The sequence below is a fragment of the Enoplosus armatus genome, chromosome 18, assembly GCF_043641665.1.
Source record: "Enoplosus armatus isolate fEnoArm2 chromosome 18, fEnoArm2.hap1, whole genome shotgun sequence".
Lineage (NCBI taxonomy): Eukaryota > Metazoa > Chordata > Actinopteri > Centrarchiformes > Enoplosidae > Enoplosus > Enoplosus armatus.
In genome coordinates this window covers 19051910-19123998 of record NC_092197.1, presented here as the reverse complement: position 1 = coordinate 19123998, position 72089 = coordinate 19051910, and the positions used below count along the sequence as shown (strand labels likewise).

Sequence of the window (72089 nt, the reverse complement as noted above, 5' to 3'; positions counted from 1 at the left end):
TGTGTAAGACAGCAGTGTGATTATTCAGTGGCAGAGTTACCTGGTTCCTTGCGCTGGGATCGGACGACACATTAAGTCCTGACCAATCACAGCTTGCCGCCTTTCACAACTTGCCTGACGTACATAGGTGCCAGGATGCTGCATCAGTTGTCTCCTACACTACAAGCTACTGTTGTGCCCCCCCCCCCCTCCTCCTCCCCTTGTCATTAATGGACTTGGATTCTGTGTGGTCTGATCCCAGCGTTAGACATACTGATCTGTAGTCTGACGAGGAAGATTCAGTGATATTTGGTATCAAATAAAGCGAAATCTTGTCATCCGCCTGATGAATGTAAGTCCGATATTCACTCTCCTTTTAGCTCTGGTTTGGCCTCAACCGACTACCCGAGAAAAGCATAGGGCTCAGTTTGCTGCTAAATGTTCCACTTCCTTCACCAGCTAGTCGCTAACTTGGTCTGCCTGCCTTTCGGTGCTGGGCGGGTAGTGTGCAGTGGGCTCATTCGTTTGCGTAATACAGGGGTGCGGTTTAACACTCTACCACAGCAACAACTAGCACAACCGTGAGGACCGTAAGGACATAAGACTGAGTAAGGTTGTGTGTCCACGGGGCATCTTCAGCAGCTGGAGAAGCTTACTTATGTTAGCTTGCTGGTTGTGTAGCCAGCCCTATGCAACTTATCAGGAAGATTCACTTTCAGCCAGTACGCTCCATTTTTATGTGTTTGAAAAGAAAGACCAACGGGGATAGTAAATTGGAGATATGCGTTAGAATATAGCCTCATAGTCTCACGAATCGCCAGGTGGCTCCAGTCCCACGCGGTTATTTATTTATTCATTTTCTTTACATTTGCTTCCTCTAGAGAGCGTCGGCGAGGGGATGCAGAGAGCCTGAAGCAATCGATCCATTAGCCTTCACAGTAACTGGAAAAGATACCTAGTCCTATTATTGGTTGGTGATTTGGAAGAAAGAATTTGATTTAAAAAAAATGAGAAAAATGATTAATATTAGGTGTTTCAAAATGTTTATATCGTAAATCCTGAAATTGCTCTGTGATTACATAATCAACTGCAAGAGGACTATGAATCTACAAGGAGGCAGTGACAGGAAGTGGGATGCGCCACACCCCATCCATCACCCTGACCTCCACACCCTCACTTTCCGCCCGAGGGCACACTACTTCCTGCATTGGCGCTGAACGTCAGCATTGGCCATAACCTCTGCTTTCAGTACGAACATGGTTCCTGGGGATCTTCCTGGGGGAATTTAAAACCCCACAGAATGCAACAAAGTGGGAGTCCACAGCCTGCAGCTGATTGTAAGTAGAAGGGACTTGGATGACTATAGGCACAAATAGACGTACACCAGATGCTTGCCCCCATACGAACACTGCCTTCATGTGTTCATCATGTGTTTTTAAATATGTCCAACGTGAGGCAACATATTCTCACAGCCATGAATTTCAGTTTTTACAATATTCTTTCTTTCTTTCTTTCTTTTGTATCATATCCCACCACTGCAATTTTCATCAAACAACAAACACAATTTGGGGGGAGCTGATATTGGTTTAAAGTATTTTGGCTAAAGTAAGGTTATGTTTTGGTCAAGTTTTCTTTCAATTTAATGGCAAAAACATCCCCCGGTTGAGTCCACAGTTTTCATATGATTTGTTGACAGAAGTTTTGGCCCTCTTGGCATTCCCCAGATAATGTGTGCATTAGTATACTCAGGTTTTTGTGAATGGGTACAGTTGTACAAACCTTCATGGTCGCTTCAGTCTGTGTTTGTGAGTTTACGGAGGCATTCTTTTGGTGCGTTTTGTGGCATGTTAATGTTTTTCAAGGTCATCAAGTGCGCATCACCTGTAGTTCGTCAGTATCGGCTGATTTTGAAATGCTCAGTGACGTCAGGTCCCCTGCGGGTTTTTAAGTGAGAACTGATGCTGGTATTTCTGTCACTACATCATTGACTTCATATCCCGTGATCTCCAGATTGTTCCGCACATTGTAACAGTTTCCTCAAAGAAACATACATATACAGTATAAACTTTACGACGGCAAAGGGTCTGCTAGTTAAAGAGACAGTCCCTCAACAAGACTAAAGGGGGGGGGGGGGGCAGGCGCATCATCCCTGAAGCAGGTGGAGGTTCATTTTGTTGTTAAACAGGGAAACCCCCCCGGCCGCCAAGCCTTTACAAGAAAGAAAACTGTGGATGTCTTCCATGTGAAACACCATTTTACAGCTGTAACAAAGGTGAATTATTTGGTGGTTGTTTTTGTTGTTGTTGGTGTTGCAGGGAGGGACTCTTCTTTTGAGCGTTGTTTTTTTTTTTTCATGTATTTTCATATTTGCTGCGATGTGTTAATGAGACAACGTGGAAAACTGGGACTATTTTTGTAACCTGCAGCTGAATTTCCGCCGCGCTTTGCCTCGTCTTTTTTGTTTGTTTGTTTCCTTATTTATTTATTTTTTTTAAGCCCCCTGCAGTTTCTACGACTTGAAACATGGCATTTTCAGGACTTTGACAAAAAGATTGTTCGTTAAAGTCAGTAGGATGTAATTGTATTTCATTTTTGTTCACGTTTTGTTTTCGTATATATGAAATATCACAAAATATGAGTGTCAGGTGACATTTTTCCAGAATGTATTTTTTTTTTTGCATTTCAAATGAAACTGGGATGTTAATGAGGCTGGCTCCGTCCATATCAACATGTCTTTACAGCTCACTCTAAGAGTAATATATAGTACAACCACATTTAGATATCATACACAATATGCTGTAGATTAACAAATGTGTTTTATTCATACAATACTTGAAAGAAAATATATCTACCCTGTATTTATTTAATCTAGCCATTAAAATGAATTAAATGATCCATTTGACAAAGTGAATCCTGTCTTGTTTTGAGTTGACGTGAACGGATTGTGTGGCGTAACACACATTCGTCTGACGCCCCCCCCCAGCACTTACCGGAGGTGTCATTTGGACAGAAGAGGTAGCCAAGGTACAGTGGCTCGGATGTGTTGATCCTGAGGGTTAGAAGAACCTTATTTAGACACGTGTGGAAGCTCGTGCGTCCAATACAGTGTTAGCTACCCCTCGCCAGGAGGTAAACTTCAGAACTGAGGTGGCATTACACAGCGTCCACTTGTACTGCTCATCTCGGTTCTCAAGGTGGTCAAGGTGGTGCCAATGCGTGGGCTTTACATAGAAATCAATGGGTGCAGGTGCTGTCATGCGCCACTGGTGTGTGTTGGCCCTCGGCCCGTCCATCTGTCCTTCCAACACGGCCTTGAAATGTGTCTGTTACAAACTTCACTGATCTGCTGAGTTTTCTTCTGGTGCCACCGTCCGCCAGGTCCAAACTTCCACTTGTGCAAGGTTCAGACTGGATACGCAGGGCGCGTCGCCCCGACCTGTTTGGTTCGGGCTGGTGACGGGACTGTGTGGTGGTAGATTTGGGATTTTAGCATGAATTCAATAGATTCTCTACTATTTAATATGTCTGTCCGATTGGGAAATGATAGCTGATTTGGTAATCATGGCTACAGGGATTTTAAAACAGAGGTGTGTGCGACCACTCTGTATCCTCCAATAATGCGTCGGTAAAACACACACTCTCTTATAGTCCCATTTCAACCTATTTGCTACTGTTTATGACATATTCCAGTTACAGTCTCGATTATTAATATTCATAATCTGTTTTTTTATGTATTTTCTCTGGTGCTCACAATAAACTCACGGACAAATACCAGAGTTTGTCAGTCAGTCTATATGACTCCGCGTTCCCTCCTCTTGGATTGTTTGTAATGAGTCAGTGTGAACTGGAACTGGACCAGAACTAAAAGGCAACAATGTGTAGTTTATTTCCTTGGGTCCGGACCAACTGAACCCAACTACAGGTGTGAAAGTGGAGGACTGGGGTGGTAACGATGATGCATATCACAAAATAACAGCGCCTCTGTGCCTTTGCCACATAATCAACAGTACACACTGATTTGTCCCATTCTGTGACCTTTAACCTTTGTGGGCGGGGGGGGTGGGGGGTCATTATATATATATATATATATAACTATTACTAACTTATATAACTAAGTAGGAATTCGGGAAATGAAGTTAACAGTTTACTTCTTGATCCTGATACCTTTGCTTGCCATTGGACTGCGTTTCCCAGAATGCATCTCTGTAGCATTTCTGCAGCACGTGAGCTGCATCTGAATATTTCTTGTTTCTTCTACCCAGTGAGTGCTTCATTTGTAAATCAGGAGTCCCGGACCACAGACAGGGTGCTGCTCCAGCGTGTCAGGGGGAGGGAGAAAGTCAAGGAACGCATCAGGAGGTGCCCAGGCTGTTGGGGGGCCCGGATCCTGTTCCTTCAGGGTCCAGCACAAATTAAGCCCTGCTTCTACCCATTAATAGAATAAAAGGTTTTAAATACCTCCATAAATCCTCTTGAGAAAATTCAATGTTTTTGGTGGTGGTTCAAAAAAAGTTCTAATTTCTGAAAATAGTCTTACAAATGTCCTCATTTAAAACAACAACAACAACAACAAAAAAAAAAATTCCTCTCAAGGTCTAAAACTCTAGCTCCCCACAAAGATAGAAGAACAAGAGTGCACACACACACACACACACACACACACACACACACGCACACACATTTTGTGAAATGCAAGCAGAGGTGATGTCAGGCAGTGGCAGCAGCAGCCTGCCCGGTCGATACCCGTGCTGCTGGTTTTTAAGGAGTGTGGTGTATTGTCCGACCTCAGAGGTCAGAGGTCAGGGAGCGTCTCCTGAGCCAATGCGAGGACACCGAGAGGACGATGAGACAAAGGGAACTGTTTTCGTCAAGTAAATAAATGATTATAAATGATTAAATAAATCGATAATAAATAAAACGTCAGAAAATACATAAACACATAGATTGCGTGGAACAATTAATAATAGATGCAATGCACTCAAAAAGGAAAAAGATCTCTAGATCTGTGATATGCATTTGTATTGAAGTACAATATGGCATTTTAAATTGAAACTGAGAACATTTTCTCCTGTTAATTAATGTGTGTGTGTGTGTGTGTGTGTGTGTGTGTGTGTGTGTGTGAATAGCTTCTACTCACTTGCACGTATCTCTGCTGTCCCCCAAACTCACAATCAATCACTATCTCCTGCTGATGGATGATGTCATCATCTCTACCAACACATCTGAAATGATCAATGATGATCATGATGACATTTATAACATAAAAACCAAATAACTGCAATATGAAAGATAAACGAGGGTGAGCTAAATAAAATAAGAAAAACAATTAATATGTACAGAAATATTTTTCATATACTTTTATTCATGTTTGATTTTTTTTTAATGGTCAATTACAAGAGAATCTTGTGAAAATAAAGTCTTGGAAACGAGCATCACAAGAATGTAGGTCAGCGTGAATGTAAATGAGAGAAGTCAGATGGCGTGCGCCGGGGGTCGCTGACCTCTGACCTCCGACCCTTTTAGTCCCGCTGCTTCATGTCAGCAGCTGCTAACAAAAGAGGACCTGCAGGAGTCAACAGCTGGATGCATCATTTTGAATGTGAATAAAGCAATTTGTAAACTTTTATAGTTTGGTATTTGAAGATGTGAAACGCACGTTTTAATTACCAGATCAAAGAATGGCCCGCTTTGCTGTAAAGAAAAGACAGCACTGTGTAACAACGTTTGATATTACAGTCTTACTAACGTCTCATTTTCAATGTAAAATACAATTGTTCTTTTTTATGGACCAGCTGCAAAAAATAATGTTCGGAACGATGAAACTTTATTGATCCGCGTGGGACAAAAAGTCACGGCTGCAATATGATACATGATGAAGAGATTTTCTTTTAGCTTGACTGGGGGGGGGGGGCGCAGAAAACTGAAATAAAAATGAAATAACACGAATGGCATATTAACTGGAAATGGTCAACGTCGTGTTGTCGTGATTGTCAGGGTTAAGAGATAAAGAGAAAAACTTTATTGATTCCTGCAGGAGGCAATGGGGCCACTGCAGCAGCGAGGAGAGAAAAGAGCCGGCAGGGTTTATAACATAACATACATATATAACATATATAACATATATATAATGTAAGTAAATGGAAAATAAACAAGTAACTAAATATGCAAATGAGAACAACTGGTTTTAATTATGTATGAATATGTGTTTTTGTTGTTTGCTCTTTTTTTTTTGGCTTTGTCATGAAATACATATTAATTATACAATAAATACAACATCACAGCTGACATCATAACATGCGGTTAAAAGGCACATTGAGTGTGAGAGAGCGCGAGTTTAGTCACTTACACCAACATCGATTCATCTGGCAGTCACCTGCCGACTTTGGCTCCCACGGCAGGACGAAAGGGGGACCCCCCCCCCGTGACCGAGAGACACAAACATAGAGAATAACCGAGTGAAAACACGGACAGGCATCCAAACGATGACACAAATCTATAAGTTCAGTGAGCTTTGTATCTTTTTATTTATTGCTATACTCTGTTTTTGACCTTTACTCATTATTCTGGGGAGGTTTAAGCACTTTTTAAATGATCATCCACGTCTGTGCGTATGTGTGTGTGTTTATATGTACATACTGTATACTGCATGTGTGTGTATTTATGTGTATATGTGGGTGAAGATTTCAGGTCATGTAATTCAATAATTGATTCAATGTGGAAAACATTTCAATATCCCAAATGACAAGAGGGAAAAGAAATCACAAACTGGACAAAAAAAAACATTTGGTTCAAATAAAAAAACAAAAACATGAACACACAAAAGATGGAATAACACATCTGGGTCAGTATCACCCAAAGCAACTTGATAAAAAGTCAGAAACATCAGCTCCCGTCGTCCTTTGACTAAACGAGTGGGTCTCGACCCACGAACGAGTCTGCAGTCGCTGGTTGAAATGAGAAATGATCACTTTCAGCACTCGGCGGAGGAATATCAACACGGTGCGAAGACGACTTGACTGCAGAGCACCCTTTGCGAGTCTGTCTCGGCACATGAAACCAGCTCCACTAATCTGCTGTCGTCTCCGATTCCACCAACGCGGAGGTCTGAAATATTAATGCGGCTCCTCCTCCTCCTCCTCCTCCTCTTCTTCTCCTTCCTCCTTCCTCCTCCTCCTCGTCTTCTCTTTGATCAGAAAGTGCGAAAAGTCTCGGCCTGCAGTCTGCGTCTGCGGCCGCAGCGCTGATTGCCGGCGTCGTCTTCGCGCCGAGAGGAAATCAATAAATCAAATGTTATGATTAAAAGAGCAACATGCCAGAGGACATTAAATAATCATGCAGGCAGGAGGAGGAGGAGGAGGAGGAAGACCCCCCCCCCTCCTCCCTCCTTCAGTCACGTAGTTAATAAATGATGACTCTGTGCTGTGATTTTTGGGAATGACTTTGTCAACAAGGGTGTGTGTGATGAAATATTGTTCCGTGTGGGATTTTAATGTAGTTGACTTATAATGTGAGAATAACGCTGACTGAGCAGAGCTAATGAAAGTTTTCATGCCGTAGAGTAAGGACCTCTTTTACCGGAGCAGTGTTAAACATCTACGCCCGGGGCCAGGACTGTACCAAGTTCCTGCTATAGAAAGGAGGGGGGGGGGGGGTTGTGGGGAGAGAACTCTTTTTGTTTGTGTAAAATGTAGTTTGCAGGTCTAGATCAGAGGTATATCTGCGGTTGTTGTTCTGAGTTTTTTTAGGTGAGTTCGCAGCAAACTGTCTATCTGCTGTATTTTAGTTTACCGCGCCCCCGGTCGACCCCTTGTGTGCTCGTGTGAGGTCATGGTCCGGCCAGCGGGTACACACTTCAGTGAGGTCAGTTTGCTCAAGTCAGATGTTGGGTTTCGTTGCAGTTTGCTGTATTTTGTATCCTTATGGGGCCTTAAAGGTTTACATCAAATATTGAGTTGTATTTGTATTGAGTTGTTCAAAGTTCAGACCTTCATTTAACCGGATCGTTTCTTAGAAATCAAAATGTGTGTGTGTGTGTGTGTGTGTGTCTGATCAACATATCAGAACACAGCGACACACAAACGCACTCAGATGGAAGAGGAATGAAGACAAGACGAAAAAAAAAAGGCATAAAAGCCATCTCCGTAAAAATTCCACAGCTGACTTTTTTCAGTCTTGAAAAAACATCCGGAGCTTTACTTTAAAAGCGCCGTGAGCTAAAGTCAAACTGCATCTACACTTACAATGGAGACCGAGAGCTGCTATCAGACTCTATTGACACAGAAAGTTGCTGAAATGATAAATGTTACCAGACAAACATTTTTTCTTTTTCTTTTTTTAATTGTCTTTTTTTTTTTTTTTCCCCACAATGTATTAATGCATGTATTATAAAATGTGTGACATGTGCAGATGCGCAGGGGCAGCAGTGCGCAGAGTTGCAGTTTAATTGACATTTTGCAGTACAAAGCATTTAAGTACAGTCATGGCTTGTATTGCAGCTGCACCAGACCAGGTCAAGACAAGCACATACTAGAGTAGCCATAAATTATTTTCTTATTTATGTGCTTGTTTAATTTTGTGTAAAAAATAAAATATATATTAGTATCAGCCTTTCTTTAAAAAAAACAAAAAAAAAAACACACCCCCCCTTTAAATGATGAAATGTAAGCTACTCTTCAGGTCCCCAAATATACAGAGAAATACTGAAGACTGTGTCTCCGCTCACATTTTCAGTTGCTTTTGTGTATTTATACACTATATACTGTATTATACTGAACACACACACACACACACACACACAGTGTTCAGCAGTGTTAACTAATGTGCACAGACGAGAAGTAAAGCTGCCCTCAGATCACTGAGCTGCTTCTCTGAGAGGAAACTGAGCTCACATGGAAATTCATCGCTGCTATTGATCTGAATTAGCATGAGCTGCCGCTGCCTGTGGCCATGTTCTCTCTGATGTTTGCTGAAACACATACGTGTGTGTGTGTGTGTGTGTGTGTGTGTGTGTGTGTGTGCGCGCGCACTCAAACTGTCAGCTGCTGTGGTGAGGTTAATGAGGGAGGACGATAAGCCCTTTAATGATGTGAATTATGAAAAATATCCTGATTAAGAATGTTCCTTCAGAATATATTTTTGTTCCTGCCGTCTTTCCTCGGTCGCGTCCAGCTGCGCTAGAAATGTGGAAAAACAAAAGCTGTTCATGTTGTTGATGTTCAAGGGAAATAGGCTCATTGTTCTTTAGCTTTTACGCCGTTGTTTCTTACTGTACGTTACACACACACACACACACACACAACACTGATATTTCAAAATGTGTCATTAAATTAAAGGTTTACTGTTGAAATGGGCATTATAAACATTTAAATGCAAGAGTTGCACAGCACCTAACTGCAGCTGCAAATGAATTACTTTGACTGGCCGACATTGAGATAATGTCCTGTGTATTTTTGTGGGGGGGGGAATTTGGGGATTTTAGCAAGCTGGGGGGGGGGAGTTTACGTTCCACAATTAAAACTTACAAATGGTGGGTACATATTCCAGTATGTTCATACTCACTCCATTTCATTATGACTCTTTGCAGAAAATAGAATTGAACAGTTGACTTGATAAATAGAGTGTAATATAAAAAAGTAATTATTTACAATTTTTTTTTTTTTTTTAAATCTGAGCTTCGTGTTAGTGTCCCAAAGTTTGTCAAATTACAATATGAATTGTTTATTGTATTTATTGTTTATTTACTGTAAAGGTGTGCCGTGTTTGTGCTGCATGGCTTATCATTTTGCCACTAACTACTTCTACGAACGTCTTATCGGTCAGTAACGTTTTAGTGTCACGCGTCTCTTACCTGTCCTGCACGGCTAATGCGGTCATTAACAGCATTGCTTCCGGCGGCGTCTTTGTGCTGATTTGGCTCGCGTTACGCGTTCCAGCGTCTTCCCGTCTTGCGTTCGCGCCTCTCAACTTGTCAAACTAGCCGGCTGGCTAACAGCGGCACACAGAAAACAGAACGTGTCCATTCATGCGCGTCGTCCTTCTGAATGAAGTAGTTAATGACAGGAAATAAACATTGCAAACGTTCCTTAATTTAACATTGTTAGAAGCATGGCAGCATCGGTCACAACAGTTACAGTTGCTTTTGTTTCTTTTTTAAAGCTTTATTTAATAGCTGAGGATGATGAATCCCTGGAAAGTAATACAACCTTAGATGTAGTTTTTTTAAATTGTGAAGTATTTTGCTTGTATTTAAAGAGATTTTAGAACCATAAAAGCATAAAAGTCAGACTTTTAAGTGGTTGCTTTGCTGCCATTGGCTGGAATTTTGCAGCAGTTCAAGAATGTCCACGGCTGATGCACGAATTCATAAAGGTGTGCGATGAAGGGCTGTTAAATGAGTGTTTATTTAGAGTTGGAAGCGCAGCGATAATGGCGTGCGGTCGCATTTGAATACAGCGGGTCGGCCCTGCACGCGGCCATTGTGTTCCCATTAAAAGCCGATTTCACGGCCAACAGAACTGCAACAAAGGAGGCAGCAGGTCCGAAAAGTTTGAAAAGACTTGAAGAGAATAAAGGAGGAAGAGAAAGAGGAGGAGGAGGAAAGAATAAGAAGAAAAAGGAGGAGGGCTTGGGGGTGGGGGGGGGGGTAGAAGGAGAATAGAAGAAAGAGCGAAGATGATGGAAGTGTGCCTTAATTTTTTTTTTTTCCCCAAATGGCTAAGAATAGTCTGTAAGATGCATTATTATTATTATTATTATTATTATTATTATATATTTTTTTACAGCTATATTATCCTTATATACTGTAGGTATTGTCTACATCTATTTAATCTCTATATATAAATAAATATATCTCTATATTATCCCTATTAATATATATATAGTGTGTGTATATATATATCTTTATAAATCTTTATATCTCCTCCATATATTTATTTATATATAAATATATGAATTATATTATATTATTATATATTCCTATCACTGTACTTACACATCTGTGTGTGTATCTAAATATAAATATATATCACATTTAAATGTCTACTTGTCTCTTCATCTCTAAAATAAAATAAAACAAATCAAATCTCAGTATATTGAGATTTGATTTACACATGTCTATCTGTACACATTACTGTTATTTATTATTATTATTACTATTATTATTTCGATGGATTTAAATGCAGTACGCCGATTTTCTCCTACAGATAAATGCTTTATCTTTACAACTCTACATATGATCTCTGTATATCTCGATATCACTCAGCACAAAAGGTGTATTAACAAACTCCAAAGTGTTCATATCTCTAGTCTCTAGTGAGTCTTTATGGATCTCTATAACTCTCCGTACTGGCCCGACACATCTCCTGTATTCTTTGCAAAATGTGTATTTATTACTACCTCATCTATAACTTATCATTGCATGTATATATCTTTAAAATACTGCATTGCATTTATTTAGCTGAGGCTTTCATCGCTATGTGCGTTCAACCCCAAAATTTACAATTGATCTCTGTTTATGAAACGCTCCTATATCTCCATGTATTTAATACAGTTCCACATTTTATCCTACGTATACCCATAAATATGCTTTGATAATATATATTCATGTAACTCTTTTAATGAGCTCAGTATTTCTGCATCTGTATGTAAACCCCAGAATATATATATATATATATATATTTTAAGTATCTCTGTATGTCATTTCTAGATCTTTATATCTATATATATATATTTCTATATCTCTGTATCACCTCTATACACTGTATTCATTTCAATGTCTATATCGTCTCATAATAAAAATGTTGCTTTTATCTCAAAATGTGTGTCTCTATAAATCTTGAATGTATAAAATGTATGCGTCTCTAAATCCCCTAAATCTTATTTTGACCACATTAAAGTCGACATTTTCGCCAACAGTTACCTCTATAAATCTATTTCATCTCAATTAAACTTGACATTATTTTAGTAAATCTCTTTTTAAATCTCTATTACATTTATTGATTCTATACATTTCTACTATCTCTATGCACATCTTTAAAGCTGTCTATCATATATTTCAACACATTTTAATAGTTTCTCCTACAAATAATTCACAAAATCTGTAGAGATATAAATCTCTTTTATTTCTATATGCCGCACACATATCCTTGAATCTGTATATGATCTCTGCATGTATATAAAGCTCTCTCAATAGGAATCATTAGTAGTAAATGACCACAGTCTATGTCTACATAAATCTCCACAATATCCGTATATGGCTTGGAATATTATCTTTATGTGTCTCCATCAAGCTCTATAATATCTATATATATATATTTCGTCACTTCTTTATATACACTTAGCTCCACACGTCTGTCATTTCTATTTAAGACCAAATATGGCTGCCGTGAAACACCAAAACACACAGGGGAGAAGACTCACCAGCAATCAACCAGTGCAGGAAGAGGAGGAGGAGCAGGAGGAAGAGTTTGTAGCGGGACAGATGGACCCCCCCCCCCCCCAGTTCCAAAAAACTGCTGGGTCATTTAGAGGGAGAGAGGGAGGGAGGATGACACTGGTTATATTAAGAGAAATGAGAGAGAGAGAGAGAGAGAGAGAGAGAGAGAGAGAGTCAGTGGGACAGATGCGAGGCAAAGCGGAGCAGTGTTTGTCACTAACGCTATAGATTAGCATGTGGTCTCCAGCACAAAGCTGCAGATCAATACTGCTGCTCTGTACACAGCAGATGGCCCGGGACAGAGAGACAGAGAGAGAGACAGAGAGAGAGAGAGAGGACAGAACAGAGAGGAGGAAACGTCCTGATCAACCTGCAGCTCTGTAGCTTTATTCACATTTTGCAGCCACAGCCAATGAGACTCGCCGGGAGACACGGCAGAGGAACCCGCTGCCTGTCGCCAACTCCTGCCTCTCTTCCCTCTCTTTTCACGGCAAAGTTCTGATGCATTCATCATCTCCTGGCCTCTGACGTTAATTTCTACCATTAATTGGAAACTAATGGTTGGACTTGATGAAGGCAGCTTCTCAGAGGGTCTCTCAAAGGGTCAAATCGAGTCAGTGAAAATCGAAATAAATTCATAAATAGAAAATACATAAATTGTGACTGGCTGATATTTATGCAATTTTAAATTTCTACTTCAGTTGACTTACATAATGTCAGAACAACTTTAATGTTTACAAATGATGCATAAAATCTGTGAATTCTAACAGTGCTGGTTACTTACTTACTTAATGATCCTAATAAATAAAAAATAAACAAAAATAACAAATAAGACATAACAATTTTTTTCTTATTATTTTTAAAATACAGTTAAATACTTGAATGCATTAAAGAATACTTTTAAACTTGAAATTTAACATGCTTCATTATTTTTGGTTAACTTGTTATAACACGATCTGAAAGGAAATTGGCAAAAAACTTAAATAAATTTAACAAAAAAAAATAATGCAGCTTCAGGCAAATAAATGAAATCATGTAACAAGCATTCCTAGCAGCTGCATTATGATGCAGATTTCAAATGCATCTGACAACACGCAAGAAAGCAAGCAGGAACGCAGCAAGTACGACCTGAGAAATGTGATTTCTCACCGTTTGACACAGCAGCACGACCCTGCACAGGCGAGCAGATAAACAGGCTAATGATTAACTCAGCAGACAGACAGACAGGCAGTCAGTCAGACAGACAGCTACTGTGACGCCACTAAGGTCAGCCAACAACTCAGTGACCAAGCTCTGACTTCCAACGGCGAAGATCGCCTTCAAATGCTCAAGTCCAGACAGCCTTCTCACGCCGTACAGAGACATCGACTCGGTGCCTCACAGCGCGGTCACGCTGAAGAAGTCTACAACACTATTATTTTCATACAAACAAAGTGTAAGGTGCACTGGGTATTGTACCTGTAACAGAGCCTGATATGTCCTTTTTGTATATTCGTTTATTTTTGACTCAATCCCACGTACGCCGTCCTGCTGCCCCACATACTCACGAAAGCGCGGGCGTGGATTCATCCGCAGCTGAAAATAGTCCCCAGCAAATGCACCACCTGCCCCTGTTTGAGAGCTGCTTGCTAAAGCTTCGTTTAGAAATGAAGCCTTTACGTTAGCGAGCCACAGACATGGGGGTTTTTGAGAGATGGTCTTGACTATAACAGTAACACGCCCCTTTCCCCCTTTAAATAAGCCTTTTTACTTACTATTACAAAGCATTCATATTTAACCATTTGTTGTGTTTTATATTTATAAAAGGAGACTGTAGACATAACGGTGTAATGAAAAGGAATGATTCATATTTCCACCAGCCATTCCCGTCTCTCTCTCCCTCTGTGAGTGTGTGTGTGTGTGTGTGTGTGTGTATTGATTTGTTTACACCCTGTCAGTCATGTCTTGCAGCCTCTCAGTGTTTGCAGCCGTTGGAAAGTATACCTGCTGCAACACTGAGGACAGTTGCAGCGACTTCGTGGGGGAGAGTGTCGGGAAACTTTGAGGCCTTGATAAAGCCACGCAAAGTTTCCTCTGCGTGGTGCGGCTCGGCTCGGCTCGGCTCGGCTCGTCCTCCATCAGAGCGCGGGCCGACTCTGGTCCCTCAAAGACGACGCAAGAGGGCAAGCTAACCTGGCAGCTAGCTATGCGAAGTCCAGTGTTAAGTGTTCAATGAACTTCTGCGACGCCATGTTGAAATGCTTGTACCAGACACTTTCGGGCTGTTTGTAAATAAAGCTTCTGTGAGGGGGCGGAGCCTCGGCCACTGCCCGGCAGTGATGTCAGCATTTTGTTTACACTGCCAGATTGACTCCAATCACTTCCTCCTCCCCCTCCTCCCCCTGCAGCTGCTCCTTTACAGTTGCCCCCCTACCACACTTCTCCTGAACCTTCCCCCTCCCGTCATTACTTCATCCTTCCATCCTCTCCCCCTCCTCTTCCTCCTCCATTTCTCTATCATCTCCGCCCTCCACTTTCCAACTCCTCTCCATCTCCTGCTCCACTTCCTGGCCCTTCGTCGTTTCTTCTTCACCTCCTCCTCCTCATCCTGCCGCGCCTGCCGCTCCTTCTCTCCATCGCTGCCTCTCCTTTCTCTCACCGCCCACCTCCTCTCCCCTGCACTGTGGAGGGTCAGGTGGAGCAATAAAACGGCAGCCAGCCCCTCAAATTGGCTTCTCTCAGCGCGACGGCTCAAAGTTTTAAGAGGAAACGGAGACGGTTGGAGGCGCGTTTGGTCAGACAGACAGACTGAGAGACAGGTCGTCCCTCAGCAGACCCCCTGCCTGTTTCTCTGACAGCTGATCAGAAGGAGAAAATGGGTCAGGGCTTCTGTTCTTCTGTCCTTAATTACACAACAGTCTTTAAACAAAGCAACATCTGCCCAACTACCCATCCTGCTCCTCCTCCCCATCTCTTCCTTTTCCATCTCCACCACCTTCTTTTCTCCTTTTTTTTTTTTTTTTTACAACCCCTCGTCCTTCCTCTCATCACTCAGGCTCAGTCTAACGTAGCAACACTCTATTTTACAGGTCCGTAATTTAATCTAAGAAATGTCCTCGAAAGAACTATAAAATGTGGTATGAATAATATAGATATTGTTCCACTGGTTCTCCGCCAATCAATGAATTCAAAAGAATTGTTCGGGTGTAAGATAGAGAGTCTTTTAGCCAGTTACAGCTCAATATAAGTGGGGAATAATGTTTCCAGTAATAATTAAATAATAAATGAATATTTACTTGTGTTTGAATGACTTGAACTTCCCAGGAAATGATTAGGAAATTACAGACCCTATAAAATAAAGCAGTACTTTGAATGGCTTTTAATTTGACTTTCGTACTGTTGCCGCTATGGGAGGGAGGGAGCATTGCCATTAACGTCTTATGATGCGTTCTGGAGGAGACAACCCGATTTGCGACATTCACAGAACATTTTGCGGATGTGCATTCATGTAACGTTATGTGTTTTTTTTTTTTACGGTGTCACAAAGCAAAGACAGACAACATTGAGTCTGGAGCATTCTGAGAATATTTCGACACCTACAGAAACCTTGAAGGGTGTTATTTCAGTGCAGAAATATATATATATATATATATATATATATAAGATTCAGCCTGGTTCCAGATCTTTGAGAGACTGCCCACATCTCCGAGTTGTTTTAGTGACGCAAATATGTCTGGTGTTGTGCTTATTGATAGCTATGTTTGGAATGGGGCCATCATCTACCTCCTTGGCCAGCTGGCTGCCTGGCTATATCCAGAAAAATGGCCCCAAAAATGACCACACGTGTGAATAAGATTAATGCAGCTTTACAGCGCAACAACTCTTGGCCTGCAGACTTTTCTTTCTATTGTTTTTTTTGTTTTTTTTGAACGTCTTGAAAACTTGCTACTGATGGATCAGGGCAAAACAATGCAAAACAATCCAAATACAAAAATCAGCCAACACGGATGCAATTTCAGATTTGAAATAGCAGTTTGGTCTGATTAAGACAAAGAAGGCAAAGGAGGCAAGAAAAAAAACCATAATATTAGAAATACAACATGGACCACCTAGACCAGATTCTGCTAGAATACTAGAACAGAAAATATACCAGTATACTACAATACTAGAATAGAAAATGTATTTTTTTGATTGAATAGAATACAAAAAATATGAATTAGTCATTGGTGGTGGTCATGACTAAAGAACAACTAGTTGTATTGTTGAATGGAAGAGGAGGATGAGGGTCTTTGACTTTAAAATTACAATCAACCTTGATGTCATGGCCACGTTTCTGTGTTTATGTCGTAATTCATGATGATAAAGGGGGGTGGGGTCATTAGCAGTTTCATACAAAAATCAGCGTCTGATGGCTTTCCTTGTTGTCTTTTGCTCTTGTCGTTGTTTTATGATGATGGATCACAGCGAGAGAGGGAGACAGAGCGGGAGGCAGACAGAGTTATTTAGAAGTCATTTGTCCTTGGAAGTGTAATGAATTGTAAAGTGAACGGGCTACAGGCCATAATGCTCTTTCAGTGCAGCTCCCACGCTCATCACTCCACCCAGAGACTGTCGATACCGTCCCAACACACACACACACACACACACACACACACACATGCAGCGCATCATTTACACTGCAGCAGTCTGCACTCAGCGCTGTGAGCTGCAAACGCCTGCAAACGTCTTATCCAGCAGCACACGGCATGGCATGGCCTGCACTGTACTCACTGTACTGTGCTGTGCACCCCCCCTCACGCCGCGTGACACGTTACACGCCGTCACGTCACGTATCATGGCACGTCACAACCATGACAGGACGTGACATGTTGTCGTGTCGTAATGTCATGAAGATAAGGCGTCATGTCATGTTCATATTATGTTACCGTGTCATTTTTTTTTGGGGGCCATTTCGGGTCACGTGATGCATCTTGTGTTATGTCATTATCCTTTGTGACTAGTAGAAACCTGTATCTACTTCACCTGTTCATGCACCACCTCACTATTTATTCTTAAATGTTTAAGTGCAATACATATATAGTCATACACTACAGTGCAACACATACATACATATACATTGTTATTGTATATATTTTTTTTTACCTCATTGTTCACTTAAATACTGTAAATGTGTATATTTTTTATTTTCTATTTCTTATTTTTATATTTTGTACATACTTTTAGTTCTAAATTATGCTACTTTTCTACTCTTGAATGGGAGCACCGGTACTGTACAATTCCCCCCCCCCGGGGATCAATAAAGCATTTCTTTGATTCTGATTCTGATTCTGATTCTATTCGTTTTATCTCATGTCATAAGATGTTATATGTCATGTCAAGGTGTGTCACATCATCGCACGTCACGCCGTCTCTTCAGGACGTTCAACGCGGACCGGTGTTGCGCTCACGTGGTATTTTGTGGAATCAATCAAACCTTAAAGACAGACCTGAACCTTTTGCGGAAGTGGTGGCCCTGCAAAGGCGTGCTCAGACCAGACGCGAAACTCATTGTCGCCTCGCGTCACTCGTGTGAATAATGGCTGCTGGAGGTTTTTTCGCAACCTGCGGTAGCCAATGGGAGCGCTGGGGGGAGGCAGCCAACGCTGTTGCTAACTTGGAGGATCTCAACGCTAATGGGCCTTCCGCGCTCAAGTTGTTCAACAGTTCAACTCGCACACACGTGCTGCTGCATTTGCTGTCTGTATTCGCGTTTGGCACGAAAAGAAAATGGCTTTCGAGTTTGGTCCTGAACTCACCTCGAGGGAGGCCCCGGTTTCGTCATGTGTTTGTCATGTATTATTTCCTGCCACATCACTTTATCTCAGTATGGATGAAACGAGAGCTGAGATGAGATCAGAGGAAAAAAAACCTCCGTTTGTTACAAGACATTCACTGATTAAATCGTGTTTTTTTTTTTTTTTTTTTTTAAATCACATACACTACAGTGAAAGTGAATATCTGCGGGATGTAAAGGCGCATCATTGACTGTCCGCACCGATACTGCTGGATGCCGTCAGCCACCTGGCCTTCCTGTATAAAGACTGAATTAAGTCCACTTTCATTTCCCTGTGGCCCCGTAAGTAGGGCCTTTTAACTGCGCCTGACAATAACATATAAAGCACACTGAAAAAATCCCTACAGCTAAATTACGAGGACGCTATTGTGAATTTTAAACAATTTTATTCTATAGGTGCATTTTTATTTCCTTCTTTCTTTTATTTATAAAAGTGTTCATATTCTTTTTTTATTTAAAAAAAAAAAAAAAAAAAAAAAAAAGGAGATTAAAGTGCAGTATAGGATAACTTTGATACAGTTCGGATAAGGACGCCTGTGTCCAGCACCGCGAATGTATATATATTAAATGTTCGATAAATAGCTGAGAAAACAACCTCAACCCGCGCGGTCCATTCAAGTGACTGTTCCGGACCTTTCGATCATGTGACATGATCCCTCAGCAGCAGACAGGAGACTTCCCCGTTGATAGGTTAAAAATGCACACACTCGGCCTACGTGTTTTTCTTTTCCTGCCAGTGCTTGAAATGCAGCCAGATGAAAGTCCACATTAGACACTAGATGTCTCTTTAAAGATTTTCTGATTGATGAGTTCGGTGTTCGTCTCTAATCCAGTCGGAACATTCTGACACCTGGCACTCACACACAGCCACTGTAGTAATATTAGCATCATTCCCTGGGAATGTAATGCTATAATGGGTTTTTTTTTTGTTCAAATCCCACCCAGAGCAGCGTCACCGTCCCCACCGCTACACACACACACACACCGAAGACGCCGATTGGCCGGCCGGCAGGTGCGCCACGCCCTCCAGATCCCCTACCGTCCCCCTGCGATTGGTCTGCTGCGCCGTCAGTCGGGGCGGGTGACGCCCCTCCACTCGAGCGCCGCACAACCCTCCCCTCCTCCTCCTCCTCCTCCTCCTCCTCCCCCCCCGAGCAGCAGGTTGGGTTGAGCGGTCGGCTAGGGCACCGTGGACAGCTCCCGTCTGAGGAGCAGAGCAACGCAGGAGGAGGAGAGGGCTGGATATGGGGGAGCCACCGCACAGGCCCGTACGATCGAGATAAAAAAAAAACCCACACTTTTTTTTTTTTTTTAATGTATATGTCCACACACACCGGGGAAAACACACGAAGACACGGAGCTGGAGAGGCGTTAGGGGGACGGGGGAACAACCGCGGAAGTGAGGGGGAAAAAGGGGGAATACGGCTACTGACCCATCCCGGCGCATCAGGGGAGAAGCGGAGGGAAGAGAAAGGAGGAGAAGGAGACATCGTTTCGCTCGACCTGATGGACTGAGAGGACAGATGAATGAAGACTGCCTACACTAACGCTTATAGATGCCTGGCCAAGGACCTGGACGCGTATGCCATGAACACGGACATGACAATGGACGGCATTGGCAGCCTGCATGGCGGGGTGGCGGTGAGCTCCGTGGCCCCTGACGCGGAGCTGATGAGCGGCCACAGCCCGCATCACGGCCGCGGAGGCTCGGCGGGGGGACACGGGGCGGCGGCGGCGGCGGCGGCGGCGGCGTCCACCCTGCGGATACACCAGGACCTCGCCGCCGCCGCCGCCGCGTCATCCCGCTCGGCCATGGTGTCCGGCATGGCCACGATACTGGACGGCAGCGGGGAGTACCGTCCGGAGCTGTCCCTCCCGCTGCACCACGCCATGAGCGTGCCCTGCGACACGTCCTCTCCCGGGATGGGGATGAGCGGCACCTACACCACCTTAACCCCGCTGCAGTCGCTGCCCCCCATCTCCACCGTGTCGGACAAGTTTCACCATCATCACCATCACCACCACCACCACCAGCGTCTGCCCGGGAACGTGAGCGGGAGCTTCACCCTGATGCGGGACGAGCGGGTGCTACCGGGGATGAACAACCTCTACAGCCCCTACCACAAGGACCACATGTCCGGGATGGGTCAGAGCCTGTCCCCGGTGCTGGGTAACGGCTTGGGCTCCATACACAACACCCAGCAGGGTCTTCACAATTACGGCACCACGACGCACGGAGGCCACGACAAGATGCTGAACTTCGACGCGCACCACACCGCCTCCATGCTGGCCAGAGGGGACCACCACCAGCACCGAGGCCTCGGTGGCCCGGCGACCGGGATGATGCCGCACCTGAACGGGATGCACCACCCGGGTCACCCGGCCGTGTCCTCGGCGGGCCACCACCCCCACTCCCACCTCCAGTCTCCATCCCACGGGCCCGTGTTGGCTTCCACCAGGGAAAGACCGCCCTCCTCCTCGGGGACTCACGGGATGAACAGCTCGGGGCAGCTGGAGGAAATCAACACCAAGGAGGTTGCGCAGAGGATCACGGCGGAGCTGAAGAGGTACAGCATCCCCCAGGCCATCTTCGCCCAGAGGGTGCTGTGCCGCTCCCAGGGGACCCTGTCGGACCTCCTGAGGAACCCCAAACCTTGGAGTAAACTAAAGTCAGGCCGGGAGACCTTCAGGAGGATGTGGAAGTGGCTGCAGGAGCCCGAGTTTCAGAGGATGTCGGCCCTCAGACTGGCAGGTAAGAGCAGAAAAACACCAAACCGCGGTGCCATGCTGGTGTTTTGCTTTGCTTTATGCGAAGAGGAATTGAAATCTTCCTCATAAGAAAAACAAAAATCCCAAACACCCCAACCCCCCCCTACCCCCCCCCCCCCGTCACTAATGTTGCTCGCTGGCTGTTGTTTTGGTGTGTCCTCGTGTCTTCTCTCCGGCAGCAGAGCTCCGATTCAGATGAATGGAATTTATTTTATTTATTTAGAACCGCTGGTGTTATGATTTCTATTATTGATCAATAACAAAACGGGATCGATACGAAATGACAAGGTCACGGGATTTCCCTCCAAACAGGTCCCCCCCCCCCCGGCATCTGCACCGTGCACTAACCCAGATCTGACTCTCCTGTCCCCGGAAAACACACTGCACTTTTACTGGACATCTAAATGTCACCCCAGAGTAAGCCCATTAAGATATTTGTAAAAATAAGAAAACAAAGGGACATTTTGCACAACACTGAGGGGGGGGGGTCTCTCTATATTAAAGAGGGTGAAATGTTTGTTCTCAGTGTAATTCGGTGGCATCATGCTTTTATTTGAGTGGCAGGGGTTGCATTAGCTGCCATTAGCCTGTTAAAGGCTTATTGTATTCCTCTGGTATTAGCAGGGAGAGAGGTGTGAGAAGGCATTCAAAGCAGACAAGAGAGGGTCGGAAGAGGATTTGTGTTTGATTGTGAGGCGCTTGAAGGGATCAGACAGCTGTGACACAAACACTAGGGCTTGTAACATCAGTGGGTCTGGTGCCCCCTCTAGTGAGGGACCTGGTCCCTGTGCCAGCAACTAGCGCCTGTTTTTGTCTGCAAGGGACGGCAGCAGCAGCAGCAGCAGCAGCAGCAGCAGCAGCAGCAGCAGGGACCCAGCAAAATAAGAAGGATCAGGTGGCTTTCAGGGATCAGGTTGAGGGTGGGACTGTGTTCAGGTTTCCAGGAATGTCGCCACATGAACAGAGTTTAATGTTGCCGTGGGGTTTGGTTTGTCTGCGGTGAGTTCAGAGTGTGATTTTATCATATTTGGTGTGCTGTGTGAGCAGAGGTGTTTTTCTAAGGACAATTTTTTTTTGTATTCCGCAAGCCTAACAGGCTGAAACAAAAAGGAACGATAGCATGTTTGCTTTCTGTAAAAGACACCAGTGAAAAATACTGCCAAGGCATTTACATTCGCCGGAATGATTGGGAAAAGAGTGTGTTGGCCAGTCAGTGTAAAGGCAGCACGAGTTCAGCTCAATTTCAGAATTTCAGCCGCATTCATCTGATGCCGTTCAGCTCAAACTAGGCCTACATAATAAAACAGATCAAAGAAACCGAATGCATTCAGCAACACGGATAATGAAAGCAAAAGCACATTTTAAAAAAAAAAAACCAAGAGAGAGAAATCTGCAGTCTTGTAAGCAGTTGCAGGACGAGCTGAGTAACCCTAGTGCGCAGGCTTTCGGAACCTAAGTGGATATCACCGCTGTCCTGTGGAAATCACGTGTCTTCAGAACCTTTTCAAGAGCCAAGATCGTGTTCACCGGGCAGCAACAGATGTTGTTTCGCTCTCGTCGAGAGTTCCAAAACTATCCACATGTGGTGTGGGGCTGGGGGAAGGTTCCAAACGCCTCGTGGCAATACGTTTGCAAGGGTGGCCAGTGATAAGGCTTGTAACAGATAGATCTGAGCCTTTCTGGAATAAAAACCCAGAAGAGCTACGTATTTGGAAATGTGAAGTACTTTTTCGCTTTGCTCCGGCACATTCTGCTGGTTCATGCACTGAAGACAAAAAAAAAAAAAAAAAAAGACTTATTCCAGTAATGCGACCATTGCGTTTGGCTTTTCACAACAGAGTTTGATACCGGCTCAAATTCTAAAATTGGCAAGCAAAGTGAAGAAAATCCAGTGTAAAATTGCACTGTGGGTCATTTGTACTTGAATCAACTTGACTTGACTCTGGTTGTCGGTTGCCAAAATCTAGAGCTATATGACTGAACAAAGTCAACAAAGCTAAACAAGGACGAGGACAAACATGCAGCTGTTATGTACGGACAGGAGGTTTGAAAGATATACCTTCTGACATACACGAACAACTAGACACTAAACACATTATATTGGACAGAGAGAGTGTGTGGCAGATGCTGGAATAGATATCATATGTTACTTTATATTAAATGAAATGGTTGTGAACAAATAATGCTTTTCAGTATGCATTGGTCTTTTTTTTTTTTTTTTTTAAAAAGGAATATGATGTTGCAAGAACTCTGTTTCATTATATTCGTCGCTGTCCAGTAAAAAAACCAATGTATCTCGATATTGAAACTCGAAACTGAATTACTTATTTAAACAATCTCAAAAGCTTAAATCAAGGTTGTTTTTCCAGACACTTCCTGGAACGTTTACACTTTGGAGAGACAATGTGGTGTGGCGGTTGACTTTAAAACGGAGTATTATTCCACTGTGGTATTTGTTTTAACGTTCAAACACGTCTTATGACATTTCCAATAAGTTATCGCAGTACCTGAGGCGTGTATATATTTCCACTGGTATCACTATAATATATCCAACAATAAGCCTTTTTATCTCCTCCAGTTGTCTTTGATATATATGTATTTCCGGGACTCCCTGGAAAGCAGTCCTGATACTCTGCAAGTTATTCTGGTGAAATGTAAATGTAAATTGATTCCCTTAACACTGAAACACATGACGTGTTCTTTCCAAATTTTTTTTTCTTTCATCTCTGCACGCCTTCTTTGGAATAAAACACTCTTGTGTTGCGTTTTAATATGTCAAAGTGACAGCGTAATAAAAAAACGACATCTCTAAATGCTCAAAATGTACGGTTAATTTAATGTGCTAGAATATTCCTGCGTGGAGAGCTATTATGCCTTATTTCGAATGGGCTTAATAATTCTTTAAGGAAGAAACAGAAACATACACAGGAAACAGACCAGAGATCAGAAAAAGAATAAAAAGTTGAGTTCATTTAGTTTATTCTTATGGTGAAGATATGTCAAGTATTCTCCTAAGTACGAAATACCAAACGTGTTCCAATGATATTTCTATATAGGGACATTTCAAATACCACCCAAATAACTAATAATCCTAAAATGATACACCTAATGAACTCACGGTGTCCTCGCTTGTATTCAGTAATAATCATATTCCAAATAAGACCTAATGTGTCTCTTTTATTTCCTACGGTGAATGTAAAGAATATTTTTTCTGCAATATATAATACTTCTACATTATACCCTCATCATGTCGGCTCAGTATCCTGTTAAACTTTGCCCTGACATTTACCGCGGCTGTTTTTGAAATGAGGCAGAAGAGGCTTTGTTTGTGGTATAAGTGTGACATGGTTTCAAGTGACTGAACAGCTGAAACTTGATTGGAAATGTTGATTTCATTAGCCCAGATTCGGCCAGTGGATTTGGTCCAAATTCAGACTCTCACGTTTGACATTTGTGCACGGGCGGATGTGGGTGAGATCTTTTCTGTGCAGCTCTTTGTTATTTCATTAGGGGCTCTTTGGTTTTCAGGGCTAGCATTTGGCGACATAGGTTTATAGGAAACGCCATGAGTGATGGTGGACGGAGGTGGATGCATTCGAGTCCTCCGCCCCCCCCCCTGTGTGTTGTGAAATGTCAGCGTGCAGATGCTCACTGTACAGCCCCCGTGCTTACACTGCTGTCTGATGGAGCTGCACTCGTCGGCTCTCCCTCGGAGAATGAAAAACACTCCCCGGCTGCTGTGTGTGTGTGTGTGTGTGTGATACTGCTGTGTGTGTTCTTTTTCAATGGGTCCACGAATCAAACCTGAAATCATCATTAGGGTTGGGTATTGACCAGAATTTTTTGATACTAGTGGCAATACAGTTCCTTACCGTGAGGAATAAACTATTTTTTTTCCCCCCCATTTAAGACATTAAAGAACTGGTGTGCTGTATCTTCTCAGTAAGTCACCAGTTCAAGAGTCAGGAGTCAGTTGTGTTGACTAAAGCCAGGTGCTGCAACCTAGATGCTAATGCTAAGACAGTTAGAGGTGGAAGGGAACTTGATTTGTGGACTTTATCTCAAATGTTAGCATTACAGACAACTATCCAGTGTATTTGTGCTGACAGGCGACCTTCACTAAACCATGTGAAACACAAACAAAAGAAACTGTCCGGCATGTTGGGAAGTCCCCTGGTTGAGGACGTGTTTAGCCTAGCTTAGCTTGCTAGCGTAGCTCCAGTTTAGTCTGCCTGATTTACATATTGTACACATCCAGCACAAAGATAGGTGCAAAATGTGTTTTGATCAGCTTAACACAAAGGACGGGACGCACTGCTGGCAGCAAAAACCCAGCTGACTCCGAATGGATTGGTGACCAGCTTGTTAGCTAACAAGACACAACATGTAAATCAGACAGTTTTGGAGTTCTTGGAGGGTTTGTTGTTGTTGTTTTTTTGTTCTCGTCTGGTGGAGCTAGGCTGCTTCCATTCTCTAAATCTTTCTTCCGATTGTACTCTGGAACTGTAATTGGTGTCCTGCGGTTTCACAGGGAATGGGTCAATATCGCCCGGGGTCTTTACGTCAGAAACATGAATACACATCTGGTTTTTGCGACGTGTGTGTTGAGTATTTTCAATATCTTTTCAGTCATTATTATTTTTTTGTGTTATGTGTTTTCAAATAAAGGCATTACATTTTGCTCATTTCATCGCTCTCTCTTCCTCCCACGGTGACTTTAAAATGACTGTAGAAACAGAGGGAGCTTCAATTCCTAGATCGACAACACTACCAGCAGCCAATAGAGCTGAGGTCAAAGGTCAGAGCTGCAACACTCAGACAATAGATGGAGCAAATATTTCCCTGACCCTGAGACGAGCACAGAGGAGAGAGAGAGAGAGGAGCAGCATGCAGGGGAAGAAAGAAATGAGAGAGCCGGGAGATGGGGTTATTATTACATTATCCACGTTCATGATCTGTACGTTCACAACAGTGAAAATGTTAATGATAATTAAAATCCCATCACATTGCTCCCTTGGTTCTTTTAGGTTTTCTCTTTCAGTTTACTTCCTGTACATTCGTCTCTCTCTGAATCGGTTCTCTCTAAAAGACTCTTTTGATGCAGTCCCGCTTAGAGGTGAAACAATTAGTTGATTAATGGATTAGTCGATCGAAAATTAAATAGCAACTATTTTGACAAACCATTAATTGTTTAACATTACTTGGCTGCAGCTTCTCAGTCTTAAGAATTTGCTGTTTTTCTTTGCAGTGAATTTTATATTTCGGGGTTTTGGACCGTTGGTCGGACAAAGCAAGACATTTGAATTTGTCACATTGAGCTTTAGGAAACTGTGATGGGCATTGTTAACTATTGTTTAACATTTTATTGACCATGACGATGTGATCGTGTGTGTGTGTGAATAATTTAAGATTTATTTATATAGGACTTTTAAAAGCTGAAATTACAGAATTCTATCCAGAGGATAGCTGGAGTAGTGTGCTCCCTTTGTGAGAAGTTAAAGGGTGCAGAGTTTTCAACCACCTGAAGACAGGAGTGTAAGGAACTACAGTAATCTAGGCATGAAGATGCAAAAGCATGGATTAATTTCTCAGCACTTTAGATTATATAAAATGTTTAGAAATATTATTAGTAATGCTTTTGTCCATAATTTCCCTGGAAAATGGTATGCAGGTTGATACTAATTACAGGGAAAATAGAGACAGTGTTCAACTAGTACACTTCCAATTAACTGATTCCAAATAATTGCTGGCAAGACCCAAACAATTGTGCAGTCAGTACACAGCAGGTAAAAATGCAAAACTGTGAATTTAGTCTACAGGCAATTCCAATATATTCCATATTTCCAATAATAAATGAATAAAGTATGCATGTTTACTTGGGTTCGAATGGAGCTTTTCTTTTCCCATCAGTAGTACTAAATGACATAGGTCTTTCCAAGAAAGCTTCATGGAAATTATTAGGAAATTATTTGTGAATATATGAAACTATAATCTAAAGCTTTATCCATTATTTTTAAATGGAAAAAGCACAATGGCACGTTTCTTAATACCGTATGTGTTTAAAGAAATGTGACATCTAAAAAGTGTATAGCTTGATATTAGAGGTCAAAGTTCCCAACGACTGCTGCAAGCTCTTTTGAGCACTTTTGGGGCCATGTTTTATTCTCATTTAGTTTGAGAATGTTTTGGAACATCCGTCCTGTCAAAGAATCCTGTCATTGAGGTGAGTTAGATTTCTGAGATCATCACATTTGACACACATGTACAGTGTGGTGTCGTCTGCATAAAAGTGGAAAGATGAATTAAAATGATGAATTAAAAGGCCCAGGGGTAGCATGTAAACAGCAAATATAATGGGGCCAACAACAGATCCTTGAGGCACTCCTCCATAACACATCTCATCACAAACGAACGCCATTGAAATATTTTTATTAGATGAATACAATCTAAACCTACTGCCCACTGTCATAGTCTGCCAATGAGGATCCCATGATCTATTGTGTTGAAGTCTGAGCTAAGACTTCCTCAAAATCAATTTACATGAAAATGTCCGATTTGTACTTTTGGAATAGGAATAGTTTCTGGGGTTGGGGAAACATACATTTTTAGTCCAAGATACTTATATACTGTATATGTATATGTCCTTTTTTACTGACTGTCTGGGTTGGCTAAGTTGGCCATATGGATGACCAGGAAGAGTCTGTTGTGAGGGCTCCATAGATCCAGTACAGATCCAGCAGGGTCTGCTGGCAGCGCATGAGTTGAATATCAAACAGTGGACAGTATGGAGATATTCAGCTGTAAATGGGCTATGGGTAGGGTTTTGTGCACCGTATGAGTGGGTCAGGGTTTGGTTTTGACCTTCTAATTAAGTTGTCCTGTGTTTCTATTTTATTATTTCGTAGAAAAGAACATTTCAAGCCCTAATTGGCCCTTTGTCAGGTACAGAGGTATCTGTTTTGGTGTCCACATGCTTTTAGCCATCTAGCCTAATTACAGTATTGCCAAAGCAGGGTTTACAAGGTTTACAATGTGTGAAATCAGATTTTTTTTTAAAGACAACAAAACTTTACTAAACAGCATACTATAATAAAAGAAAAATAAATCTGCCGGTCTAAATTTTTTTCGTTGCTTTTTCTGTCCTTCTTCCTCATTTTGAATCTTTTTCTTTCCCTCGCCCTCTCTCTCTCCTCCCTTGGACCTCTCTCTCTCTCTCTCTCTCTCCCTCTTTGGGGGGGAGGTATTATGTGATCGTCGGGGGAATTGAACACAAGAGCAGAGGTAGCAGCGGCTCGATGAATTATTGATGGGAATCTCGGCGTGACCCGCCTCGGTCTTCTCACTTCACTTCTTCTTCACCTCACAGCCGGGTTAACCAGGCAAAATGGAGGGAGGGAGTGAGAGAGAGAGAGAGGGGAGGAGTCCATTGTTTGGATGGAGGACGATGCTTGCCTGTGACTCAAAGTGCAGTATGGATTAGGAGAAATGCTCAAGTCATCGTTAGAATAGAACAGCTCATATTAAAGCCGGAGCCATGGTTAATGGTTACATGGTTAATTCAGTATAATCTACATCTCCACAGCACTAATCCTATCAGTACACCAACAGAGGCATGCCATACTCACCACACTGCTGCTCTCAGCGTCTCTTTATAATACAAACACTGTCCTCGTCGACACATGAATCCAAATCACTTTGCTTCTACTGCTTAACGTTTCACATTGAAAGCCTACCTAAGAGGAATTACGCACTTTGAGCTGCTGGAAGTCTTTTCATGGTAATGAAGGAACATGTTGTGGTTTTAATAGTTTTTGGACGACAATGGGGCTCTTTGGCACAGAGGAAGAAGCTTCGGATGCCTAGACAACCCTTGTTGGGAGGATGCATTCATTGCTGGTTTTGGTCTTTTCATGACTTTGGGAAAAAATACAGAATATCATAAAGACTCACCTTACAATGTATTTTTAACTTGCAGAACAGAATGCGAAGAGTCCACTTAGAGTCGAACTGCTGAAAATCTGAATGACAGAATCTAAATATTTTCCATTTTACGCATCCTGCTGCAAGCAGACACAGTGCATTATTTATGAGTTGGACTCTGCTTTATGACACGGATTACCAGCAGTTACTGTGCGTGTGTGTGTGTGTGTGTGTGTTTGGTCTTACAGTTTCAGACTGTGGGAATACAGTTTGTGTCCGTTTTCAGGGTTTCTGTTCTGACCTCCTGCATATTCACAGGCTGCTATCGATCTGTAATAATGGATTTCAGACTGCTGAGAGGAGACTTTTGATGTTTGTTTGTGTGTCAGCGTGAGAAGATTTGACAGAAACTGTCAATAGCAGTTTTGGAGGCTGGAAACCGAGACATGACAAAGTCTGTTTATGGGTGTGTTGGAGAGTACTACTGCATATGTGAAGTTCTGTAAAGCCTTATGTGGCTCCAGAGGGAGCTGCGTGAAGTCTGATAAATGTCCTCAAGCGATGTCACTTGTCGGTTGGGGCAGAAGGCTACAAGTTTGAAAATTAAAAAAAGAATTAGAGAGAAGTGAGCTTACCCGACGCCTATAGCCTGCTCCTCATCTGCTCTCTGCTTGAGGCTCAACTTCTACGTGGTATCAACGTGTGATCTGTATCTGGATATCTTATTTGGATCAGGAAAAACACAGGTTTATGTGGGTGTAAATGCACTAGGGGTGTAATTCAGAATTCGGTATGTACCTTGGTTTTAGGGTCACGGTTCGGTACATTGGCCATAATTCTTATTGTAACTGGCAAGGCACTCAAATACCGAACCAAGCAAAACAAGGGTCACCTGACAGACAAGGGTAGCTGAGCTAGCACTAGTTCTAGCAAGCTTCTCCTCTGGCTCTGACTACCTTTTGTAGTATATGTAACGCTAGCCCAGTTAGCAAAGCTAACAAAAAGTAGCCTACGGAAGCCTTAGACTGTCTCTGTCGTAGTGGTCCCTCGAGAGTATCTGGCATTGCTTCCTTTGACCTAAGAGGCTGTTTGTTGTACCTCAGCTCCACCTACCAAATTTGCATATCGAGATCTGATCCCAATGCAGACAGAATCAAGATTGCAAGAACACTTATGAACACCAGCTGTAAAAAAGCCAAAGTCCCGAGATCAGATGTCATTACCTGGATAATGCACGCAGATACAGATGGCAGGCTAAATACCAGGAGAAGACTAGAGTTACCATTTTTGCTTCTATGCCATTCATGTAGAGACTCTGACTTTCAGATCATCATATTCAGCATAGCACCGAGCTCTTTATCAAATCTGCTAACTCCAAACATCAGCCTCGTGTGTCCAGACTCTCTCCACAACCTTCACTGTAGCTAGCAATAAGAAAATCAGAGGAATAGCGTAGCGATTTCTTGTTAAGACTGTCCACACCAATTACGGGGCTCTGGCGGTGTTGGAGCGGTAGAAGTGTTTGCAGGGGCCAACTGAGCGGCTCGGGTTCAGGGGAGAAAATGGTCCTGTCGCCGTTTTTTTTTTTACAGCGATCAAATCAAACGTGACACCTGGACTCTGAGCTCATCGAGGCGCAGCGCTCCGAGAATACACACCGCACGATTAGTCAGAGCTGCACAATGCTACGCACACACACACACACACACACATATGCAGGTAGGAAGCAGCAGGAAGGACAGGAACACAACTCTGAATCATGCCGAAAGGACCAAAACTGTTTTTTTTGTTGTTTCACATAAGTTACCACAATTTACATAAATTAATTTGAATGCAGTGCATTAGTGGTGATATATTTTTTTAAAAACATGTCTTTCTCAAATTAAGACTACCCTTCTATCCCCAGCCATCAACAGACACTATACATGCCCAAGTTGCTGTTTTGTAATGTAAAGCATTACATCAATCTAACCTTGTCAGTCACGATGGAGCTGTGTATTAATCCACCGCTGAAAATAGTCCCCAACACAATGCACTGTGTACTTGGTGGGTGGGTGTTTACCAGCCAGGAAGGGTGTGATGAAATATGCTATTGAGCTGCATGATGGGAAATGTGGTTCAGTGGTTTTTGGAGCTTGATCCATACTAGTGACTAATAGTCTGTCTTGTATATATATATATATACATATATATATATATATTAGCCTTGGTTGCTAAAGTTTTGACCATTCTTTTTGAAATCTGACTCTATCAACCCGAAGAGCTCTGTAATCTATAGGAAAAGGCCTGTAGTAAACTGACTGGACATGCTAACCCGGGAGCTAACATGGATGACCGTTGCGACGCATTATAATCAGTAAATAGCTGCATCTTGATTGGCTTGTTGGTGATGTTGTTGATGATTCCAAGGTAGCCAAGTTGTAAAAGTGCTGGACTTCATCACACGTGAAGCAGCATTTCACGTGTGATGAACTGACATATAGGTACGTGTGGTTTTCTTGCCATTTCACATATATATGTTGTATATATGTGTATATGTATGTATGTATATATATGTTTGTGAAATGGAATGTTTTCAGAACCCCCGTGACGATCCAGTGTGTATTTTCTCAAGGGGTCTCGTAGCCATTAAGGTCAGACCTAGAACGGAAAGCCTGGGTCTGGTGCAGAGCAACATTACGTGGGCTATGTCTATCGATGTTTATATGAGGCGCATAGAGCACCTTTAAATAGACTGAGCCAACTGAATGTCACTCCCCAATGCCGTCAATTCTTTTCTGTTGCTGTTTTGTTCGTCGCCTTTGGTTTTTATGTCTCCTTCCTTTTTTGAATTCTCTTTTTCTTTTTCTATCTTTGCTCTCTTGATTTCTCGTTGTCCCCTTCCTCCCTCGGGTTCATTAGTATTGGTGTCACAGCGCTGCTGAAATAACTCTGTCCGGGGGCGTAATGAACGACGACAGGCGGGACGGACCCGTCAGGCAGCAGGCAGGGTTTATGGTGAAAGACAAACAGTGTTAGAAAAAAAAAAGAAGGAAAATAAACACACAGGTCTGATTTGACCTTGTGTCTGACCAAAATCCTGTATTCGCTCCTGAGGATGACAAACAAACAAAAACAAACAGCAATTTTAGTATTGATATATAAATATCAGTAATAATTATTTTTGTTATTGTTATTGATAAGACAAGAATATAAATACAAAACAAATTAACAATAATAATACTGATAGTAATGTTTTTCAAATTACGTACCAAACACCATTTGAATTCTTCTTATTTTTATGGAGTCTGTGATGTGTTTGTTTGCTGCTTCGGCTGACAGTTCTCTGTATGTAAGTGTGCTGATGTGTATCTATAACCGATCGATACCCTGATGGTCAGATACTGAGATCAAACACAAACAAGGAAGTGGATGCACGTTCTGTTTCGTGTCCTTCCTGCTCCTCTCTCTGCCCATGTTGTTGTTTTCTGGTATTTTGGTTTCCCTCACTGTCTGGGAGTCAGTGTGTTTTTTTTTCTCCTGAAATGTGTGTTTGTGTGTGTGTGTGTGTGTGTGTGTGTGTGTGTGTGTGAAGCAGCAGTTTTGGGCTCGGCCGTGCGCGCAGATGGATGATGTGGATCGATGGCTGTAATCCCGAGCAGATTAAAAGAGCATTAATACTGGCAACGATAATGTAAACGGTGCGGACCCAGATCCCCATTGATCTGCAGGAACCTGATCCAGACCAGTTCCTGGAAGAGATGGGGGGTGGAGGGGGGGAGGGGGGTTTAGACAGAGAGGTGGAGAGAGAGCTAGCAGTATACAACAGACAGACAAGTCGTATCTGAACGGCTCATGATAATAATAATAATAATAATGATAATAATATTGGAACTTTAATGTGCAATATTAAATGCGAATCAATAACTTAGAAATAGAAAGGTATCCATATGGTCTGTAAAGGATGCAAACTATCCCATAATTCGACCCGATCACCGGAAAAGAACGTTTATGTTGGACAATTCTGCTAAATCCCGGAGTTCTCTCCTACAATACCTGCAAATGGAAACTGCGGTACGGTTAAGGTTTTTAAAAAAGCCAGCATTCATCGCAGTTTCCGTGACGAACTGGCGAAAGTCTGACGTGTCAAACTGCCCAGCTACATAAAAGAGACACTACTTCCTGCATTAGCACTGGGCGTCCATCATGAGGTGTGCCATTGTCCAGTGTAAACAGAATCCCAGGGGATACCATTGGGTTGCATTCTTTTTTTGGCTCATGGTTTTGTGTTTGCAGCACGATCCGTTGTGTTTTATTTCTTTGCAGCGTTTTTTTTTTCCTTCTCCCTTCTTCTTTTAATTGCAGAGCATGTGTTGCCAAATTGGTAAAGGCGTTGGGTTCATTTGCTTGTGTTTTGTCCGTTTGCATGTGTTGTCCAAGTTTGCGGCATGTTGAGCCCTCAGGGCCTCCGTACAAATGAGCAAAACATCGTTGAGAGTTTTAAGAGTGTGCGCATTATCTCACCTACACAGTTTGTGTTTCTTCTGCTGACCTTTTGTCTTATCATTTGTGCTGTTTGTGCTGATCGATGACCAAGAAAACAACACGCAAAAAAAAACCAAAAAGCATATTTTGTGGGTCAGGTTGTTCTTATTTTCCCCTCTTGCCCACCTCCCCATACCTCCTGCAGATTTAGAGGTAAAAGCATTAAAAGCAGCCAGTTTGATGTGTATCAGACAGATAAGTGGGGGAATCCTCCTCTATTTGATTGTGCCACATAACTGGATTCATTAAGCTCAATCTGTCTGTTATTGGATTATGTTTCATATTGGAATGGATGGGATCCAATTGTACGTATTGCGGCCTTTAATGTGGACAGGTTTAGCAGGACAGAGCAGGCAGAAACGTGTCGCTAAGCTAAAGGTAAAGATAGAAATAAATAATAACAGGGAATAGAACAGAAAAGAATAGAGGGAAGTTTAACCAAATAACAAACATGTCATGAATTTCTGTTAACAGATAAACAATAACACTGGGTAGGAAAAAAAAAAAAAGGGTAAGAAAAATAGAATACACTATATGTCCGTCTCCTCGGTCTATCGTCTCTGAGCTGAAACCTGATCAACTGGTATCGCTTGCCGCTGATCGTTTGGAGACAAACACGGCGGTGAGTGGTTTGCCAGGATGTCCGCTTATAGCCGCCCAGCCTCCTTTTGATCAATCACCGATTACAATACGATCTATTGATGGGAGAATATTATCTTTTGGCCTGTGTTTGTTCTCTGCGCTGTGAGACTGAGCGCCGATGGCTTCGGGCTGCCAAAACAACATCACCCCGATAAGGAAAAGGCACTGAGAGGCCGGTTAACTCATCACCTATTAGTCAGTCAGTGTGTGTGTGTGTGTGTGTGTGTTGTCCAAACAGAGCTTCAGTCTGACCTCACTGTCAACATTTAGCAGGTGAAAGGTCAGTGAATGTTTTCCCTGAAGTTTTTAAAATGTTCTCTCCAGAGACGTTCGCTTTTGACATCAAACTTTTATGTCACCTTTATGTATTTTAATCCTTCTGGGCTTTCTTTTTTTGCTGGAGTTTCACTTTTTACAAGCTCATAACAGTCACTTCGCGTCTCGGGGAGCTCTTTTAGCACCTACGACTGTCGTACAGGAACTAAATGTCGTCCCTGGCTCCTCGCTCGTAACGCAGTTTAAGTTCTGAGTTACTGGGACTGTGGAAAGGCCTTAAAATTGCTATTTTCAAATTAAGTTTGGCTAAAACAGAAATACCATCAGTTGACATGTCAGTGGGCACTGCACATGTTCCAGGACAGTTTTCGTTTTATGAAAGAAACCCCCAACAAACCAAAACAAATCGAAATTGTTGTCTTATTTTTTTGCCTGTATATCCACAGGTTGTCAACACGCAGCCAAACTCTGTATATGAAATGATGTAAGCCTTAATGTAAAAAAAAAAAAAAAAAAAAAATGTATTGACAATATTTTCTTCTTCTATTTGGGACGAACATGTTGAACATAGCATTAAAAATCCTCACGTGTCTCAGTGGCAGAAAAATCTGATCTCTAATATAAAACATGAAATAAATAAGAAAATAAATGTATACTATATGAATTGTAAGGTGATAAAGAGGAAATGAAATAACATTGCAATATCGTTTGGAGTGACAACAGGAAAAGAAAATATGCTGAATATGCTGTATTGCATTACTTTCAAACTGGGTCTTAATCTAAGGATGCACATTATTGATTCATTTGAAATGAACTTCTTTAGCTTTGGCTCATATAGGATAATGTAAAATTTCTGTTTTTAATCTTAGTGCTTTTTCAGGATCCATGTAAAACCATACTCTCTTGAATTGGTTTGGTTATATGATAATGTTAATATTGAATTAGTATGTAAAATCACTCCTTTGGGCCTTCGCATTAGTGAGGCTGAAAAATTGTTTAGGCTGACAGGGAAAAAAATCATTATATGCTAACAAGTTTCCATTTAAATCCAACACATCCCAGAATTGACCAAATATGTTTGTTTATTATATATAAATATTATGTATTTGTTTTTGTAAAGAAATGAATTTTAGGTCAATTAAATGATCTGGGAAAATGTGCCATAAACTGTCTGGGGATTTTAAATAGGGTCTAAGCCACTTTCATTTTACAGTTCCACTCATACATTCATTCAATGTCTTTTAAAGCCGCCTTCTGTACAGTTATTAACCAAAACTGATTTTTTTTTTTTTTTTAAAGTAATGTGTCTTTATTTCAAACAAAAGTCAAACTGAGTTGATTCACAGACCAGTGGTCCAGTGATGATGAGTATGTAGGCGGTAGAATTTCATACTCTCAACTTTATTAAGGCACGTACGACCAGAAATAGTGAGAGAGAGTTTCAAATACTACATTATATTGTTGCAATCCGGATCAGTGAGATTTAGTGAATTTCTTTTGGTTAGGTATTTCACCCTTGTCTTCTGGATACAGTTTTTAATTGGCAACAGCTGACATTTGTTCTAATTAAGAAACAATCCCAAGGCCTTGGAGAAAATATTGACTGTTTGTATAGCAGTAGTAATCTTTTTTTTATTTTTATTTTTATTTTTTTTACTGTAGTGTCATCCGCATACTGGTCATACTGGTAAAGTTTTTAGCAAAATAGCTAGCATTTCTGCCACCAAAATGAATGGACAAGGACTGAGTGGATTATCTTTGTTTAGGTTAAAAGGACCCGCAGAACAGAAAGGCAAGGCAACTGAACATTTGCTGTTACCACAAAAAGTATATGTTATATCTGTACATTTTTGACCATGCCCAAAATGCTGTAGAGCTTTGGTTACTAATGGATGTTCTGTCATATCAACTGCCTTCTTGAAATCTAGAAATAAAATGGGACCACTATCTTCTCATATAGATATAATCTATAGTCCTCATAACGTACGTAAACCCAGAGTTGTACTAATAACCCCAAGTTATTAGTACAACTCATTGAAAAACTTTCTTTTCTTTGGACGTTATCTTGAAGACCATTAGTATTTAATGGAATTACAAAAGTTGACGTTTATAACACACATTTAGAAACCCTTGAAATTTAAAATAGAACTGAACGTTGTAAAGCTTTATGAAACTAGAATTACTGCCAACCAGTCAAGTTGCAGTTTATATCCATGTCTGTCCAGACTCATATAACACATGTAGTGAATGCTTTGAAGGAATTTAATAAAAGGTAAAAAAAAAATGGAAATTATTACTATATTGACATCTATGATTCCAGTGAATAATTTCCAGTGAGAAACATGCAGTCTTTGCTTAGAGACTGTTTTTACAGAGGAGTACAGTGGACTGATGTGGCGGACTACCAGAGGAACCGGAGGGCCCCTGTCCTGGTTGCTGAAGAGGGTGGACTCCTGCGACTACCTTGGGCTCCAAATCAATAGAACATTCCAGGACATTATGATGTCACAGTGAAGTTGACCTTTGACCTTTTGGGTAAAAAAAAAAAATGTCATCATTAAATCCATTTTTTTTTCCATTTCCATTTTAATGGCTTGTACACAACTTTTTTTTTTTGCTAAAAGTCCCTCAGTGCATTGCTGCAATATGTTGCATCTGAGTTCCACAGTCTTTTTTGTAAGGGGATAAATCTGAGGATGATTAAAGGGATAAGAAAGAAAATACTAATTCTGTTACCCAAAATAATCTTGATTTGGATTTTTTGGGGGTGTTTTCTCTTGACAGTTCTGATACCTTCACCTCTAACGCCAAAGGAAAAGTAGGAAAAAAAACTTTTAGAGGTCACAAGCCAGCCAATAGGTCAGGCACCACAGCTCCAAGGGCTTGGTCAAGGCCTTCTCTCAGTTCACGTCGTACATTAATTCCACATACATGAATTGGAGAGAAATATCAACTCATGCGTCAAACAGCTCAGAAAGGGTCTGATGACAATTGTAGCTATTAACGACACAGATGAGAGCAAGGACATAACTCACACCTCGCTTTGGCTTTATTAAGAGAGATTTTGATTTCATTTTATTCGAGAAACAGAGCTGATTGAGACGAAATGGAAAACGAGAGGAGAAGACAGAAAGACAGAGAGAGGTGGATGACATCAAACCCCTCTGAGGCCATTTCCTCATCAGCTCAATGACATCACTGAGCCACCACAGGCTGTGATTGGTCAACCCGTTTCTCCTGGTAAACAACTGGAGATGCATTACAGTGTGTGTGTGTGTGTGTGTGTGTGTGTGTGTGTGTGTAAGCGGGCAGAGAGACCTTTGTCCGGTGATGTCACCACAGACCGTGTGGACATACAGATTATACACTGATAAACTATCTCTCTGCGCACGCACACACACACACACACACACACACACACACACACACACACACACATTCAGTGATTACACACTCACTCGCTCTCTCTCCCTCTTTGTTCCTCAGCACGATCAGTCGTAGAAACAGATCTATCCATTTGTCTGTATATGTGATGCAGTGCAGGATGTACACCAGTTGATATCACAAGAAAACAGGAACCCTTCATTTTACACTCGCACAAGGTTGAGGGCGGATGGAATAAGTCACTTACCGTCCAATGTCTGTTGTTACGTTAGTGATTAATCATGAGGCTGGTGTTATTCTAAATATTTTATTGTGAATATTGTGAATTGTGAGCAAATCCCATAAAAAAAGACCAAAACCAACAATGTGTTTCCGTAGTGTCCATCTGAACACTTCCTGTCTTCCCTGCCCTGTCTGTGGCAACCAGAGCGCCTTGGTTCCTCCTGAAGATGTAAAAACAGCTCACAAAGACATAGTTTTCATTTTTAAGAAAGGCTCAGTCATTTCCTAAATTTTATTTTTTATTTTTTGCAAATGTTACTCAGAAATAGTGCAGTGGAGTAAATAGAGCATATGTCGGGAACTATGTTCAGCAGCGGATGAACACACATTCAGTGCTCTGGCGAGTATTTGCAGCAGCAAGGACGGAGTATGTGGAATTGAATTGAAACTAAAGTGTGTGTGTGTGTGTGTGTGTGTGTTTGTGTGTGTGTGTGTGTTCGGGGGAATGAAGGGACATGTCAGCCAGTGCAACAGTGTGGCTCATTGGTGTTGTCTTTGGACAACCATGGAGCTCTATGGCACAGAGGACTCGCTCTGTATCTGGCTTGGACAGTACTTGTTATTAGGATCAATTCATTGTTGGTTTTCTTGGGATTTGAGGGCGAGAAGAAAAATACAGAACATCATCTGTCATAAACCTTTGAAGAATATGTAAGGGGCCCGGCCTCTACATCTAAAGCAAATGAAACATTGGGCATGAAATACAGTAATTTTATGGTTCTAAGTTCATATTTAGGGTTTGTTTGCATACACACAGATGATTAAGGCATTTAAAGCCACTTATTTTTTCAGTATATTCGTTTCTCAGTTGGTTGATGAATTGATTAACCCATGAACAAAAAGTTAATAACTGTCATTTTGATAATGAATTAATCATCCGAGTCACTTCAAGGTTCTCTACTTAGGTACAGTGCTGCTTTGAGCTAAATGCTAACATGCTCACAATGACAATGCTAACAAGCTGATCGTTAGCCAGCAAAATGTTTGCCATTTTCACCATTTTAGTTTAGTATTCTAGCAATGCTAACATGTGCTAATTGGCACTAAACACAGAAAGTACAACTAAGGCAGATGAGAATGCCATTATATTTGCAAGTTCACAAATTCAAGTTCCTAGGGGGACATGGATAGCTATCCATCCAGAAATGTCAACTTCATTGCGGCGTGAAAGGAAAAGTCAGCCACCAAAGCCAGTAGGATTCATCCCCAGAGGACCGTGGGTGTACGTGCAACGTTATATGGCAACATTTTATAAAAAGCTGTTTAGATATTTCAGTCTGGAACAGACCAACTGAGAGACTGACACTGCCATCCTAAAAACACCAAACATTGGCGAGTTAAAGGTTCTCAAACGCAGATTTGCTGCTTTTCTAGGTTAAACTGAAGATGTAACTTTAGGCTCCGCAAGTGGAGGCGACAGGAAATTGCCACTATTTTGAAACAACTCAGAGGCGAAACAATGAATTTGTTCATTAGAAAAACAAAAAAGAAGCAATGCGAAGATGAACATTAGTGCTGCCTTGTTTCTCAGCTGATAGACATACACTCTAATACTGTCTACTGCATTGTTAAAGCACAAATACTCTTACAGATTCATTCATGCTCTCAGTTACTTCTCTATGTGAGTGTGTGTGTGTGTGTGTGTGTGTGTGGGTGTGTGTGTGTGTGAGAGAGAGAGTGAGACACACACACACACACAGACACACACACACACACACACACACAGACAGAGAGAGTGTCTTCAGTCTGTTGTTCCATTTCCGGTTATCTTCTCAAAACGGAAGGAGGAAAGCATCGTGGTGCATTAAGCACAGCCACACACACACACACACACACACACACACGCTTATAGTGGAGTGCTGATTGCAACAATGCTGTGTGTCTGCATACATATGTGTGTGTGTGTGTGTGTGTGTGTGTGTGTGTGTGTGTTTAAGTGCTGAGATATGATGCATCAAGTGTGTTTGCCAGCTTCAGCATTTTATGAGTCTGACTGTAATATACTGCAATATTCGAACTACTAGGAAGAATATTCCGGGGTTTTTTTTCTTTTTGCAGCCATGTTTTGACAGTTTTGGCCATCATTCCTCTCAGTTATGATAACGTATGAGTTACTCACCAGCACTACTGTAAACACAATGAGGCATTGCCGTCAGAAAAGCCTGAAATATCTCTGGTTCAACCCAAATATCTAGCGACGCGAAGGTGAGTTTGCGTCGCCTTGCGAGCAGCAGCTGTTTGACCCAATGGGCTCTAGAGAATGCACCTTAAACAAGCACGCAGTGACTTTCACACCAAGGCTTTTTGCAAAGCAAACAGCAGCACAGCCCTTCAATTACCGACCAGAGCTTGTGATGGTGAGTCAGTAAGACTCACCATCGAGGAATGAGGATCAGTGACGTTGAAACATGAAGTCAGGGTGACGTCAGGGCAGAGGGAGGGACTCGCGTGGGCTCGTACTGATACTGTCCCATTCCTCTAAACAAGCCAGGAAAGCAAACAAAGACTCTTCGGAACACGGAGGTCTTCTCAAGGGCGGATTATCGTGGTCCCCATCCTCGTTATCCAGATTGTCTTTCATTAGCTGGCTCTTTGAGGATCACGATTGATCACATGATTTTGTTTTTCTTCTTCCTCCTGCACAGCACGCTTCAAAATGGCCGATATTGTCACTTTTGAAATTCGATTTTTTAAAATGCGAGTGGTAGTCACCCAACAAACTGCCTACCCCACCCAACAACCCTGCTTCAAAAGAAAGACCTCGCATTGAGGAAGTAATGATACCGTTTCTTGGGACATTTAAAGAATGCAACAGTGGCACTGCGCCATCGCACTCCAAAGCATCCATTATGCACGGATAATCCATTAAAACCCATCTTAATATATTATAAATCCATTAGTTTATGATTGGCCACAAATTGGCTGGTGAACATCTGAATTTGCAGCGTAACTGCAAAATTAAGGGACAACTGTGTTATTTTGGAGAATATTAAGGTTTTTGTGGACTCCTTGGTTTCTGCCTTCTCAAGTTAGCGGCTTGAATTAATCAAATTATTATTGTTGACCACGTGACTTAACTGTCAACGCTTGCTAGACTGCAGCAGTGGACACGCCCCCGTGTAAAAAGTACTGAAGCAGTAGGCAGAATTAAATGACAGTTAACAGTCGTGATTTTTTTTTTTTTTTTTTTTGTCGGGTCACCTGTGACATCACAACGACACCAGACGCATGCATAATCTAACGATGTCACGGCTAATTAATGATTTCATCAAAGCATCACTCAGTCCTGCCGGCTCATGACGGAGTGTCGAAGCGTCCAAATGTGGCGCCACACACAAGCAGTGAAGTGTATGTCGAAGGGCGACTTTACTACTTACCCTGCACTTACATGCCCTCTGTGTAATGGATACCAAGGCTTAAGTGGTAATGGTGCAATAAAAAAAAAGACAGAGAGAGAGAGAGAGAGAGGAGGAAGAGGAGAGACACAGAGAAAGGAGAAAGAAGGAGGGAAGAGAGAGAGAGACAGACAGAAAGGTAGGAGGGGCAGGAAGATGAAGGAGAGGAAGGAGACACAGAGGCAAGGAGTCAGGAGGGAAGGGAAGAGTTAGGGAGGGAGGAAGGAGAGAAAAGGATGGACAACAGGGAAGCGAGTCAGAGAGATAATGGAGACAAAAGAGAGGGGGTGAGGGAGAAAACGAGGACGGTGCAAAGAAAAGAGACAAAAAATGAGCAAAAGGTGGGGGAAAATAAAGAACGATGGAGGAGGAGGGAGACGCAGGAGGGAGGAGACGAAAGGGAAATGATGGAGGAAATAGTGATGAAGACAGTAATAAAGTTCTAAATTACACCCAAAGAAAGTCTGAGACACAGAGAGAGAGACAGAGAGAGAGAGAGAGAGACAGAGGAGATGAAAGATAAAGACGGAGCTCTCCAGCTGATGGCAGCCCTTTGTGCTACACATTCTTTTTTTTTTCCTGCAGAAGGAAGCCCGTCTGTCTGAGTCTGCAGAGTCCTGACAGACATCTGTGGCTTTATTTTCAGCCGCATTGATCCCCCAAACTCTTTTAATCTCTCGCTGTGTTGCTCTGTCTTTACTTCTCGGCCTTTACCTCTTCGTCTCCATCTCCCCCTTATACTTCTGTCTGTGTCCGACCGTCGCAGACACAAACATGTTCAACATCCCACACCTTTCTGTTAGCTCAGAATGTGTAATTAGGTATTAGCATGCAGTTATCTGGTCTGGCCCTGGATTTTAAAGGTCCCATACTGTAGAAAGTGAGATGTCCATGTCTTGTTTGATCATAAAGCTGGTCTGGGTGCTGTATAAATACTGGGAAAGGATCAAAACGCTCAGTCCACACAGCCCGTATTCAGACACTGCGCCTTTAAACGAGCCATCGGTACTTCAGTAAGGTTGTGATGTCACAACTATACAGTCACCGCCCTCAGCCACGCACCCCCAGCAGGTCATCTGCTCCAGGCACAGCACCACCCACTAAGCACAGGGACACTCATCCACCTGCTCAGTCTGTCTAAGTTATTGGAGCGCTCTGCTCAGGAACTACTCTGTAGGGGCCTAAATGCAATTCATTGATATAGGTTAAAAAAGTAAGTAATAATTTCAGTTCATTTTCAACAGTGAAACTACAGTAATTTAAGTTAATTGATTCAGAAGGAATTCAAAAGATTATTTAAAGGTATTTTCAGTTCATATGTGCAATAATGTAATAAGTTAATCATTTAAAATGTTTGTGGATTATTTAAAGTGGATTAAAAAAAGTCATTTATGTGATATTTGTAATGTTTGAAAGTGGGTAACTGTTTGGTGCTTTCAAGTAACTACGCACCTTTAATTGCTTAACTGATGCTTCCGTGAGGGGGGAGTGGGGGGGGGGGGGGGGGGCACCTTTGAACATCTTTTCTGTACCACCCGTTTTTTTTTGCATGTTTTTTTGCATGTGCGTGTGAGCCGAAGTAAACTGTTAAAAAACTTTACGGAGTGGTCCTGTGGATTGTTTCGATGTGGATTAAGACGAGGGGGATCGATAGAGCGCCAAGCTAAGGCTTCATTCAGACAGTGGAAACCTACATACTCTTCAATGAGGGGCTGCAGAAAGGGCCAGGAGGAGATACATAAGGACTTTTTTCTACTGTGAATCATGCAAAGCTGCTCTGGTGGAGCCCCAGAATAAAAGCATTGAGCTGAAATAAGCATCATATGGGACCTTTAATAAGGTGGCGGTTTGTTATGTAGAACCTGGTGAGGAAGAAACTCACATTGTCACCGTGTGTTAATGGCTGTTTAATGACTACATTTTTCAGGCTCTCTGATCAGTGTGTGTGACATGACAGCTGATAGAAGTGCCGACCGATGGCTTTGCCTAGTTTTTCTTTTAATTTTTCAGGCAAAAAAAAACTTTTTCTATCTTAATGATCCCGTAAGGCTGGTAAATAATACCTACGACACAGTTTCACCAGTATAAACTGCAGTCATGTAATGAGGTTTTGTACTAAAGTAACATGCCTGACATCAGGAATTTCATACATGCTAAAAAGTTAATGTGTTTTTTACGCTCACATTACTTGTGTGAAGGAAGCCTCTCTGCTTTTTACCCATGCCGCCTGTTGATGGTTTGGGACACTCACAGTTCATTCTCTCACATCCCTGCTAGCCTGGCTAGCGCTATCATTGCCACTAGATGCCCTTTTCACTGGAATGTCATGTCTATCAAAGTGTGCCATGTAGATTAAAAGAAGTTTGTAACCTGTCTATATTTAGGCCAGTATTGTACATTTTAATGTTTTGGGGTTTTTTGTTTTTTTTTACTGTCTTGGCACAATTTTTTCACTTGCACCTCCATTCCCGTTACATATTGCATTGTGGGGCATGATGTCTATCAGCAGCAGGACACATGCATCACACTGTAGAGTCTGAGGCCATCATGGTGAAGCTGCCCGGCTGTGATCTATCTTTGTGGTGAGGATGAAAACAGTCTCTAATGACTACGCTTTCTCCTCTCTCTCTCTCTCTCTCTGTCTGTAAAATGAAACCAAAGCTTGCCGGCTCACTCACTTCCTCCCTTTATACTTTCACGTTTAATAAATGTTATTTCTTTATCACACACTGAACGAATCACATGAATAAAATGCCACACAAAATGCTTTACATTAAAGTGAGTGGTTAAAAATGAAAGAATATTTAAGGATAATTCATTGTATTGTATTCATTTTGGTGTAAAAACACTTGAGGAAAAAGCAGACAAATGCAGACAATTGAGACAGCAGAATGATTTACGTGGTTTCATGACAAGAAGAGCTTACAGGTAGGTAGAGGTAGGCAGACAGGTGGACAGTAACAGGCAGGTTCAGGTCCAGGTGGCAGAACACTCTAAAGCAAAAGCACAAGACAAGACAGCAACATAGAAACCAGGATGAACTGAGAGAGGAACAAAGGATCTGGGCTGGTATATGTAGAGAGAGGCGAGAGAGAGAGAGAGAGAATGAGATGTAGGTGAAGATTTATCTCAATTTCGCTGTAAGAAGTTCCATCAACCATCAAGTTGTCGATAGGAGTCATCCAGACATACAGATATACAGCTGAGTATCGTCTGCGTAGCTATGGAAATGGATTTTGTGTTTTCCAACAACCAAGTGCCACAGGCTGAAGAGAAGTGGGCCTAAGATAGAGCCCTGAGGGGCACCCCATTTTAAATCTATTTATCTATCTACCACTCTTTCAACAAAATAAGTGGGACCTGGGATTTGTTGTATTTTTCTTAACTACAACGAGTGGAAACAACTAGTCAATTCACTGATCAATCCATTGACAGAAAATTTATTCACCATTATTAAACTGGTCCAGGGAATGTCACGAGGAGGGAGTGCATGCAAGAGCTTAACTTATCAAACAATTTATTTTAGCTGAGCTTTAACTAAAGCTACTTCTTCCTCCATTTTCTTCATTCCAGACTTCCTTCTCATCTCCACTGCTCATCCTCTTTCTCTTTTTCCTTTTTGCTATCCATCACCTCCATTTCTGTTTCTCCTCTCTAACCTCTCTGCTCTGTTTGTTCTCTCTGTTTCCCTGTATTCAACTGAAATGGCTGCTTCAATAAAACATCACCTTGATGTTTCTATTGACGTTTAGCAGCCCTTGACTCTTAAAACCTCTGTATAATACATTGATGTGTTTGCTGTGAGTGTTACCAGCTCTCGAGGCTCAGCACTTGACTCAACCCCATTGAAGTGAATGGAGAAAAGGCTTTAAGTTGGAATAATGCCTCTCAGCTGCGATATTGGAAGAATTGACCTCTTGGTCAGCAGTGGGCGTTCACAGCCGATTGTGTTTTTTAAAGTGTAAGTCGTCTCGAACAGCTGTGGATCATTTCACGGCTGATTTGGCCTGGTTGCAGATGTATGAACTGGCACTTGCGTCTCAGATTTTGGCAGCAATTGTAAAATGTCTGGTGCTGCTCTTGTGAATGGCCAAATGCTGTATTCATGTCATGTGGGAGTTACATTAAAGACCAGTTTCTGACATAGAAATACTGTTGACGTCAACTTCCAGGTTGTAATTGGCCAACACTTTTGTCAAGCCTTCGTTGTCACACTGCACATATGCAGTTAACTCTTAGCATGTAATTGCTACGTACGTAAACTGCCACCCCACAAACAAACAAAAATACTACAGATGTAATAAGCAAATGAAATGCTCGTTAGCCTTGGAAGTAATGCTAGGCTACTGCTGTAGGTAGTATGCTAGTTAGTCAGCCATGCTAACGATTGCAGCTTATGTTAGTGCAGATAAACACACTGTTTAATTCTTACACTTTTGTCCCTGCGCTTCGTGACACTAAACATAGCTTCAACACGTGGAGAAATCGAAAGTTCAACAGGCCTGCTGTGCTTAGTTACGGTTTACGGTTATTGTTAATGCACAGTATTTTTAACCTTCTTCCCCCAACTGAAAGCGCCATTTTCATGAAAGCTGTGATGACGAAAATGATTGCGACTCACAGTGAAGTGATGGTGATGAACATGATTGGGGGCGGATGATTGCGATGATGATGAGGATCAGTATGACCATGCTCGCGATCAGCATTATTACAATGGTGATAATGATAACGAAGACGATGAGATGACTGTGTGCATTATTGTGACGTGACTGATTGTGGTGGTGATGAGGATTATGGAGGTGGATAATTGTGTGGTAATGATGGTGATTGAGATGAGAATGATTGCAGTGGTGATAGCTGTGATTCCAATGGATTTGGATAAGGAGCACAAAGAAAACAACGCTGATGAAGATGTTAAAGGAATAGTTCAACATTTTGAGAACTGTGTTTATTTGTTTTTGCCTGTCAGAGAGTGAGATGAGGTGATGGATATCGATGTCATGTTTGTGTGTAAAGTACGGCGCTGGAGTCAGGACGTTGTTGGCCTAAATTAGCATTGCATAGCATTAGACTGGAAGAAACAGCTGGGAAACAGCTAGCCTGGCCAAAATCTAAAAATACGCCTACCAACACCTTTAAAGCTCACTAATTAACACGTAGTATCTTGTTTGTTTAATCTGTGCACAGACAGAAATGTAAAAACTGACATTTGTTGTCGCTACTTGTTGGAAGGGGGAGTTACTGATGACTTGATGGAGCTATTACTTGACAATACAACAGTTTATCCATCCACTCAGTTCTTCTATGCAGCAGCTCTGGCTAAAGCATAGGTTGCCAGATACAGTTGGGGAGCGCAGGTTTTGTTTGGCATGATGGCATGTGCACGGTCACAGGGGCCAGCTGCTGTTCGCCAAGAAATAGTTCAAGCATGTAACTCATTGAGGAGCCACAGACTGCTGTCTTTACGTCTCTATGCTCACAGATTAAACAAATGAGATACAATTTATTAAACAGTGAACTTCAAGGTTCTGGACCATCTGTAGGCGGTCCAGAGACGACTTGCTGAGGCAGGTGCAAATGGAATTGCAATAGTCTGGCCGGGATGATATAAAAGCCTGAATGCTCATCCCTAGCTCAGGTTGTGATACAACAGAGTTTGGCAATGTTTCTTTAATGGAAGAAACATGTACGGGTCAACGATTTGACGTGTTCATCGAAGTCGCCTGATCAAATATAATATCAAGATTTCTAAGATTAGACTGTACAGCTGAGCAACCTTGGAAGCAATGCTATGTGGAGCAAGGGAAGCATATATAAAGCAAATAATATAGGACCCAAGACAGAACCCTGAGGCACACCACAGGAAAGAGCAGCACTTTCAGACATGTAGGGACCAAGCAAGACAGAAAAACTCAGAACCAAGAGATTTGAGGAGAGCCAGTCCAGGGGGCTACCAGAGACCACCTTTCAGTCAGGATGCTGTGATCTAGCAGCACCAAAACAGAGCATTCAGCCACATAGGCCTATAGGTTTTGGGAAAGGATGGATCAAGGCAGTCCAAAATTGACGGCCGAGATGGATGAGCAGAAAGGGGAGTAGAAATGTCCATTTTTGATTTTCAGACCAAAACGCCCCTGGACACTAATGGATAGACCTACAACCAATCAGATCAACGAAACCTGTGACGTAGCGCTAAGCAATGAAAAAATGTAAACAGACTCTACAGCTTGCAGAACTGTGAAAAACAGAAAAAGGGTCAGATTCAGAACTTTTTAGGGGCTCAAAAAACTCAAAACAGCATAATTGTTGCCCTTCTGTCTCGCAAAGCATATAAAATCCTGCATTCACGTTTGTAATTGTTTTGAAAATGTTCATTTTCGGGTAAGAATTTGAATCAGAAAGCAAATAAGTGTTTTTCCCAGATGACGATCACAGTGTGATGAACATGATATTCAAGTGGCGAGATGATCGTGTCGATGAATCATTGTGGGGGAAGACGGTTATGATGGTGATGACTTTGTACCGGATGGATTAACACTATGGCCGGGTACAGCTTGAAGAGCAGATACATATATATAGAGTGTATAGTTTTTATACTGATACCAAAACCATACTTTTTGTGACATAAATACAAACATTTGTCTATAAAACCCTTTTTTTATTTCACCTAAATGTTAAATGGCTAAACACAAAGCACCGAACAAGAACTTTGACCTCGATAATTGAGTATAAAACTTGCAAAGATTCTGATTTAGATCGGGAGCTATCTGAGGAAAGAATAAGTCGAAAAGACTACGAATCTGATCGTACATTTGTTGCCAACATTCAGCGTTTCAGACGGTCGCTGAAGTGCTACACACATATTTTGGTCTGTATCAGCAGAGTATTGCGGTTTGAAACCCAGCCCTAATTAAGGCAGTAATTCTTATTGATTACTTAGATGACTAAAATATTTGGACAGTGATCACACAAACGATGATGTAGCCGATGGCCCGTGATTTTCTGCTGATCCGGTTTGCAGTTAGGGACGCATTCAGCAACACAGTGATGTCTGCGAGAGAGAGAGGCCGAGAGGGCTGAAGAAAGACAGAGGAACCCTGCTTCATTGATCCCATCGATTCCACCCTTACCTTTAAAGAAAGGGCCACCCCCCCCCCCTTACTCTCGCCCCTCCTCAAACCGGTAAACCCCTTTTGAATAATATAATTGCGTATTTGATCCTCACTGTAACCTCGACCACAGGGAGGAAAAAAGAAAAAAGTCTGATTGAATCACTCAAGCGTGCTCTTTCTCCATTGACGGCAGACTGCGTTTGTGTGTGTGTGTGTGTGTGTGTGTGTGTGTGTGTGTGTGTGGGTGGCTGGTTTGGATTGTTCCCTGTTTACACGTAAATGTGTCTGCACTTTAAAAAAAATAAATAAAAAAAAAGAAGAAGAAGAAGAAAAAAAAAACCTTGTCTGGGGTGAACTGCTGCTGAGTTGCTTTCCATCGAGCTACAGTAAGCAGAAAAGCAGACAGGCAGCTGTGTGCATTCGAAGTCTATTTGCAATATTGGAAAGAGGATTTGTTGTTCATTTGTTGGAACATTTGTTTAAAATTGTGTGTGTTTGACATCAATAATAATTCATAATTTGTCCCGACGCGACAACAATATCTGGGTGTCAAAACGATGTCGTTTGTTTTCTGATGTAAAGCTGTTTTTCTACAAAAAAAGAAAAAAAAAACTTTTTTTTACTTAATAGTACAAAATAGGCAAACACATTCAACGCCACCTTTCAGCACGTGACCGTTTTTATTACTTGGTGCCAGCCGATCGGCCCAGCATCTCTGGCCATTACTAAATCACTTCTTAAAACATTTTTAAAACAAAGACTCGTGTGAATATTTAATGTCTGATTTCACCGTTCCACTGCTGCCGTTTCATGTTTTCCTCTACTTTTTAGACTTTTATGATCTCACTGTTTGCTTTTTAATTTTTTTTTAATTGTATTATTATTATCCATATCATATTATTACTATGAAGTTTAAGACAGGATTTTCTGCCTATCATTAGAACTGAAGGAGTACATCGGCCAAAAAAACACCACGACTGGGACACAGTTTTGGGCTCGCGTTGGTGCTCTTCTATATTCTACATAATATGTCCTATCTATATATATAATAACATGTTTATGTCCCATCTATATAAATATGAATCATAAGTTGAACAGCAACCCTTTAATCCAGTAATATTAATAACAAGAATGCAGCACGCTCAAATAACATTGCAATCAAAGTTAGATAAAACAGAAAATAGTAAAATAATAAGGTACAGACGTGAAACAAGTCGATGTCTGTGTCACACACACACACACACACACACACACACACACACACACACATGCTGAATGTATTTTTTAAACCTAGTGTGTTTGTGGATCAGCGTTCTTCCTATTCAGAGATCAATAGTGCCACCTGTCAGTGATACACTGTATTACAACCACAACAGTTTTACTACTGACAGTGTGGAGGATTGACATTCATTCTTTGTGACAGAAGAAGACACCTGTATGATAAACAACAGGGACATTTACATTGGAGTCATTCCATAGTTGCTGGATTTTCACATTAGGAGAACTTAAAACCCATCAAGAACAGCTCTATATCTTGGGGCAGACGTTCACTCTCACAGTGGTTTTCTTTACAAATTCAAATTCATGTTGTACGCACAAGCTGCCATCAAGCCCGCGGAACTTTATTTTAGATGCTAGTAGAGATCCCGAAGTTTCCGAAGATACCAACTCTGTCAGGCTTGAATTTTTCGGGGAAATGTGGCTGAATATTTCCTGGATTTGCTGGAATGGTGCAGTGGTAAAAAAAAAAATATTTTTAAAAAAGGCTGGTCTGGTTTAAATGTTTTACTCAGTGTGTTTTTTTATTTTTTTTAATTTTTTTATCAATAAGCCTCTAAAGCTACTCAATCATTTGCATCTGTCGTCAGGTCACTAGGCGCTGTGATAGGAAGCTGAGAGGAGACAGGAGGAGGGATGTGTGTGTGTGTGTGTGTGTGTGTGTGTGCGCGTGTGTGTGTGTGCGTGTGGGTGCGTTTACAGCGAGGATAGTTTCCCCTTACATAATAGTTTAGTGACTGAATTGAGTCCTTAACCTGATTCGTACTGATCAGCTGGGCTCTGACTCGTGCATACTTAATTGAGAGAGGTAATCAAATCAAACGCACCCAGTCCTCCTCCTCCTCCTCCTCCTCCTCCTCCTCCTCCTCCTCAGCAGTGACTGAGTGAGATGCAACAGCAGACACATTAGAGGGTGTGCTATTACTATTGTTGTTGTTGTTGTTGTTGTTGGGGTTTTGGTTTGGATTGTTTTCCTTCGAGCGCGTGATCACGAAGAGGTCTAAGAAAGCATGTCCTACACCGTGGTACTGTTTTCATATACTTTGTACACACATTTCAGTATTTATGTACAATGAATTCCTTTCAGCGTATTTCTGAGCACATAAATTACAGCGCATTTATTTTGTGACGAATCTTCAACTACACGGCGGCAGCGAAAATCCTCCAAACAGAAGGCCTCATCTGAAACGTGGGCCGCCAAAGACACCGAGGGGACACGTTTTAGACGCCACTTCGCTCAGGGGGGGGATTTGCTGCGATGAGAAACGGGATAGACAGGCGTTGTTGGTTGGAGCATAGGCGGACTGATTCTTTTGAGGCCGCAGAGCTTCTCCTCTTCGACCTGTTCAGCTCAAGAGGAAGAGGGAGGAGGAGAAGCCCGATGTATCCAAAGTGAGCTGGACTGACAAAACCAATATAATGTTAGGGCGCGTTCACACCTGCAGTCGTTTGGTCAGGACCAAGGGGAAACAATGAATGAACGCACGCTGTTCAGTTCTGGTGCGGCTTGTGCTCACACTGGCTTATTGGTAACAGGTAACAGGGAGACAGGTAACTCACTGATTGGACAGTTTTTTTTGGCGATTTCACATCAGCATCATCAGAGCGGAGGAAGATATAATTCTGGTGACTGAACCTTGCAGAACGCGCTCACGTGTTGTTTTTTCTTCTTCTTCTCTGGCTCACCCAGAAATAAGTGATTATGACACTCAATAGTTTAGACTGCAACCGGACCTCATATATCAGTGATAGTTACTGTGTGATTGCCATGTTTCGCTCACTTTTTAATGAGGAAACTGTACCGCCGACAGTAGAGAGGTGGCTGGACACGAGGAATAGATAAATATGGACCCTCGGCCCGGTTGTTTCGTCCACATCAGCTTTCACACCAGCCTAAACAGACCGAATCAAGCGGGAAAACGCCATCAGTTTGTTGCATTTGACTTCTCGCGTGATTCTGTTGTGTCCTAATATGAAATATCTGAACCGTAAAAAAATAAGACCAACTCGCGTTTGGACGTTGACAAATGGGTGCTGGATCTCAAGTGTGTTTTGGGCAAGACGCCCGCGCCGAAGTTTAGTAACGACGCACTGGAAAAGGTTGACAGATATCAGACGTGAACTTCTGTCAACAAGACCTTCTGTTTGCGTTCCATTTGAGACACACTGCTAAATCCTCCTCCAATGTTGAACTGTGGATCAAATGATACAAACAGCACTAACACTTTTATTTTCTGTGTCTTCTCCCCCCCCCCCCCCCGTCCTCGCAGCGTGCAAACGGAAGGAGCAGGACACAGCGAAGGAGCGCAACAGCACGCCAAAGAAGTCGCGGCTGGTCTTCACCGACCTGCAGCGGCGCACCCTGCTGGCCATCTTCAAGGAGAACAAGCGACCGTCCAAGGAGATGCAGCTCACCATCTCGCAGCAGCTGGGCCTCGAACTCACCACCGTCAGCAACTTCTTCATGAACGCCCGCCGCCGGAGCCTGGACAAATGGACAGACGACGGAGCCAGCCCCGGCGGCCAATCTTCGGCGTCCAGCACTTGTACCAAAGCGTGATAATAGAGGGCGAGGAGGGGAGGGGGAGGGATGTGCGACAGGGAGGGGTCTTGGGTGGGGCGGGTCGATGGAGGGGTCGAGGGCGCGGGTCGAGGTTTCGTCCTGTTCGAAGTGAGGAGGAAAACCAAACTTTTTACATTTTTTTGTTTGTTTGTTTGTTTGTCTGTTGCTTTTGTGGAGAGAGGGGCTGCTCACTGCGACGACTTGTTTGTAGCCTAACGACCTTTTGCAAATTCATTTTAACTCCATAAAGAAGCTGAAGGGTAAACTCACTTATAAAACATAGAAACCTCACTGGGGGAAAAAAACGTTTGAATCACAGACTTTCACTGCTGATGTCTCCTTTAGGACAACAAGCTAGCCCAAATACCAAAGACTAGAAGACGATGTAATGTTTTCTATTATGCAATATAAGCTAGGAACCAACCAACCAAACAAGAAACCAATGAAAGCTTTACGACTGCAGAATGTTGCTAGAAGCTCTGGAATAGAGGATAATCGAATCTCCGTGGAAACTTTGTGGTATTTTGACCCTCGCATGTCCAAAGATGGCTGTTTGCGGGGTTTCGGAGATTGCACGGCCAAATTTTGGAAGCTGTCGTAGCTGAATTGCGATTTAAAACAAAAGGAGGTCAGCTGAGGGTCAAAAGAGACCATGCGATGATTGAGGGTCAAAGTTTTATTCTTGACCTTAGAAAAAGTCATATGACGAAATAATCTTAGCAGGAGGCCCACTTACCAACTTGGACAGAGTGTGCTCAGTATGCTCACCGGAAGAGCTTGTGGACCTTATGTTGAGGTTATAGCGTCAAACAATTGTTTTTTTTCTCACTATTTTGCTCAAGAAACTGGTCAGTTTATATATCTGTTAATTAACGGCTGGGTGATGGAGAAGGTGGTGGGCTGTGCTAATTTGGCTGTGCAGTCTCCGGTTTTAACCGCCAGGTTGACGAAGACAAACAGAAAAACCTGAAAGTCTGATCAGAATTGAAGAGTTGGCTTCCAAAATGTTCTACATCCATTTTAAAAAAGGAAACAGGTAAAGTTGATCTCTGGAATTTATATGATCCAGGTCGTAGATGGAGTATTATTTTCTTCAATAATGACTTAAACTTAATTAACTTCCTTTTACAAAATGACAAGATTTCTGTAATTCTTTTGGAGAAAACTCTTCAGTTTTACAAAAAACAAAAAAAAACAAAGGCGCAACATGCAATGATTTGACTCTTTAAAGGTGGCAGTAAGGATTCTAAAAGTTAGGAAATGGCAAAATATGCAAGCACAAATCAACAAATACACAAACATTCACCAAGGCACATGTAGCTTCCCCCATAATTTGAGCAGACATGTAGAATTACAAGCTTTCTCAGCATACTAAGCGTTCAGTGGAGTATTAGTGTATTATATATGAATATATACAACCTATGTGAGCACAATCTTGAAGCACATTTTCTTTGCAATAGAACCGGGGCTCTCTGCCAAGCCGAGTGGTCTTCACATCTTAGAAAACTCAGGATACCGTTCTTTCTAAACAGTGGCTGAATCCATTCGGCATCCGTCGTTACACACTGTAATGTACAAATGTACCAACACACACACGTAGACACACTGTGTTGCATACAAGCAAATACGCCTGCGTTATAGAAACAAGAATACACACACACACACACACACACAACTTTAAAGAGTCATTTCCAGAACGTTCTCCAGAATTCCCACCCTGACCGAAATATTGTCAGCTAAACCAAAGCTAAGCTCCAGTTTACCCTGGCTTCACCCATCACTCATTTGTGTTACCGTGGTAACTGATCCATCAGGGCAGCGGGTTTCCACCTAGCATTAGCACAACCTTTGTCTCTCTGTTTTCAATTCGAACAAAGACGCCCTTAACTGGTGCTTTTGATGATGAGAGCTGTACCTTACGTTTTTAAGTATTTGTGGCGAACTAAGGGCAGATTTCAGATTTGAAAGGCATCATTTTTAATGCACAAACTCAAACACGCCTCTTCTCTCTACATCAACAGCTGTCTTTCAGAGACAAAAACGCCAAGTCCAGCCTGGATTTACACACAAAAGGCTTTAACTGTGACTTCTCATAACATACCACAGCGTCTAGAGAATAAGCATTAACAAAAACTGAAATTTAAACATAATTCATGATTAATCAAGAGAGTGCTGGGCTTCAAGACCTCCTGGGCTTTCAATACATCGGGAGAGGCCACATTTCTGCCAAAGTTTTGTGAAATGAGCACGGAAAGCACAAAACAAGAGGTAGTTTGACACTCAAGGCCTCTGTGTTCCAAATGGCCACTTTCACCCCATCACAGAGAGGGACGAGGTCCAATGAATCATACAAATGGGGAAAATAGGGCACACCTTTTGGACAATCTATCCTTGAAGGCATTCATGGGGTTGGACTTGGTTGTTCACACAAAAAGCAATGGAAGTAGTTGTGTGAAGAATGTTCAAACCCGGCCTACTTTCACACCTCAGCACACCTGGCCAATCACTGTGTAAAAAATGGGCGTGGTTGTCGGATTGTTTGTTTTCAGAAATAAGATGTAAGGTTATCTAGTTTTTAGCTAATATAATCAAAATCCGTACTTTACCCAAAATGTAATCTTTCAAGATTGACAAAAGATTCCAAGGTCCATGTCGAGAGTTCGTGCGTGTTTCACAAAACTTATTTTGGTTTATCATTGCTGAAGAGGCTCTTGGTTGAGACTTGCTCAGAGCCTTACAAACTAGATTTTACCTTTTGGTGTAAATCCAGCTGTGGAACTAAGGTGAATTTTGGAAGCCTCCAGCTGCCATCGCAGATACCCCAGAAAACAAACCACAACCTCTTACCGCATCCAGTGACCGACACAAGCGCAGAACCAGTGAACCGCCTGAACCCGCGGAGGACGAACTGCCCAGGCAGATCAGGGCCTTTGTAATAGTTAAAGAGGACAATCTAAAGACGATGCCTGGCAGGTCCGTCTCTTCCACAGGGTCAATGGGGTGAAAAACAGGAAGACAGGTATTAGCGCTGCAAACAAGTCATTTTAATAACAGTCATATATTCCGACTTCAAATTGTGTTCATTCATCAACATGAGAAACTTTTTCCACTTGTACATGAGCTTGTTTCCTTGTTGATAGTGGAGAAATGTACCTTTCTTTTTGAGAGGAAAAAAAATCTTGATTGAATTTGTTTGCAGCGTAGGAGAGTTGGATGCTTGGTGAAGCGAAAGACAGATGGACCGAAACACAGAGATAAGATTTCTCTGGCTGTCTTTGAGTCCATACAAACTTCACCAAGCGTCCATCCCTACCAAATCACCAAAACACCCATTGCTTTTAGTTTGATACGTCACACTGTACAGCCTTTAACACATTATGTATATACCAACACACCCAAAAAACCTCAACCGCCACCACCTCCTACTCTGTTTTAACAGCCTTTACCATCCCCGATCACCTCATCAATCATCTCTCACTCAAGCTATCAAACCAAAAAAAAGAAACAAAACCAAAGGAAAGGCGTCAGTCAGCAGCCCCTGCTCCTTAGAAACCCCAGGCTGAGTCCCGGCCTGGCTAGAAGCAAGCCAAAGGCTTCAAGAACGATTTAAAATAAGAAATGGACACTTGAGACTTTTTCTATTTATTGACAAATCGAAACCAAAGAAAACCTTTTTCTGCACCTAACTGTTCCAACAAATGGAAAAAAAAAAAAACTAACAGAAGATGGAAGAGAATTATTACCAAAAAAAAAAACCAACAAAAAAAACCCCAAAAAAAGAGTGGTGGTGAGGATGGAGGATAACGACGACGACGATGACGACGACGACGATGAGGAGAAGAAGAAGAAGAAGAAGGGAGGATAGAAGGAAGACATCATGGGAGTGGAGAAGTAGCTTTGTTCTGCCTGATGTTGTGTCAGGCCATCTTTAAGGGGAAGCAAGTTGGGGACTGAAAAGGGTAAAACCACACAGGTAGGAGGGAAGGAACCTACGGAGGATGCCGTCAACCATTTTCTTCCCTCTGACCCCCCCCCCCCCCCCCCCAAAAAAAAGGCAGAACATTAACGTGTCTCTCACGGTTGAAGAGTGTCTTTAACGTGTGCCTATGCAGTTTTTCACAGTTAAAAAAAAAAAATAAAAAGGTTAAAAGAACAACAGAAACCTCATCAGCTAATAAACCAAAGATTCACCGTTTAACTCCAGTAGCAGTTCTCCTCCCCTCGAAAAGGAAAATCTCAACTTTCGCTGACCAGCATGCAGTGGGGTTTTTTTTTTTTTTTTTATATTTTCCACGAATTATTATTCTACTGTATCCGTTGTACGCAAAACTGTCTGGGTTAGCACGCCGGCTAATCAAGCTTGTTGGGCCGTCTTAACTTTCAAGCTAGTAGTGTTAGCCAGGATGCTGAATCATAATTTCTTTTAATATTCTGCTTGTAAACTAGCGAACATCCAGCTTAATTTCCCCACAACAACCCCCCCTCCCTCATACAGGTCCGTGCAGTATTGTGTCTCTCGAAGCTAAAATGTGTAGATCTGGTATTTTGACGGGTCACTCCTCCAGCATGGCGTCGCCACACGTAGCCATCACAGACGTAAATCCTTCACCGCCAACGTCTGAGGCTCGTTCGAAAGTTTCTCAGACTGGCTTCCGTGTTTGTTTGTTTTTTTCTTCCCGCCACAACTCATTACCTGCTCCACAGGACAAAGTCTACCTCCAACAATCTCCAGCAGTAGCAACAAAAGCTACCGGACAACAGCACAGGGACGGTTTCCCCCCCCCCCCCACCCCCCCCTCTTGCTTCGCGTCCATTTGAGCTGGAAGCAGCTTGGTGCGTCAGCATCCAGAAAAAAAAAAAAAAAACATCAACTAGCTGTTGACTGTTACTCAAATGCTTCCATCTTCCATTTTTGCTTCCACCCTGTCCGGGGATTCAAACAGGCCACTTTTCTCACGTAAAGCTGGCTGTTGTCCGGCGCACTGGCTACTGCGGAGAGAGTGACAATGTAATGCTATGTGAAACGTACAGTACATACCAAAGATTTTCTGCTGTACAAACAGTAGCACACTGACACCTTTTCTTTTCTCCATACCCGTTTGAGAGTCTAGAACAAATCCTGGATCTTTCTTTTACGTTAGGTCACTCACAGTGTTGTTTAACTCACGGTTTACTTCTCCACCCAAACCCAGTAGAGACCAGCTGAACCAGACAGACTACCAATTGTGACATTAATCATTTAATCTACAGAAATTCCCACTAAAAAAAAAAAAAAGAAACAAACTGAAAAACAAATGTCGTCCATTCTGAACCCGGCAGAGTAACAAAACAGACTTGATCATGTTCATTTGAAACAGGAAAACAGAATTATAATTAAGTTTTAAAATCACAGATGTGGCACCAGACCAAGAAATTCATGGACCGGGGACAATCCAGGAAACAAAAGTCTGCTAAATTGAGTTTTGGTTTCCAAAAAAACAAACAAAAAAAACCCCACTGCTGGCTTGGGTGGAAAAGTTTAGAAAGGTGGAGAGCTTATAGCCCACAATGCCATGCTGGAGGAGGAGCCTTGCAGAGAGAGTGATGATTGGACATGCTAACTGTCCGCAGCTAACAAACCCCATGTTAGCTTGTTCTTTAGGGGGGAGGAACTATGCTGCTGCTCCATATACAATAAATGAAACCAAACCAAAAAAAAACACTACACCCGCTGAGAGAAACTGCTAAAATATCGGTCAAATAGCTTTATCCTTAGTTTTCTCTCTCTCTTTCTGTATGTAAAGCTTCTAGTCCAAAGAAATCTTCCGCCCACCTGACCCTCCCATTCTGCTGACCACGCCCAATGGAGGGGCGTGGCTTATGGCTCAGGGGGTGGCGGCCATTTTCCATTCCCACTCGCAGTTCTGTCTGGATGTACCACAGGCTAAACCTGCCAAACCAAAAAAAGAAAAAGAAAAAAAAATGGGTATGAAACCAAAAACTGTCCCAAAGAGGTTTTCATTGCTTGTTTGTTTTTAAGTACTTAAAAAATGATTTGCCAATACTTACGTGTCTACTATTACTACTATGTTCCTTCCTAGGTTTTTTGCAATATGTGATTTTTTCTTTTTTTATTTAATGTAATTTATGTTTTCTTTTTAATTGTGAATTAATTTAAGCGAACAAATTTTGTTGCCAAATCTCCCTCTGAACCCTTTTACCCTTGATGATGATTAGCTTTGCCAAAGTTTACATTGTACGTTCCTTTTTCTTTCAGTTCAATGCTGTATTTATTTATGAGGTGTTTTAGAACACACTAGTTTTGTACTTAATAATAATTTAATCTTATTTAATTAGATGTAATTGTTTTTTGATGAATATTTATGAGTATTTAAGAATGTTAGTTGCATCGAAGATGCAGTGCTTATGCCAGGCCTGTTAATTTATTCTTAGTTAGCTTTACTTTAAAAAGCAAATGAAATATTGTTTTATGAATGTTTAGACTTAATGACAGAACAATGTAGGAATGTCAGATTAGACTTGCGTACTTCTGAATGTCAACACTTGCTCTCACTCTTTAGCCAATCTAGTTTTCTTTTCTTTTTTTTGTCCTGGTAATGATTTTTCTTTTTTTCTTTTTTTTTGAAAATGAAAACAATCTCTTTATTACAAATAATAGCCTACCGAATGATGAGCACTGCATCTGTTTTTCTTTTCTTCCTCCTTGTGACTTTTATGGCTAATTTATTGGTTGTTTTGTTTGTAATTTCTTTGCATCCTGCTGGCCATCGTTGAACAAGCAATGATTTTCAGACTGATGTTCTTGTGACACTTGATCAGGTGAAGTAAGGGCCACACGTTGATATAAACAGACTCACCAAAGGTAACCGGAATCCTTGAGAGGCCAATAAACTGTGTGTTTACATCCACGCAGCCTCATACCCTGGTTAAGGTCTTACTCGTACATTTACTTTATAAAATTCTATACACACGTTCAAGAGCGCCATTTTCTGCCCCAAAACAAAGATCACCGCATGTGAACCAAGCTGTATGTGGTTTGTTGGTGAAATTGTTTTCTTGCGCATCAATTCCTCTTCAGATTATTTGTTGCATTTTAAGAACCAAACAGATTTGAGCTGCATATCATGTCTCAAACACCTGCATTACTAAATTTAACAATACCAAAAATGCTCTTGTATAGTCTATGGAGGGATAAATGTAGGGATTTATTTTTTGATCGCAATCCTGAGAATCCTCAAAGAGGACATGGGCAAAAACCAGAAACTTTAAAGAGTAACTTAACACTTGAATTACACGTACAGTCACTTTATTACACTGTCTATTGATCCTGGTCTCATTTTATAGCATTCACTGCAAAGCCAGTAATTCTGTCAAGTGTCGAATGCATTACTATTTTTTTTTTTTGCATTTGTGACGGCGGCATGTTCAAGCTAAAAAAAAAAAGGGGTGTTAAGTTGCTCTTTAAGTTTCAGGTGCGCAACCAAGATAGTTTTCCGTCTGCACCAGATAGTTTCTGCTCTGTGCAACCCAACAAGCTGATATTTTGACGATCACTGAATAATTATGTTGTGATCAAGAGAAAAATGCTTTTTCACTATCTCAACAGAAGCTGCCCAAGTGAATAATTATGCGATTCCGTATCCCCGAGAATTCCAACTTTTCCAGTGATTCCGGAAAAATGTCGGTGTAAGAGCTTATCCAGGTTATTGTAAACAGGATATGATGTTGACACACACCACCTCGACAGTAAAATACCTGATGTGTTTCCCATTTTCTTACCAGAGCATCGGTGTGTGTGTGTGTGTGTGTGTGTGTGTGTGTGTGTGTGTGTGAGACTGCGTGAATGCAAACACACCGACTTGTTTCACTCATCAGGAAGGAAAACTGAGGAGTCCCTTAAAGCTAGCTGCTTCCAAGACTGACTTTGTGTGTATGTAAAAAGGAAAAAAAAACTTTCTATTTCAGTAGTGAGAACCAGAGAGGCTACCTCACTGACTTTCCATTTGTCCTTTTAATCGTGTTGATGAAACCAAAGAAACCAAAGATTTTTGTCCTCTTCAGTGCGGTCTGCGCTCAGCTCCATGCTTTTGTGCTCTCTCTTCTTAAGGATGATACCACATTTTGTCCTCTTTTCTACTTTCTCCTTTCCCCCCCCACCCCCCTCCCCCCCTACTTCTCTTTGCCTTGCATTGTCTCTCCTCCTTAAAAAGAAGCGTGAAAGAGGCAGGTGTCGCGTGGGGTCGGGTTTAATGCTGGATATCAGGGAGCGCGAGCAGAAATACACAACTCTACATTCTTCTGGCCAGTGAGTGGTGTAATAAGTAAATGGTAAAATAAGATGGCAGAAATGGTAGAAAGATTATATTTCTTATCTGGGAGTGTGACAGGTATGTAATGGTAATTATGTAATGATGATCAAATATGGGCCCAGTGGGGTCCGCTTTCTAAATTTCATTAAGTTTTAAGGCCTCAGTATGCTTCAAACGAACTAGGTAGCACAACAAAGACAAATTTGTTCATACCTGTTCCTAATGGTACCGCTATGGCAGGAAAAGTCTGCTGTCATAGAGGATCATACCCCTCAATTCTGCCGTCGGAGAGAGGAGGTTTCAGGTTTTGTTTGAAGCATAAAGAGACCTTTAGACTTTCAGATGCAAAAATGCTGCAGATTCATGAAGCCTCAATGGTCGCTGATGTTTTATGGTCTTGACACCGGAAAACAAAAGGTAGTCCCTGGTGTTCTGTTCAGACACCCACAGCAAGCTTTCTCTGGGCTATTTTTATTTCCAGCAACATTCTCCCCCTTTTTTCCACTTTACCCTATCATGCTAACGGTAATTAGATGGCTGATTGTTACCAACTTTGTGCTGCGTAGCAACCACAATGTGGCTCTCATCCTTTGAGCTCAAGGCTTTTCTGTTTGAGCGGTAGGAAGCCTAATAAACTACTTGCGGTCCTTATAATTGTCAAAGTCAAATTGAAAGAGGAACCGGTAACATTACTGAATCCTACCAGAAACGTCTCTCCCGTTGCTATGAATCACTCTCTTTTGCTTTCTCAAAACAAAAACAAAAAAAACCTCCAACTCCTAAAGCTCGTGGAGGTCATTTTCTTAGGCTTTAGCTAAATGCTAATGTCAGCATGGTAACGTTCTCACAATACCCATGCTAAAATTCTGATGTGGTTTCCATGTTAACCATCTTCATTTAGCGTGCTGACATCTGTTAATTAGCGCTGAACACAAAGATACAGCTGAGGCTCTTGGGAATTAGTTTTTAGGTCTTTGGTCCTAATAAAATCAAAATTACAGCAATTTATCCTGTGGGGACCTTGAAGATCTGCACCACATTTCATGGCAATCCGTCCAGTAGTTTTTATTTAGATCTTTCAGTCTGAACCAACGTGGTGGACCCCCCAGCCAATTGACCAACTGACACTGATATCACTAGAGCCAATTGGCCCAGATTTCCTCCAGCACAGCAACAGCTACAAATACAACTTACCGACTGTATGTCATCGTAAAGGAGAAACAACACAAGAAAAACATTAAAAACATAACTGGACGTTCTAAAAAAACTTGATTGTTTTTTTCTTTTTCATGGAATCCGCCATATGCAAGTAGGATTAGATGCCTGGGATTTATACATCCGGCTGTGCCATTTTGCTTCCCTTCTTACAAGCATTTGGCTTAAAAATCAACCAGGGATGCCAAATGGCAACAAATCCGTGTCTTTTTCTGGTCAGAGTCAAGGGTTGAGCCAGTTTTCAGACTCCTCGCACTTTTCCAAACCGGGCTGCATCGAAAACAAAGACGCGGCGAGCGCTTTGGTTGCAAAGTATGAGATAACCTTGGATGATGTGCCTTGCTTGGACCAAAGCGACGTCTAGACCTCTCTTGTTGTGCTGCAAGCTTGCTATTCCTGTGAAAAATAAATACCTCAGCGCTGCCGCTCAGCTCGAGCGCTGGAGTTTCCTCTGCTCTCTGGCACTTTGCAATGCAATCACCCCAAAGAAATCCAGAGTGAATACCAAAGGCTCCTGTTCTGTTCTGTCTCTTTTACTATCCCCTCTTTTTTTTTCTTTCTGTCTTTTTTTTCTGAGCTGGGTTTCCACAAGGAAAGGTCTGGTGTTTCAGCTCCAGATCAAATCATCTTCTCACAGCTGTCCAAAGGAGAAACCAAGTCAAATCAGATATCTCCTTGTGTTTATACGCAGATCTGAGATGATGAGACTGCAGCTACATTGACTGGAAGGTGTAGAATGCCAGAAATGGAGTTAAATATCATTTGAAAATAATCTTGTGCGTGTCTCAAGCTGGCCTGAGCAGCAGATGCGCAGGAATAAAACACATGGAATAATTCAGAGTGAGAAAATGTTGACTCTGTTTGACTTCCGTAAGCATGGAAGGCCAAAGAGACACGAAACCGAAATAGCTTTGTTTTCTCACCAGTTGTTTCAAGATTTCACATAAGTTGCTTGTTTTCTTGACACCACAAAACAATGAAATATATACTTTGTGGTCACAAGAAAACACTCATCTTGCCATAACGAATCAGTCATTTGTGACGTTGACATAACGTGCCGCTTTGTCACGATCACCGACTCGTTTCTTTCAACGCAGCGCAATATCAGATGTCATCCTCAGAACACATGTGATGCCTTGGTTGTGACAGTTAAAAACACATTTTATGATGTCAACAGAAGAATATGTTCTTGGGATCACAGCGTGGTCACTTTTTGATAAAAGGAAATCAAATCTTGTTGTGTTGACTCCATGCGATCTCAGGCACAGTACCATCTTTGTCTGCACGGCTATTTAGGCAAACGCTAAGTATTTCACACAAATGAGCATCTGAGCCCGGCTTTGGTGGAAATGCAGCTCGTTCCCTTTCACTGTCCCCCCCCTCTTTCTTCAAATGGTTCCAAAGCTTTAAATGACGGAGAAAAAAAAACATGTGGAGACAAACTTCGGGAGAGTTGTGCGCAGACCGTGCTCTCTTTACCAAACTGTTGCAGATATACCTCATAGACACTAGTGTTAGGATGATGTTATAATAGCGTATGTCATAAATTATTCACTTGCTCTTCTTCTTTTTTTGTTTTGTTTTTATTTGTTTTTTTTTTGGTAACTGTGACTTTAAACAAATGTGGGGAAAAAAAGCTTTACACGTTTTTAAGTTGTGATATTTCTTTTTTTTTGTAATAGTTGAAAAAGGTGCGCTAAAATCAAAAATGAAAAGTGCTTGTCTTCTTCTACGCTCTCTTTCTTGTTGATGTATTTACTGTTTTCTCTCTGTTCCATCTGCCGAGGATTGAGGGATTCTTAATTTCAGATTTCAGTTTTATTTTTTGGTCTCTGGTTCTTTTGAAGGGGCCATTGTCCCCTCTCGTGGATGTTTTTGGGATTGGAAACCTTGTTGGAATGATGCCAGAATTGACCTGTTTTCCGCCCAGAATAATACCGGCTTCTTTGATCCATCGATTTCGTTTTAAATCCAGCCACGCTTTAGTTTGTTTTTATGCATACTTGTTTTTTAACTCTTATTTCGGTGTCCTTCCTTTCCTGTTCTAATGCTAGCATTACAGTTACATTATCCATACAGCAGTGCTATAGCCCAGATTTTATGCATGAGTATATTTACGATTAGCTAGCCGTGTAATGCATTGTGATTCTTATTATTAACCTTATCATTATCATCCTCTCATTTCATTTCCGATACTGTATGCTATACACACAGAACTTTGCGTTTTTATCTAGCATTAGTATGACCTTTGACCTGCTGATACAAAACTTCAGTTTCAGAGGGTGAAACATCAGCGTCTACACTGAAAAGGGGATCCCGGGGTTTTTTCCCGTGAGCTCAGTTCAGCTGAGTTCAGGGGTGTACAGGAGTGAACCTCACTAAGGCTGAAGAAGAAGAGTTTTGAGGTTTTTTTTTTTATTTTTTATTCATTTACGTTCATATATCTGGTGTTTTCCAGTGGCTTAGCAAAATGCTATCAATCGATTCGTCCAATTAAAAAACACACCAAGCCCGACACCCTCAATACGTGGAACCCTGAGGTGAATGAGAGATAGTAGTTGTTTCCAGGTAGAATTTAGTTTTAATTGGACAGATAAATTATACTCTCCGGGTTTAATCGGCAGTCAAACAACACAACAAGAGTGAGAAAACAAATGGGCCAACGAACAAAATGAAAAAAAAAAAAAGGTCATTCTCGTCCGGATGTAAGCTACGTCAACATCCGACCAAAAGATGAGAGAACTATTATCGGCAAGATGGACAAAGGAAAATCACGAGTGACCCTCAGTAATTCAGTTAACTATACCAACTATGAAAATGATGACGTCTTCAAACTTCAGTGTTTCAAAGAGACAGGGATATCAAATCAACAAGCTTGACCAAAGCCCAAAATAAACCCCTCAGTGTTTTCTGTCTGTATTAAAGTCCATGCAGTGTTAGTTGAAGTACATTTTTGTGCACTTCCAAGGCCTACTTGCCTTCCATGACTGATCAGCTTTAGAGCATCAAAAACATCTGAACTTAATAAGATAAATTATAATAAATAATAAAAAAAATAATTCTGAGTGGAATATATTTTGAAATCGCACAGTTTTTGTAGTTCTTTCGTAGGTTTTTCTCCTTTTGGACGGTGATGAAGTTTAGACGAACTGCGGCACAAAGGTTAATGTGCTTAATGCTGAAAAATGACTTTCTGTAAACCGATATTGATACGCTTTTGTATGACCCCGATCACAGTTGAAGGAGACATTTTGTCAAATCGCTAGCGTGAAAGCTTCATTTAAGGAACTTCCTGTTATCACATTTTTGTAGTTGAAGCTAGCTAGCTAGCTATCATCCACAGGGCTGCAATCCAAATATATATCTGATGGCATCACATGTTAAGAGAACATTTTTTTTTATCTTGTACACACAAGTTATCAACTTCCACCATCATCATCATCAATATCCTCTTTCAGGACTGCGGGGGCTCCGTACTAAACAAATCAGATTAAATCAACATGTATGCATTGAGCAGCATTTCCCACGTAGACAAAAAAAAGAGGTTTAGATTCCAACATCAGCGACAACAAGAGTGAGGGGTCAAAGGTCAATCCATGACATCAGTTTTTGAACAAAATCACTATCAGTCCACTTTTTTAAGTTACTGTGGGCATCCAAAGGCTTAACAAGAGGCTACTCCAGAGCTGAACATGTGAACTGCATCGGACTACTTTTTCAAGCAGTTTCCTCCCCAAACAGGTTGACCAAATTGTCCAATCACACACTCTCCCTCTAAAACCTTCAAAAAAAAAAAAAAGCTCAAATTTCCCCCAACCCAAATCAGTATGTCATTCCTTTCCATTTACTGACCCTTTTTTTTCCCTCTTATCTCTCTTTTTTTTTTTTTTTTTTTTTACCATTTTCTTTCATGTCATACAGTAATCAAACCTCAAATGATGCATTTTTACTTTCTACATTTGGTTGGAACAGAAAAAGAGAAGTGACTGAAAACTTGTGGTGTGGAATAAAACGATGATCAAACATGAAGGAGATATTTGGAGAATTAATGTTGTTCCACTCTATGTACAAAAAAGAAAAAAAATCAATAAAGAAATCACAATGGTCTTATCCATGTACAACTTATCCTCCTGTTATTTTTTTTCCTCTCCGAAAAATACACAGATGGGGAACGCAGTGGCAGGTTCGTGAGCTTAGATTTCATATATTCTGGTTTTAGTATAGAGTAAAACGTACAGCATCTCCATCCGAAATGTAGTGGAGAAGAAATATAACGTAGAATAAAAACACGCAACCAAAATGCCTCAAAATTGTACTTACTATAAGTACAGTACATGAGTAAATACACTTAATTGCCTGCAATATCACAAACTCACATAAATGCTGCTGCTTAGGTTCTCTGATGAGCAACTCGACTCACTTGCAAGCATCGACATGCCCACAACAAGCAGGAAGAAGGCGGTAGCTAATGTCTATGTAATCCGATTTTTGAAAGGATTCCTTCAGTACATACTTCATTTCTGTATTTCAGTAGATGCTACAGTGAAATATCACCGTATTAACATTTTATTGTAAAAAATCATAAAATAACATGAGATCTGAGCCCATAGGCTGGCAGTGAAGGCGGCAAACCTCCGTCAAGTCACAGAACCCTGGTCCCTATCTGGCTAAATTTGGTAGCAGTTGTTGAGCTCGCTAGCATAAGAAATGAAAGGGGTAAAGTGACATTATGAAATAAAAACAGACTTTCGGGAAATGTGCATTTTGTAATAAAATGATATCAAATTCAGTTATTGTGAGGATGAATGATGAGTTGACTTTTAATAATTTTTTCAATTGTTTCCCAAACTGTTGGTTCATTCAATATTTTACACACTTTATTCACATGATTATTTATTTCATAATGTCTTTTTTTTTAATTTCTTTAATATTGATCACTTTGGGATTCCATACAAAAAGACCAAAATCTGCACTTAGCTCATTTCTCATGCTAACACGGTCCAAGTATCAAAAGCCTGACATGCAGTAGCTTACTTAGACTGGCGTTAGCATTTTTCTCAATGCTACTGCAAACTAACGTCCCTGCAGAGATGTTTAAAGTTACATCTGCTCCAGTATTTTCTAAGTCCCGTCAGTCTTTTTCCTCTCACCGGCTCAGCCCCCCCCCCCCCCCTTCTAATGAACCCCTCCATCCATCAGTCCATCTATTTGTTTCTGCCTCTGTGTTTAATGACTCCATCACCTCCTCTGTCTCTTTCCACGTCTCTCGTCCCTTCATTCTTTTCTTTTCCCTGCGTCACCCTTCTCCTTCCACTCTTGTTTTCTCTCTGTGCAATTATCCCAGCATCCATCTCCTCCCGTCCATCCACCTCCATCACTTCTCTCCTTCTTCTCCTCCTCCTCCGCTCCCCGCTTAATCACTCCATCCCAGCCTCCCGCTCCTCTTCCTCTCTCCGTTGCCAGGGAAACAGCAGTCCATGGTGTCGCTGTTAATCTGGTGACATTGTCTTTCTATTACCTGTGGGTCAGATGCCTGATAAGAGGGACAAAGGGTGGGGAACCGCAGAGCAATTCACTTGAAACCTTCGTAAAAATGTTGGTCTTCATTAACACGAGTGAATTCTGCGGTAACACAGCAGCCTGCTGGGAAAATGTTTACTGTGGTAAACACATATTACTCTCACAGCTCAAGCTAATCTAGCATAGCAGCCCTGCAATAGCTCAGTTCAGCTTTTGTTGTGAACGCTACTCGAGGCTGACCAGTGTCCAGTTTGATGACCTGTTAGCTAGGATCGGGGGGCAAAAAGACTTTTTCCCATAGACTCACATTGTGAAAGAAACATCTGTAAATCAGCGGATATTTTTTTTTTTTCCCCGAGTCCAAAGTTATTTTCCTGGGCAAAAAAAGAAATGCGAATTAGGCGCGTTTCCATCAACTGGTTTGGAGCGAATAAACTAGGCTGGTGGCAAAGCAGCGTTTTGTCAGAGGTTGGCGGTGTGGGCTTATGGCTGTAATCCGCCAGTAAACAGAAGAAGTCGGGGTTGCGGAGCGGAAACAAAACAAGTCGCCTTGGCCATCGAACCTATCTGCGGGAGAAAAATGGCGAGAGGTCCTCAGGAATGTGTTTCTATTGGGCAGGTTTCTCATGTCAGCCACGTTCAGCGCATCAACTCGACAAAGGCAACCGCCTCAAGCAAGCCTGAAAACCTTTCTGTGCACTTGTGGAATTTTGCCATACAGCTTTTCTAATGCGATACCTCAAAATGAGGGAGCACGGGCCCGAGGTGGCGGGGGTTAAAGGAGACGTACGTGCGTGCGCTCGCTCGCTCTATGTGGGCCGTAAGATGTCGGAAGCAATGCGAAGATTCAATTCAATTCAATTTTATTTATATTGCGCCAAATCACAACAAAAGCCATCTGATGACACTTTACACATAGAGACTCTTTATAATGTTATTACAGAGACCCAACAGGCGACAGATCTGGGTCATTTCATACCCGGAAGTTGAACTTTTTTGGCTTCATGCCCAACTGAGCAGCTTTCACAGGAATGAACGCCCCCCCCCCCCCCCCCCCCCCCGACGCTGGACCCAGTCCTCCTTATAGGTCCATGCTTTTGCCTCACCTCGAAACACTTCCTGATTCCTCCCCCCTTCAATCCTTCCCCTTTGCATCCTTTGTGAACGTTTTCTCTCTCGTACCCTCACTTTCTCCATTTACCCTCCTGAATTTCATTTCACATTTCTCTTTTCAACTGCTGTTTCGTCCCTCTGTCTCCCTCATCAGTCACATCTCCTTACTCTTTTACTCCCCCCCCCCCCCCTTTCTCCCATCCCCTCTGTCTGCCTCCTCCGTTCCTTCCTTTGTCTCCACCCTTCCTTCTCTCTCCTCCTTTCATATTTCCTTCTGCTTTCCTTTCCTTTCTGTCTGCCTCTCCCTCTCGTCCCTGCCGCCCTCTTGCCGTACACTCTTCTTTTCTTCCGCTCCGTTCTACCAATTTTTTTTCTAATTTCTCTTCGACTTTATTCCTCTCTCTCTCTCTCTCTCTCTCTCTCTCTCTCTAGAAATCAATGGTCGTCCTCTCAATAGGAGGTCACGGGGTTGCAGGCGCTGGCGTCCCGGCTTTTCAATTACAAGCAGCCTGCAGTCACCATAACACACACACACACACACACACACACACACACACCTTTCGTCCTGAACAGCCCTTCCCCCACTGAGCTGACGGGCAGTGTCAAAAGAAAACGGGGGGGGGGGGGGGGGTTTGGATGTTGAAAAGCAAGAGAAAAAGAGAGGGATGGAAGAAAGAAAGCGGACAAGGAGGTCCGGAGAGGAGATGAAAGGCGAGGGGGTGAGGACAGGAAACAAGGCCAGGAGAAGAGGGGAGGCGAGACAGGAGAGGGGATCAGAAAGGGGAACAGGTCACCTCTCAGTCTGTCTTCTTGTCGGCTCTCATGTTCTCATGGATTTCTAAATAACGGCACAAGTACTGTCCCAATCCAAAGTTAGCCAAGTACGGCCCAAACAGCAGGACGGGTTCTCTGGTAATCGACCAGTGGCACCGATTTCTCTGTATCAGGGCTTTTGTTACTGAACTCTGACGAGGACACACACTTTTCTGATATTCCGTTATTGAACAGTAAACAAGCAACACTTCCCTCTGTGTTTTGGGTCCTTATACTGTGTGCACATGTCTTACCACACCTCAACAGAAATGAATAAATACATATAGCGTTAAATGAACATAGGCGGTGTGGTGTATGATATGAAATATTAAAGGAAACAAGAGGAGGTCTGAGGAAATGTGAGGTAAGGAAACAAGGGCAGAAGATGGTGAAGATGAGAGGAGACAAGGGGACAATGAGAGAGGAGGTAAGAGAAAATGGGGGGGGGGGGGGGGGGGGCATGGGAAGACAAGAGATGAGAAAAAGAGGAGAGAAGTTGAGCGAAAACGAGAGGAGAGGAGGCAAGGATGTAAGGGGAAAGGGGAGAGATGAAAGGAGGTCAGGGAGGTGGATGGGGAACGAGAAGAGAAGGTGAGGAGAAAAAAAGAAGAAAAGAAAATGAAAGGAGAGATTGTAGCTGGCTCAGATGCAAGGTGGTGGTGGGGAAGGGGGGGGGGAGGGGGGGGAGGGCACCCTCGGGGGGTTATTGGGTCATGGACAGCCAATCTCTCTCAGCTTAATCAACAGCAGCAGAGGTGATTGCAACACCGCAGGGGACTGCTGGGAAAAAATAAAAAGATGGAGGGAGGGGGAGGAGGAGAGAACGAGATAGGAATGAATGGGAAGGTGTGGAGGGAAGTGGGGGAGCTGGAAGATGAGGAAAAGATTGGAAAAGAAGGAAGAAGGGGAGGCGAGGACAGAGAGAGGGAGAGGAGGTGTCCGTTCTCACACAGGCGTTCTGTTTTTGTGGTATTTAGCAAATCAAGAAGACTCAGGTAATCTGAGGTGAGCGTTAAACGCAGAGGAGGAGAGACGGGTCTGGAGGAAAGAAGATTGGAAAAGATAAGAGGGAGAAAAGGCAGAGAGGGGGGGGGGGTGCAGGAGGAGGAGGAGGAGGAGAGGTACAAGGAAGAGGAGGGAAAATGAAGGGACAAAAGGAGAACGAGATGAAGAGGAGAGGAAAAAGATGGGAGGGAGATGAGGGAGAAACTGAGGGATCACTTAAGTGATTTCAGTGGTGGAACTCTTTTACTTGCCTAACCTTAACTATACCTTAAATGGTTTACTTACGTTGGCAGTAAATAGTAAAAAAAAACAAAAAACAAGCATTGCGAGATGGCGCTGCTGTGGAGCGGCCGCCATCTTGGACTGAAAACGCCAATGGAACAACAGTGTGTTCAGTGTGTTTCAGCATTTAAACTAATACCCTCTGGCTAGTTGGTATCTATGTATCTATGGTATGTATGTATTGATTCTTGTGACAGCCCTAATTTGATCCATTTTGTAATGTGGTTATCGAGTTGTTTAGAGGAATGGTTCCCAAACAGTGGTCCAAAGACCATCAGGGGTCCCTGAGAGGGCTGCAGGAGGTTTCCCAGCAAAAGGACAAATAGATGAATTTCACGTTTATTGCATTAACTTGCAGGGAATGACTCTTCTTAGAGGAGATTCTTTCGGGACAACATCCTCTCAAAACAGGTCTGGCATCTATTTTGGAGGTCTTTGACGTGAAAAATTGGAGATGGATGCCTGGTTTCTCAAAATCCCAAGAGTACTGGGTTTTTCTAGCTTCCGTTTATGTCCATTGCTCACTTTTTGCTCTTCTGCACGCTGATGTTGCAATGGAACGACCAATTACCTTTCACTTCTTATCAATGCACGTATTCTTTGATTTGGTCCCAAATTTCTGATCGGGTTTCCAAAGCTCGGTCGTCGTTGGACGTATGTCCGATCCATGTCCACCATTATGGATTGACGACCAAAGATTTCACCATATTTCTCTCGCAATCATCAGCTTTCACCCAATGTAGCGCAAAACTGCACAGTCGCTAGGTGCCTTACAGGAAGAAACAAACAAGTCACCAGTTGTTTTTGTTTTTTTGTATTTTATTTTGAAGGAAGACTCGTTGTTATGTGTAACATCGCACTGTTTAAACCATTTCTCTCAAATATACAAAAAAAAAAAAACGTTCAGTGGAGATGTTTTGTGTGGTCTGGAACACATCAACAAAACTAAAATAAATAAATACAGCCAGACAAACAAAAAAAAGTATGCTGGAGCTGCAACAAAGCTGTAGCATCTGTGTTATACATGTACAACACAACCCCACAATGCATTTTCAGCTAAACGCACACTGCAAAACTCAGAGATTGACACACAGAAGATAATTAAAAAATAAGTCATAAAACATGTCGGTTGAGGAAAAACTCACCCATCACATCACACATTAGCATGTCTTCCTGCTGTGACCCAAACATTTCTGCACAAACTGGACTTTTTCCCCCGAAGTAATAACTGTATTAAAGTGACAGTTTGGTTTTTAGAGGAATTTTACTTTTGTCTCACGCAGTTTGAACGTATCGCACAACGAGATTAGCTTAGCTTAGCTCAACAGCTTTATGTCTGCAGCTCTGCACAAAATGTAGCAGAGAAATGCTCCGGGAACAACTCCCAGTAATTGAGCTGAGCTATGCTAACGTCACCATTTAACATACGTTCAGTGATGCACGTAGCGGCGTTAAAACAAAAC

At 42.0% G+C, this 72089-nt stretch overlaps 1 protein-coding gene across 1 annotated transcript; it reads left to right on the top strand.

The window, feature by feature from the left end:
- The first annotated feature begins 19751 nt into the window (after positions 1–19751).
- Positions 19752–52366, top strand: onecut2 (one cut homeobox 2). Its single transcript, XM_070924910.1, has 2 exons — positions 19752–20976; positions 52077–52366. Exons 1-2 carry the CDS (start codon positions 19752–19754, stop codon positions 52364–52366), a joined length of 1515 nt encoding a protein of 504 aa, XP_070781011.1.
- Positions 52367–72089: the final 19723 nt, after the last annotated feature.

What these genes read in the sequence shown, in the direction of transcription:
- onecut2 (XM_070924910.1), top strand. Translation starts at nt 19,752, where the DNA reads ATGAAGACTGCCTACACTAACGCTTATAGATGCCTGGCCAAGGACCTG. An exon ending in GTCGGCCCTCAGACTGGCAG is followed by an intron (nt 20,977 to 52,076) that starts GTAAGAGCAGAA and finishes CCGTCCTCGCAG; the next exon opens with CGTGCAAACGGAAGGAGCAG.